This window comes from Erythrolamprus reginae, chromosome 10 (genome assembly GCF_031021105.1).
Source record: "Erythrolamprus reginae isolate rEryReg1 chromosome 10, rEryReg1.hap1, whole genome shotgun sequence".
NCBI lineage: Eukaryota > Metazoa > Chordata > Lepidosauria > Squamata > Dipsadidae > Erythrolamprus > Erythrolamprus reginae.
Window position 1 is genome coordinate 23,946,290 of NC_091959.1, and position 72,089 is coordinate 24,018,378.

The window sequence follows — 72,089 nt, forward strand, 5'->3', positions numbered from 1 at the left end:
CCTTTTCCTTCTGTCCTCCAGATTATACAGATTGAGTTCACGAAGTCTTTCCTGATAAGTTTTATGCTTAAGACCTTCCACCATTCTTGTAGCCTGTCTTTGGACCCGTTCAATTTTGTCAATATCTTTTTGTAGGTGAGGTCTCCAGAACTGGACACAGTATTCCAAATGTGGTCTCACCAGCGCTCTATATAGCGGGATCATAATATCCCTCTTCCTGCTTGTTATGCCTCTAGCTATGCAGCCAAGCATTCTACTTGCTTTCCCCACCACCTGACTGCACTGTTGACCCATTTTGAGATTGTCAGAAATCACTACTCCTAAATCCTTCTCTTCTGAAGTTTTTGCTAAAACAGAACTGCCAATACAATCCACATTGGACGGAGTTTATTTACAATCTTGTTTTTAAATTCCATGCAAAACAAATTGCATTGGTGGCACCCTGTCATTCATGAAGATAACTCAAAAGTGGCTTCCGGTTCAGAGGGACACTGATCTCATTTTGGAATCGGGAGTGAGCAGAAAACAAACCTGTTTTTCAAAAGTACATCTAATTTTAAATTAATTCCTAGCCATGTTGGTGTGAGGAGGACATTTTATCAGTGACAAATATAATGAAAATAAAGGCTCGGAGATCAAAACATTATGGGATGGGGATAATCCTCTTTGGCGGTTGGCACTGGAATGGAGAGTTCCATTCAATCACTTTAAATTCTATTGATTTCCCAGGGCCCCCTCTCTCAGCTTTCTGCCTTAAATGGATTTTTCATCCCTGGAAATCGATACTATGGATCTCTCGATGTGGAAAGGTGGGGAGACAAGGCTTGCTGAAATGTGGAGCAGATGATAAAAGAAACCAAGGTGGTTTCACTTGGGCTTCTCGCTTTGACGGTGCTAAAAACTGGCCGGATATTTTCAGCTAGCTTTAGCTAGGAGTTTTGCAAAAGAAGCAGAACCAACCAGAGCAGCAGCCAACAACCTTTTGGGCCCCAGGAACCACTAAATTCATAATTTTAAATCCTGTGAATCACTAATATATCTACATGGATTTATGTATGCAGTGGAGTACCACAAGGCTCTGTTTTAGGCCATATACTTTTCAACTTCTTCATCAATGACTTGGACGAGGGGATAGATGGGGAACTTATCGAATTTGCAGATGACACCATACCAGATGGCAGGAATAACCAACTTTCCAGAAGATAGGTGCAAAATACAGAAGGATCTTGACAAACTTGAACAATGGGTGCTATCTAACAAAATGAAATTCAGTTTTGGTCGCCACGTTGCAAAAAGGATATTGAGACTCTAGAAAAAGTGCAGAGAAGAGCAACAAAGATGATTAGGGGATTGGAGGCTAAAACACATGAAGAACGGTTGCAGGAACTGGACATGGCTAGTTTAATGAAAAAAAGGACCAGGGGAGACATGATAGCAGTCTTCCAGTATCTCAGGGGCTGCCACAAAGAAGAAGGAGTCAACCTATTCCCCAAAGCACCTGAGGGTAGAACAAGAAGCAATGGGTGGAAACTAAACAAGGAGAGAAGCAACTTAGAATTCAGGAGAAATTTCCTGACAGTCAGAACGGTTGACCAGTGGAACAGCTTGCCTCCAGAAGTTGTAGAATGCCCCAACACTGGAAGTTTTTAAGAAGAAGTTGGATAACCATTTGTCTGCAGTAGTGTGGAGTTTCCTGCCTAAGCAGGGGGTTGGACTAGAAGACCTCCAAGGTCCCTTTCAACTCTGTTGTTGTTGTTGTTGTTGTTGTTTTTGTGGTGATGATGATGATGATGATGATATTATTATTATTATTATTATTATTATTATTATTATTATTATTATTATTATTTTATTTATTAGATTTGTATGCCGCCAATCTCCAAAGACTCGGGGCGGCTCACAAAATGATGATACATAGATAAACTATATAAGTAGTTTATCTAGATAAATGGATAAACAATCCTGCATAACTATAGATAAACTCTAGATGAACCGGTAGGGTGGGGCTCTCTTAGCCCTCTTCTGCCCTATCAGAGGCTCCATTGACTCTTTGCCATTTGGGAAGCAACCCTGCTGTTCTGGAAGTCCAGACCACATTGCACCACAGGAATAAGTTGGGTTAGTGCATCCTTAATGTGTTTTGACATCTGTGCATGCTCTTTTGCTCTGTTAATGTATTCTGTGTATTGCTAAAATGTTGCACGCCCTCATATTATTTTTGTAAAAAGCAAAGGTAGAAGAAACTCTATACTTCAGTGGGGGATATCTGTCTTCAAAGCCATTATCTGATGCCGTGGATTTGTGGCTTCCATTACAAAAGCCCTTCAGTAGTGACTGAAAAGAAAATGAGAATATACTGCACCTTTGTACAGATGTTCGCAGGTATAAAATGACTCCAGTGAGCATTCAACACTTATTTAATTCACCAACAAAATAAACTGATGTTAGCAGTCGCCACATAGCTCAAAACTGTAGGGAGGACAAAGAAAAAAGACCAAATTTGAGATTGATCGCCTCTTTCCCCTTTAGATTTGTTATCTCTGGAATGCAATGACTGGAATACAAATTGATCTGATTCCTCTTTGCCAGCGCAAGGAAGCTTTGGGGAAGAAGAGCAGGGGATTGCAAAAGCTTTCACTGTTCCTTGAAGGAAGTGAAGAGTCCCTGGAAGCTAGAAAGCCAAAGTAGGTGATAACCACTAAAAAATTATTGAGGTAAATCCAAATTAAATCAATTGTATAGCTTTTATAATGCATGGGATCAATGGTATAATTGGCTAAAATAATATAGATACAGTGGTACTTCTCAATTAGGTAATTAATTAATTAATTAATTGGATTTCTATGCCGCCCCTCTCCAAAGACTCGGGGCGGCTTACAACATATAAAAAAATAGCAAGTTACAATAAAAATCAAACCAATTAAATTAAAAATTAGATAACTATTTTAAAATTCCTAGCTATATTAAAATCAATCACACCCATTTGTACAACAACCATACAATCATTCATTGGCCAGGGGCTAAGGTCTAATCGGCCCAAGCCTGGTGACATAAATGAGTCTTAAGAATCTTATGAAAGGCGAAGAGGTTGGGGGCAGTACAGATCACTGGAGGGGAGTTGATTCCATAGGGCCGGGCCCCCCACAGAGAAGGCTCTTCCCCTAGGTCCCACCAAGTGACATTGTCTAGTCACTCTAGTTGACAGGACCTGGAGGAGGTCGACTCGGTGGGACCTAAATGATCGCTGAGATTTATATGGCAGGAGGCGGTTCCACAGGTAATCTGGCCCGATGCCATGTTGGCCTTTATAGGTCATAACCAACACTTTGAATTGAGTCTGGAAACCAATTGGCAGCCAATGCAGATCATGGAGTGTGTAAAGTTACCAAGATTGAGAAACATTGGTTTGGAGTTGTTTTGTCTCTGTCTGTGTTTGTGTTTCTGTCTCTGTTTTTGTCTGTCTTTCTCTCTTTCTCTCTTTCTGTCACAGAAAAAAAAAACCCATGGAGGAATTTTAATTGCAAAATTGGAACTTATTCATTGCCACCTGAGTTGTTCTCTCCATCAACTTGAAAGCTCCCTTTGCATTTAACACACACACACAAACAATTAAGCTTAAGAGAGAGATCTCATATCCATTCTCTCCTTGGAGGCCACCCCTGAACATAGGATCCTTCTTCAATCTTTATGACAGGTCCTATTGATTCTGAAGATTTCCAAAAAAAATAAAAAATAAAAATCTCTTTCTGTGCTGCTGGAAAGCCGAAATAAAAATGAATGAATGAAAACTGGCTTTCCATTAATGTGCTGGAAAGCACTTTTCAATCTGAGCAAGAAACCTTTTTTTTTCCCTGAGAAAAATCAAAGGCAAAATAACTTACTTGGAAGCAACATTATCCTGAACAGCACACATACTAAAAAAATATTATGGACACCGTAAAGAAGGTTGCCACAAAGAGAAAAAGCTGTTAGCTGAACAACAGGATGAAATGGGCAACGGAATTCTCAAGGTCTGTTTTCTGGTATGTTGGCTTTTCATGTCCCTGCCTGGAATGCTTTTTTCCTCGTGTGCCGAAAGAGCATGGGTGCGCACTATCGTGCATGCGTGAATGCCCACACCCATAATTCAATGCCTGGGGAGGGCAAAAACAGCTTCCCTCGCCCCCCGGAGGCCCTCTGGAGGCCAGAAATGGCCTGTTTCCCAACTTCTGGTTGCCCCAGTAAGCTTGTGTTTTGCCCTTCCCAGGCTCCAAATGCTTCCCTAGAGCTGAGGGAGGGTAAAAATGTCTTCCCCAATTCCCCCGTGTTGTGGTTGGCTCTGGCCCAGCTCCTGCCCCAAGGAATGTGGAGGTGGATGCAGGGTAAACATCAACATGTCATAGGCCTGTTTTACTGCCGACAGAGTCAGGTAGTGCAGTTTCCTTGGACGAAGAAGAAGGTGGGGGTGTCTTGGAAGAGGGGGGCTTGGCACACGGCCCAGGAAGCTAATATCCATTATCTTCGGTCGATTTGGATGAGGAAGTGTTAGACCCATGCATGCGCAGAATTAGGCATAGAAGAGACCAATTGAGGAAATATTACAGGAAATAAGAGAGGCCACCTGTGTTTGGGTGGGGCTCCAGTAATTAGAGCTGCTGATATAAATAGCAGCGTGCTAGTTTGGCCATTGTGGAAGATTATCTGATCGCAGTTCTTCAGGACCATGCCTCGCTGTTTCTGAACTTTGTTTGTGGATTTTTCACGCCTTTGACACCAAAGCAGAGTAAAGTGTGTGTGTGTTTCACTTTGTGGGAAGAAGGAGGGCTGTGACGTTTCTTCACAGCTACTAGCTAAGTACTTAAGGACTGATTAAGGGACTTGTACAGCCGACAAGGTTGTTTTGGGGAAGAGTGCTCTTTGCAATACAAAAAGGGTGCTTTGTTTCTTTTGAATTTTGTGATAAAGGACATTGTTTTGAATTTTCAAACGTGTGTGTGTCTGAAATTTGTACCTGTGAATTTTCGGGAGGCTTCTACCAGAGAGCCCGGCAGAACATAAACTATATGTGTAAGTAGACACACACACAGATCTTCTAAAATTATGCACATTCAACCTTATTTACTGCAAGAGGGAAAAATATACCCAGAGCCCAGAAGGGGGGAAAAGTAAAAAATTAAAAAGAAATTGTACCTGTAGGAGCCCATCACTGCTCTATCCTCTTCCTTGTCCTAAGGCTTTAGGTTTTCACTGCTGTCTTTCAAAAACAGTGCCCCTTCACTTCATTCTGCACTACATTTAAAGTATTTTGCCTGGAATGACACAGATTCAAGATGAAAGCATTAAAACCCATTGGGGGTACATTGTACCTGAAGGAAGACTGTGCATGCATTTTTTTTTTCTTTGACAAGCCGCTTATTTGCTTAACGCGATGGCTAAATGGGCCTTTGCTTTCGTAGGGAGGCTTAAAATCTAAGAGGATGATGATATTTAATTATGCCTCTTGCGAGAAAGCCTAAAATGCGCAAAGGAGTGGGGGGGGGATATGTGACTTATTTCTATGCGCCTTGATCGAGCGATGGGCGCAGCAAACCCAGAGGCTCGGCGTTCATTACAGAAATGGAAAATGTAATCTCTGGGTTTCCTTTTTACATGGTCCAGTGGGAAATGTACAAAAGAACTACTTGTCTGAGAACTCATTGATTTCTGCCATATTATCACAAAAGGAGCATTTGGGTTTTCTTCTTGGGCGGAAAAGGGAGGGGGAAGGGAATCTTAGTGGAGGAAAAACTAGTCCATGAAGTCACCAAGAATTCAATTTACTAGGGTAGGTTTTGATTTCAGTTTTCAGCTGATAAATGAGTTACAATGGAACCAGAAGGCCAGACAAGAAGAAATGGGTGGAAACTAATCAAGGAGAGAAGTCCTTCTTTCTCTGGTACCTTAGTATGACCCTTAATTACTTTTAATATAGGAAATAATTAAATAGTATGGTTTTAGTTGGCCTTCTCCGGGTCCTGTCGACTAAACAATGTCGTTTGGCGGGCCCCAGGGGAAGAGCCTTCTCTGTGGCGGCCCCGGCCCTCTGGAATCAACTCCCCCCAGAGATTAGAATTGCCCCCACCCTCCTTGTCTTTCGCAAATTACTTAAGACCCACCTGTATCGCCAGGCATGGGGAAAATGAGACACCTCCCCCAGGCTTTTATATTTTGTTTGGTATGTGTGTGCTGCATGGTTTTAAATGATGGGGTTTTCGGTGTTTTTAATATTAGATTTGTTTCATTGTAATATTGTTTTATTATTATTGCGAGCCGCCCTGAGTCTTTGGAGAGGAGCGGCATACAAATCTAATTAATAATAATAATAATAATAATAATAATAATAATAATAATAACTATTATTATTATTAACCCATAAATGCGTTAATCATTTTAATCATTATCTAGAACTGAACTTTTACAGCGATTAAAGAAAATTGAGTTACTTGCCTAATCTGTTATCACACTGAACCTTGTGGAGTTAAATACAAAGCCTTAAAATGTTACTGGGCTCCTCAACAAATAATGTTGTCTGTCATTTGTCCTTTTTGTGGCTATTCAAATAATTTATTTTATTTATTATTTAGATTTGTATGCCGCCCCTCTCCAAGGACTTATGACTTAATCAATTGCAAAAGAGTCCAAGCACCTATTTGAAAACTTATCTTGGTAGGTAAGCCACTCTCACCCAGTCACATGACCTTTAAGCCACCCTCGGTCACACGATTGCCAAGCCACTCCCACCTGGTCACATGGCCGGCAAGCCACTCCTATCCGGTCACATGACTATCAAGCCACACCCACAAAATAAGCCTTGCCTAGTGTGGCAGTAAAATTTTTGCCAGCCCATCACTGGTGGTAGGGGTTCTTATACACTGCTCAAAAAAATAAAGGGAACACTTAAACAACACAATATAACTCCCAGTAAATCAAACTTCTGTGAACTCAAACTGTCCACTTAGGAAGCAACCCTGATTGACAATCAATTTCACAGGCTGTTGTGCACATTCAACTTTATACAGAACAATGAGAATATTTCATTCATTCAGATGTAGGATGTGTTCTTTGAGTGTTCCCTTTATTTATTTATTTTTGAGCAATGTATATTTTTTCTATTGGAAAGTCCCTGTTGAGTAACGAATTGTAAATCTGCCTTTACTTTCAAGTAAAGTCCAGAAGGAATTGTGGAGGGGGGACTATAAACCTAATAAATTAAAAGGAAAAATTATCTGAAACCCTAGATAGATAATCTGCAATGCAAACTCCTCTTTCCCTGCCTCCTGGAACCCTTTCTCACCCCATTGCTGAAAATCAGTGAAAGTTTCCTGTGTTAAAAGAAATCGCAGTGTAATCCTAAAAATAGGCATAACAGATTTGCTGTTTTTTTTAAAAGCAGAAAACAGAAATTAACACTTTTCCCCTGCCCTGCATCAGGCCAAATGGAATATGTAGCTTCTACCAATGCGTGTGATGGTACAGCTCCTCCTCCTTTATGACTTTGCCCCGCCTCCTTGCAGCCATCCCATGTCAAGGGTGGCCCTTGCCCACCAAAAATAATTCTCGTTTTGTGCGATAGTGCAGCAATGATGTGATGTGCGTATACAAACAGCAGCCTGGAGAAAACTTGAGACCTGACACTTCCTCTGACATTCGTAGCACAGCTTTCTGAGCCTCCGCTGTTAATTAACGGATTGCCTTTCTAATTAATGAAAGAATGTAGCTGGTCTAAGGAAAGCTGCACTTCATTCTTGAGAAGTTTCTTCAAAGTCCTGTTAATTGTCATCCGTATCCTTGGGGAACCTCAAATTTTAAGGCTGTTTTAAAATAAAGCCAGCCTCTCTCTTTCTCTCTCTCTCCCCCACTCCTCTCTCTATCTCTGTCTCTCTCTCACACACACACTCTCCTCTCACTCTTTCCCCCTTTCTTTCCTCCCCATCCTTCCCTCCCTCCCTTTCCACCCTTCCCTCTCCTCTTTCCCCCACTCCCTCCCTCTCGCTTTCTCTTCCCCCCTTCTTTCTCTTTCCCCCTCCTTCTTTCCCCTTCTCCTCTCTCCCTTTTTCTTTCCCTCTTCTTTCCTCTTCTCTCTTTCCCCATCTCCCTCCCTTTCCTCTTTTCTTTCTTTCCCCCCTCTCCCTCCATTTCTGTCCACCTCTCCCTCTCACCCTTTCTCTCCCTCTTTCCCCACTCTCTTCCTCCCTTTTTTTCTTTGTCTTTCCCCCTTTCTTTTCCCCCTCTCCCTCTCCCTCCCCCTCTCTTCTCTCCTCTCTCTCCCCCTCTCTTTCTATCTCTGTCTCTCCCCCCCCCTCTAATAATGCAAATCGTATAAGTGTGATACGAGAAAGGAATGTCAAAAGCTTTCTTTGGAAGAGGTGGCGCATTCTAAACACCTCCCTGTTAATCAGAGCAATTACTAGAGGCAACGGCAATAGAGGAGGTGGCTCTGGGGCTGGCCCTCTGCGGTGCCTCTGTCAAAATTATTTAGCAGGTTCCACTTCACACAAAGTGACACCTTTCTTGGGAGTTGAACAGTAATGAGCAGCCAGTTGGCAGCAGATTAACGTGCTCGACCGTAGGGGACAATAGCAGAAGCCGGCATTCCAACCCTGGAAACGTTTCTCTTTGTGCACTTTAATGCCGGCGGAGAAATGATTTTAGTCACAAATCAGGCGGCCTGAGATTTCCCTTCCCAGCCAAGGGTCTTGGGTGACATCGCTCTTGATTTCCCTCACTCCCCGGTTTTGTCTCAATTTTCAATTCTTGGATAGTCCCTCTTATAAGTACAGTGGTACCTCTACTTATGAACTTAATTCGTTCCATGACCAGATTCGTAAGTAGAAAAGTTTGTAGGTAGAAGCAATTTTCCCCATAGGAATCAATGTAAAAGCAAATAATATGTGCAAACCCATCCCAAATGTCACCCCTTTGGCCTTGCGCTGCTGGAAATCCCCGCCTCCGGACTTCCATTGCCAGCCGAAGCCCCTGTTCTTTTGCTGCTGAGATTCTCCTGAGCCTCCCCTCACTGGGAATCACCACCTCCGGACTTCCATTGCCACCCAAAGTGCCCATTCTTGTGCTACTGGGATTCTCCTGAGCCTCCACTCGCTGGGATTCAAAGCGGCGCCCGCATAAACGAAGGGAATCCTAGCGAGGGGAGGCTCAGGGAAATCCCAGCAGCAAAAGAACAGGCGCTTCGGCTGGCTTGGGTTCGTAAGGGGAAAATGGATCGGAAATAGAGGCAAAACTTCGGGTTCGTATCTCGAAAAGTTCATTCGTAAGTAGAGGTGCCACTGTATACAAATAATGTCCTTCCTTTCCTTTCCCCCTCCCTCCTTTCTTCCTTCCCTAGAAGCATAATCATTGTTCCTTCCTTCCTTCCTCAGCCAAGCCTCCTTCTCCGCCATTTTGCAATTAACAGCAGGAAAAATTGGAAAAACCTGAAGATTGCTCCTTGTACTTTCTTGTCCTGCCCTATTGTCCAGTTGATTAACTGATAAGATAACTTATCTGGGAAGAAGCAGATTAAAAATGTATAATGCATGCTCAACCTTCAGTGGGATGTTTAGGTGCAGGATTTAATAGACTTACAAGGAATCTCATTCGGAAGGCAATGCATATTATTAAGTGGTAGGCAGGAAAGCGCCGTGCATACCAAGTCCCCATTGAAGCCGATGAAAGAGAATTTGCTTTTGATTTATTTTTTCCATAGAACTTCAATGAAACTCTCATAAGCAGATGGATGTTATAGCAACTCATTTAGGGACAAGGCAGCCTAGGAAAAAACCATTCTTTCTAGCAGTCTAAAGCTGCCTGGCCTCCAGTGCTTCTATTAAATCCCGAAAGAAAGTGTCAAGATATCGTTTCCTACCATGGGACTTGTTAAATTGGAATGAATGAAAAGCCAAGGAGGCTTCAACTTCACAGTAAGAGATGTGGCAAGAAGTAACAATCATGACAGGGACAGCCATAGCTAGCTGTCTTGTCCAATATTTAAGGAAGCTCAAAGACACCATCACGAGAATTGAGAAGGCATCCTTAAAGTCCCCGGAGAATTAAGCAGAAAAAACAGACTTCTGTTGCTGAAAAGGCACAATATTAGCATTCACTGTTTTGCTTCAATATGTGGTGTGTGGCAGCTCTGCTATATTTTTGGGGACATCTGGTTCATTTTGTCCTTGAAGAAGTGCCAAGATTTGTTGCATCTTGCAGCCGGCTTTGAGTTTGGGGCATTCCTCTGCTGTCTTCTACTTTAACCACCTGAGCAATAGTAGGACGATGGGTAAGAATCAGCTAGGAGTAGAGGTTGGGTCCATGATCATCAAGGACCAGGGCTGTGGCTGGCTTTGGCTGTGTTCTCAAAAGAAGCACACCCATGAGTAAGTTACATTTCAGTTCAATTGAATCTTTGGTGTTCGTGGAAATCTTAGGTTATATACATAACACCAGTGTCAGGATTAGCAATGCTGGGCTACAAAAATGGTGGAAAGTCTTAAGTGTAAAACTTATCAGGAAAGACTTCATGAACTCAATCTGTATAGTCTGGAGGACAGAAAAGAGGGGGGACATGATCGAAACATTTAAATATGTTAAAGGGTTAAATAAGGTTCACCGGGGAAGTGTTTTTAATAGGAAAGTAAGCACAAGAACAAGGGGCCACAATCTGAGGTTAGTTGCGGGAAAGATCAGAAGCAACGTGAGAAAATATTATTTTACTGAAAGAGTAGTAGATGCTTGGAACAAACTTCCAGCAGACGTGGTTGGTAAATCCACAGTCACAGAATTTAAAGATGCCTGGGATAAACATATATCCATCCTAAGATAAAATACAGGGAATAGTATAAGGGCAGACTAGATGGACCATGAGGTCTTTTTCTGCCGTCAATCTTCTATGGTTCCCTGTTTCTATATTTCATTGTATTACCATATAAGGTAAAAAGTAGAATGTAAAGGGAAAGAGAGGGGAGAGAAAAAGAAAGAAGAAAGAGAAAGAAGGGAAAAAATAAAAAGGAAGAGAAAGAAGAAGACAGAGAAGAAGAGGTAAATTCCTATCTATAAATTTATCAGATGTCGTAAATAGTCTCAACCTATCTGTTGGCCCGATTATTCTACAGCTTTTGAGATCTTTACTATCAGTATAAATGAAAATGTAGAGTTTCTATAATTGAGTTAGAGTTTAAATTTTTGTCGTTTTGAATTTGTTCGTCCTTTTATCAATGGTTCATAATATTATTAATCAGAACCTCCGCTTCTTGAACAGGTGGGAATGAAACTGCCCAGAAATTCAATGAAAAGCAATTTGATCAGTCACTCATCAAAGAGCCTCGATGATGTAGTGGTTTGAGTGCAGTACGGTAAGCTACTTCTGCTGATCACTGGCTGCCGGCAGTTTGGCGGATCGAATCTCAGTAGGCTCAAGGTTGATTCAGTCTTCCATCCTCCCAAGGTCAGTAAAATGAGGACCCAGATTGTTGGGGGCAATATACAGGGTGTGTTCCAAAAGTAATGCAATTAGTTTTTTAAAGTAATTTATTGGACAGATTTGCACGAACACTTAAAATTCTTCAAAGTACTCTCCTTGGGCCTCTACACATTTTTTCCAGCGACTCTGCCATGACTGGTACACACCATGGAAAGCATCTTCGGAGACCTCTCGCAAGGTCTTCATCACGGCTGATTGGATCTCTTCTATGGACGAAAAACGTGCCTAGCCACAACACTACGAGTCCGCGAGTTCCTGGCCAAACATCAGGTGCCAACGCTGCTCCACCCCCCCTATAGTCCTGACATCGTCCCAGCAGACTTCTTTTTGTTCCCAGCCCTGAAAGGAACCTGTTTTTCATCCATAGAAGAGATCCAATCAGCCGTGACGAAGACCTTGCGAGAAGTTCCCGAAGACGCCTTCCAGGGCGCGTACCGGTCATGGCAGAGTCACTGGAAAAAATGTGTAGAGGCCCAAGGACAGTACTTTGAAGAGTTTTAAGTGTTTGTGCAAATCTGTTCAATAACTTACTTTAAAAAAAAAAATGCATTACTTTTGGAACGCACCCTGTATGCTGACTCTCTGTAAGATGCTTAGAGAGAGCTAGAAAGCACTGGGAAGTGGTATATAAGTCTAAATGTTATTGCTATTGTTTGGAGTCTTCAACAAGGATTTCATCTATTTTCATATCCGTTTCTGACACAGGGACCTCAGGGCACATCTGTTCGTGGAAAGCTAAGGCGATTGTGTACGGTTTCCCTTTCGGGTGCTGCAGGCATCGTTGCAGGTAGGTGTCATAATACCCTTTTCCTCTTCCCAGCCTGTTCCCCGTTTCGTCGAAACCAAGTCCGGGCATCAGGATGAGATCCAATCCATCTGTGGAAGAGAAAGGAAATGTCTGGGGTCAGTTGACATCAAACCAAGTTTTCATTTTTTTTCCAATTTCGTTTTCTTTGCTGATCTGTCCCAAAATTGAGGTGTGTATATGTGTGTGTGTGTGTGTGTGTGTGTTTCCCCAGTTTAAAAAGCTGGTTGAGTTGGATTTCCAGCTCATGGCAATGCAACTTGTCAGAGAAAAGGGGCTGGGCTTGAAAAGGTGGGGAGATGTAAAAGCGGCAGTGGCAGGAAGGAAGATAATACGAATCAAGTAAGATTTGTCTGCCTGCCTGCCTACCAATCTACCTACCTACATCTATCTACCTACCTACCTATCTATCTATCTATCTATCTATCTATCTATCTATCTATCTATCTATCTATCTGTCACAATTCAAAGTGTTGGTAATGACCTTTAAAGCCCTACATGGCATTGGACCAGAAAACCTACGGAACCGCCTTCTACCGCACGAATCCCAGCGGCCGATAAGGTCCCACAGAGTTGGCCTTCTCCGGGTCCCATCGACTAAACAATGTCGTTTGGCGGGCCCCAGGGGAAGAGCCTTCTCTGTGGCAGCCCCAGCCCTCTGGAATCAACTCCCCCTGGAGATTAGAATGGCCCCCACCTTCCTTGTCTTTCGCAAGTTACTCAAGACCCACCTGTATCGCCAGGCATGGGGGAACTAAGACATCTTCCCCAGGCTTTTTATATTTCATGTTTGGTATGTATGTACTGTATAGTTTTTAATTGTTGGGGGTTTTATATATTTTTTATTATTAGATTTGTCCCATTGTTACACTGTTTCTTATTACTATTGTGAGCCGCCCCGAGTCTTCGGAGAGGGGCGGCATACAAATCTAATAAATTATTATTATTATTATTATTATTATTATTATTATTATTATTATTATTATCTACCTACCTACCTACCTACCTACCTACCTATCTACCTACCTACCTTACCTCTATCAATCAATCTATCTATCCACCCACCTACCTACCTACCTACCTTAGCTCTATCTATCTCTCTATCTATCTATCTATCTATCTATCTTATTATGACTAGGATATGGATGAATATGACGGAATGGTTTAAGACATAGGCTTGGATTTTAGTATGCTTAGTGGATTTTAGTCTTTAAATTGGTTTAGTTTTAACTTCGATTTAGTGTGTACTATGCTATGTCTATGTATTTATTCTTTATATTGTAAGCCACCTTGAGTCTTTGGTGAAGGGCGGCCTAGAAATCACCCTAGATCTCATGTGCATGGTAACAGTTTCTCTATCCTTATCAAGTATTTAACATCAACAACAACAGAGTTGGAAGGGACTTTGGAGGTCTTCTAGTCCAACCCCCTGCTTAGGCAGGAAACCCTACACTATTTCAGACAGATGGTTATCCAACATCTTCTTAAAAACTTCTAGTATTGGAGTATTCACAACTTCTGGAGGCAAGTTGTTCCACTGATTAATTGTTCTGTCTGGAAATTTCTCCTGAGTTCTAAGTTGCTTCTCTCCTTGTTTAGTTTCCACCCATTGCTTCTTGTTCTACCCTTAGGTGCTCTGGAGCAGTGTTTCCCAACCTTGGCAACTTGAAGATATTTGGACTTCAACTCCCAGAATTCCCCAGCCAGCATTCGCTGGCTGGGGAATTCTGGGAGTTGAAGTCCAAATATCGTCAAGTTGCCAAGGTTGGGAAACACTGCTCTGGAGAATAGGTTGACTATTTGTCACCCTAATCATTCCAATGTCCTGGAGCACCACGCCTATGTATTAAACAGCCCACTCAAGAATAGAAAGCAAAATTAACACAAGGCGGTGTGAAAAACAGAAAGCCGAGTAAGACTGTGGGAAAAATATTCAGTATATTGAAAAGGCTTTGCTAAAAAGCCTCTGTCCATAAAGCAAGATTGAGCAGGCATTAGAAAAAAACTCCTAAGCAATTTTCTCTGGGAAGACCTTCTACAAAAGGAATGGAAAATGGGAAAAGCTCCTTTTCTTTCTGACATTTACTTTTATTGCATTTAAAACTCACATATGAATTAGCCGAGGTGGCGCAGTGGGTAGAGTGCAGTACTGCAGGCCACTAAAGCTGACTGTAGATCTATAGGTCAGCGGTTCAAATCTCATCACCAGCTCAAGGTTGACTCAGCCTTCCATCCTTCAAAGGTGGGTAAAATGAGGACCCGGATTGTGGGGGCCATAGGCTGGCTCTGTTACAAAAAGTGCTATTGCTAACATGTTGTAAGCTGCCCTGTGTCTAAGACCCCTTTGGAACACTGTGTTCAGTTCTGGAGACCTCACCTACAAAAAGATATTGATAAAATTGAACGGGTCCAAAGACGGACTACAAAAATGGTGGAAGGTCTTAAGCATAAAACTGATCAGGAAAGACTTCATGAACTCAATCTGTATAGTCTGGAGGACAGAAGGGAAAGGGGGGACATGATGGAAACATTTAAATATGTTAAAAGGTTAAGTAAGGTTCAAGAGGGAAGTGTTTTTAATAGGAAAGTGAACCCAAGAACAAGGGGGCACAATCTGAGGTTAGTTGGGGGAAAGATCAGAAGCAACGTGAGAAAATATTATTTGACTGAAAGAGTAGTAGATGTTTGGAACAAACTTCCAGCAGATGTGGTTGGTAAATCCACAGTAATTGAATTTAAACATTCCTGGGATAAACATGTATCCATCCTAAGATAAAATACAAGAAATAGTATAAGGGCAGACTAGATGGACCATGAGGTCTTTTTCTGCCATCAATCTTCTATGTTTCTATAAAAATCTAATAAATAAATATCAAAGATAAGGCAACTGACTAAATATATGCAGACGTATTTGTATAGGAGGCTTGCTGTTAACTGCAATAAACAAACACCAATATATTAATTTCTTTTAAGGGCACATAAACAATTAAACAACCTTGGCAGGCTTGCATATAATAACAGCTACATATCATCGTAAAAGTATCCCCCCCCCCCCCCCCCCCCGCATTTAGAAGAGGTCCTTCTTGCTTTCATTTTTTTAAAAAATCCCATCTAAATCAGGGACAGATTCCAATTTACCCTCCTGCGGGTTCACTCCCTCTCGCACTGCATGAGCGCACTTCAGAGGCACAGCGGGGGGAAGAAACAGAGCCAAAAAAAGATGGCGACTGCAAGCACAATACCAGGACTCTGTTTCTGCACATGCTCAGAAGGGAAAAAGAATTCAAAAAAAATTCAAAAAAAAAAAAGATGGCAGCTCCCACAGGCCAGCACCGACCGATTTGATTCGGTGACGCCATTTTGACATCACCAGCGGGTCGCTACTAGTTTGGGCAAACTGGTTTGAACTGGGATGAACCCATCCTTGGTCTAAATAAGTTTCTCACCACTAATGCTGAGGGATTTTTTAAAGGGGAGAAGTTGTCTAAGTGAGGATAAGGGCCACAGAAAGCCATTTATCTCCCCCCCCCTCCAAGTTTTTTCCACGGTAATAATTCCAGAGTTGATCTATTGTGTGTTCCATTAGATAAAATCTCAGTTTGTGCACTTCATATATATTTGCTTTTTCCTGGGGCGGGGGGGGGGGGAGGAGAGAGGGAGGTTGGCAAAGGGAAAGGAAACAGCTACAATTACTGAAGCATTTGTTTGTATGTCAGATAAAAACGGAATAAAGATTTAATTGCAGATCAACCCCTGGTTGAGAAACATCAAGCTCTCAGCATGGACCTGTCAGTATTATCAAGAGCCTTCTGGATGGAACCTTGAAATTGCAATTTAAACTGGTGATTTTTTTTATTATTTTTTTTCCAGCTTGCAGAAGTGGTTTCTTTTCCCTGCTTTTCGCAGTTGAAAGTAGATAGCTTGTTAAAGGATGTAGTTAGCAATGAGGAGGCCAGAGAACATACAGTATAGCAATAGTAATAGCAATAGCACTTAATAGTTATACAGTGGTACCTCTACCTACTGTTATGCCAGGTTTCTCGTTAATAGCCCCCAGTGAGAGAGGAATGCAAAGTCAAACACACACACGCCAGCTCAGAAGAAATAAAAGTAGTTTATCTGAAACAGTGTTAAAAGCACACAGGTTTAAGCAGAGTCGAATTTCTCTCACCCAGATAACAGTCCTGGAATGCGGTCAAAAGCAGGAACAAAAGAGAACAATTAAAGACTGCTGTAATTCCTCACAACTCCCCCTTCTTTGAATCCACAAGAGTTAACTGTGAATTGTCCAAAGAATCAACAGAAATCCTGGGATAGTCCAAACCTTGGCTATGATCCTTCTCCAAACGAATGAACACCCACATCTGCACTCCCCAACGCCCGTAATTTATCATCAACCCCATTAACCTAATTGCCTCAGCAACAGGTGTTCTCCCTTATCTCCGACGATACCTGCGCAGTTGGTCCCTTCTAGCCATGAGCCTACGAATATGGGCGTCTCTCCACCGATCCTCCTCTGTGTCTGATGACTCACTAATGGGGTCATTAACTAATGGGCTGGCTGCACCCATCTCTCCATCTGATTCTGCTTCCCCACCGTCTGACCTTGGCAATGAATCTTCACTATCAGAAGCTGCTGGCAATAATACAAGTCTCTGTGACCCTGAGGATTGTCCTAAACCAATGTCCAAATTCCCTGTTGCAGGAGCTGGCCCAGAGCCAACCACAACACCTACAAGCGCCTCTACTTACGAACTTTTCTAGATAAGACAAGATTTTTTTTTGCCTGTTCTCAAGAATCATTTTCCACTTACAAACCCGAGCCTCCGAAACTGTAACCGGAAAAGCCTCCGTGGGGCCTCTCTAGGAATCTCCTAGGAGGAAACAGGGCCGGAAAAGGCAGGGAGAAGCCTCTGTGGGGTCTCTCTAGGAATCTCCTGGGAGGAAATGGGGCCGGAAAAGGCGAGGAGAACCCTACACTACTTCAGACAGAGGATTATCCAACATCTGCTTAAAAACTTCCAGTGTTGGGGCATTCACAACTTTATCCTAAGATAAAATACAGAAAATAGTATAAGGGCAGACTAGATGGATCATGAGGCCCTTTTCTGCCATCAGTCTTCTATGTTTCTATGGAGGCAAGCTCTTCCACTGGTTAATTGTTCTAACTGTCAGGAAATTTCTCCTTAGTTCTAAGTTGCTTCTCTCCTTGATTAGTTTCCACACATTGCTTCTTGTTCCACCCTCAGGTGCTTTGGAGAATAGTTTGACTCCCTCTTCTTTGTGGCAAGCCCTGAGATACTGGAACGCTGCTATCATTTATTTATTTATTTATTTATTATTTAGATTTGTATGCCGCCCCTCTCCGAAGACTCGGGGCGGCTCACAACAGAATAGAACAAATCATAAATAATCAGAAAACTTTAAAATTTATACAAGCTTTAAAAGAACCCCATAAACTAACAGACGCACACACAAACATACCATGCATAAATTAAACATGCCCGGGGGAGGTGTTTCAGTTCCCCCATGCCTGACGGCAGAGGTGGGTTTTAAGGAGTTTACGGAAGGCAGGGAGAGTAGGGGCAGTTCTAATCTCTGGGGGGAGTTGGTTCCAGAGAGTCGGTGCCGCCACAGAGAAGGCTCTTCCCCTGGGGCCCGCCAACCGACATTGTTTAGTTGACGGGACCCGGAGAAGGCCCACTCTGTGGGACCTAATTGGTCGCTGGGATTCGTGCGGCAGTAGGCGGTCTCGGAGATATTCTGGTCCAGTGCCATGAAGGGCTTTAAAGGTCATAACCAACACTTTGAATTGTGACCGGAAATTGATCGGCAGCCAATGCAGACTGCGGAGTGATGGTGAAACATGGGCATACCTGGGTAAGCCCATGACTGCTCTCGCAGCTGCATTCTGCACGATCTGAAGTTTCCGAACACTTTTCAAAGGTAGCCCCATGTAGAGAGCATTACAGTAGTCGAACCTCGAGGTGATGAGGGCATGAGTGACTGTGAGCAATGAGTCCCGGTCCAGATAGGGCCGCAACTGGTGCACCAGGCGAACCTGGGCAAACGCCCCCCTCTCCCCTTGTCCTTCTTTTCATTAAACTAGCCATGCACAGTTCCTGCAACTGTTCTTTAAATGTTTTAAGAATTTTTCTAGCTTTAATAATAATAATAATAATAATAATAATTATTATTATTATTATTATTATTATTATTATTTATTAAATTTGTATGCCGCCCCTCTCCTAAGGCAGGAAACCAGAATCTTCTTTCATGGGAAGAGAAATTTGGAATAAATCCAGTGGTGATGTTTCTGCCATCCTGCCCTCTAACCTCACCGGGACCGGCTTTTGCCGCTATTCCATCTGCTTTCGGAATTGATGCAGTTGCTTCTGCCAAGGAAGGAACAAGCTGGCACTTCGAGCCTCTGCTGCATTTTAAAAGCCACTATATATGTAGGTCTGGTGTTTCTTTTTTCCCTCTCTCTCTCTCTACGGAGGAGGATTTGCCAAGGGGACATTTGAAACAAATGAGGCAGCATGAGTTAGAGCAGCCCATTGGAACAAACTTATCATCTCGCTTGGTTTAAAAAAAAAAATTGCAGCACAGGAAAACTTTTGGAGCAAGACAACAGAAAAAGTCCAAATGATATGGCCGTCAGGGAAGTAGAAATGCAAGTTGAACGTTTCAAAAATTAGTACAGAATGTAGAGAAAAGCTCTAACCACCTGGTCTGAAGATGATGAGAGAGAAGGCTCACCTGAGCATATTTTGGGGAGGGAGGGAGGGAGGGAATGGACTCACAGGAGAAGGGTTGGGTATTTTCTTTACTGAAAGAAGTATTGGAAGAGTTTGCTGGTTCTTGTGTTTTTCAATTGAAAGAAATATTGGCAGAATTTGCTATTGGTGTGTTAATAATAACAATAACAACAGAGTTTGAAGGGACCTTGGAGGTCTTCCAGTCCAACCCCCTGCTTAGGCAGGAAACCCTACACTACTTCAGACAGATGGTTATCCAACATCACCTTAACGTTTAGTACAATCCAGATTCCTGTGGATTTCAGTGGCTTCCCTTCATGTATCATTTTTTTTAATTTTTCATTTCAAACCAAGAATATATACTTTGTATGCCCAAGACTGCAAAAATTAAAGGAACTCTTTAAATATTGGAACACAAAGGAATTTATTTAATTCAACCAGGTCTGTGGCGGCACTGTGGTTAGACTGCAGTACAGTGGTACCTCTACTTACAAACTTAATTCGTTCTGTGACCAGGTTCTTAAGTAGAAAAGTTTGTAAGAAGAAGCAATTTTTCCCCATAGGAATCAATGTAAATGCAAATAATGCATGCAATTGGGGAAACCATAGGTAGGGTAGAGGCCCTGTTTCCTCCCAGGAGATTCCTAGAGAGGCCCCAGGGAGGCTTCTCCCTGCCTTTTTCGGTTAGTTTTGGAGGCTCGGGTTTGTAAGTTGTTCTGCCGGGCTCTCTGGTATGAGTCTCCCGAAAATTCAAGGGTACAAATTTCAGACACGCACACACTTGAAAGTTCAAAAACAATGTTCTTTATCACAAAAATTCAAAAAAAACAAAGCACCCTTTTTGTATTGCAGAGCACTCGTCCCAAAACAACCTTGTAGGCTGTACAATCCCCTTAATCAGTCCTTAAATACTTAGCTAGCAGCTGTGAAGAAATGTCACAGCCCTCCTTCCACGAAGTGAAACACACACACTTTCCTCTGCTTTGGTTTCAAAGTCATGAAAAATCAACAAACAAAGTCCGGAAACAGCAATGCACAGTCCTGAAGAACAACGATCAGATAATCTTCCACAACAGCCCAAGCCAGCACACTGCTATTTATATCAGCAGCTCTAATTACTGAAGCCCCACCCAAACACAGGTGGCCTCTCTTATCTCCTGAAATATTTCCTCAATTGGTCTCTTCAATGCATAATTCTGTGCCTGCGTGGGTCTAACACTTCCTCATCCGAAGCAACCGAAGATAATGGAGATTGGCTTCCTGGGCTGTGTGCCAAGCCCCCCTCTTCCAAGTCACCCCCACCTTCTTCTTTGTCCGAGGAAACTGCACTACCTGACTCTGTTGGCAATAAAACAGGCCTATGACATGTTGATGTTTCCCCTGCATCTACCTCCACATTCCTTGGGGCAGGAGCTGGGCCAGAGCCAACCACAACATAAGTGGGAAATGGTTCTTGAGAAGAGGCAAAAAAATCTTGAACACCTGGTTCTTATCTAGAAAAGTTCATAAGTAGAGGCGTTCTTAAGTAGAGGTACCACTGTATTTCAGGCTGACTTTGCCCACTGCCAGGAATTCGATCCTGACTGGCTCAAGGTTGACTCAGCCTTCCACCTTTCCAATAAAATGGGGACCCAGACTGTTGGGAGTAAGATGCTGACTCTGTAAATCGCTTAGAGAGGGCTGTAGAACACTGTAAAGCTGTGTATAAGTGCCATTACTATTGAATGCAGGTGCAAAGATGGAACTGATAACAAATTTCTACTGTATGCCCAGCCAACCACGGTAAGTAAATCATACAATAGCGCAGTGCAAGTGATTAAAACTCTGAAAAATTATGGTTGTACCTGAACGCTTCTTTTAATGCTCACATTGATGAGAAGTGGTCCCTGGATGTGCTTTTCATCAACTCTGCACATGATTTGACACCATCATAAAGGCGAGTCAGCAGGGGGCATTACGTTTTTTTTTACTCACATCTCTTTCCTTATTACGCAACCTTCTTAGCTTAACATCTCCAGCCTGGAACTAAATTGCTTCCTCTCACTTAATTATTTCTGTTTCTGGCTGGGAGCTGCAATTTATTTGTATATTGGTATCAATGCACTTGGATGAGTACTCTATATGTAATTACTGTCAGGGCGTTTTCATAGCTTCTGCCAGCTTCTGTTGTGTTGAATTGATTTTTTTTTTAAAGTGAAATGAATTATGTGTGAGAAAAAGGAGAACAGCCAATCCACTTTTCCTATGATTAATAGGCACTAAGCGTCCCCAAATGTTGGGTGCTGGTCTTTTATGCAATAGAGGCATTTGACAATTCAGAGATTTGACTTGAAGGCAGTTTGACTGAATCCAGAAATTAAGTCAGATTTCCAAATCGAAGCAGAAAAGGGTCGGAACTACTGAATCAAATAAGATTGATGAATTGGAGAGTTTTGCACACAGAATCATAGAGCCATATGGCTGAAAAGACCTTGGAGGTCTTCTGTTCCAACCTGCTGAGTGCTCAAGGTCATATGCAGAAACATTTTTTCCCTTCGCCTGGTTTGATCCACTCAATTCCAATTCAAGTCCAAATCAGAATGCAAATCTAGATTTTTAATATTAGATTTGTTCCACTGCTATATTGTTTTTATTACTGTTGTGAGCCGCCCCGAGTCTTCAGAGAGGGGCGGCATACAAATCTAATTAATTAATTAATTAATTAATTCACTTACATTTAAATCAGATGATCACCCTAAAAATGCCAATTACAGTGGTACCTCTACCTAAGAACGCCTCTACTTATGAATTTTTCTAGATAAGAACCGGGTGTTCAAGATTTTTTTGCTTCTTCTCAAGAACCATTTTCCACTTACAAACCCGAGCCTCCAAAACTGTAACCGGAAAAGGCAGGGAGAAGCCTCTGTGGAGCCTCTCTAGGAATCTCCTGGGAGAAAACAGGGACAGAAAAGGCAGGGAGAAGCCTCTATGGAGTCTCTCTAGGAATCTCCTGGGAGGAAACAGGGCCGGAAAAGGCAGGGAGAAGCCTCTGTGGGGCCTCTCTAGGAATCTCCTAGGAGGAAATAGGGCCGGAAAAGGCAGGGAGAAGCCTCCATGGGGCCTATCTAGGAATCTCATGGGAGGAAACAGGGCCGGAAAAGCCAGGGAGAACCCTTCATGGGGCCTCTCTAGGAATCTTCTGAGAGGAAATAGCGCCAGAAAAGGCAGGGAGAAGCCTCCATGGGGCCTCTCTAGGAATCTCCTGGGAGGAAACAGGGCTGGAAAAGGCAGGGAGAAGCCTCTATGGGGCCTCTCTAGGAATCTCCTGGGAGGAAATAGGGCCGGAAAAGGCAGGGAGAAGCCTCTGTGGGACCTCTCTAGGAATCTCCTGGGAGGAAACAGGGACAGCAAAGGCAAGGAGACCTTTCAATCAACAAGCTCAGCATCTTAGCCACAGAGCCACCATGTCCCTCATCAATGAGATACAGTGGTACCTCTACTTAAGAACTTAATTCGTTCCGTGGCCAGGTTTTTAAGTAGAAACGTTGTTAAGTAGAAACAATTTTTCCCATAGGAATCAATGTAAAAGCAAATAATGCGTGCAAACCCATTAGGAAAGAAATAAAAGCTCGGAATTAGGATGGGAGCAGGAGGAAGAAGAGGAGAAGAAGAGTTGCTGCCGAAGGAAGAAGGTGAGGTGAGGAGAATCAAAAAAAATTCAAAACTTTAAGGCTTAAAAAAAAAATAGGGGCGAGGAGGTGGCAAGGAGGAGCACACGCCTCCCTCCATTCTCTCTGGGCTGTCAAAGCCTCCTTAAGCACCACCGAAAGGCTCCTCTGGCAGCCCAGAAAAGCCCGAGATGGCCGGGATTAAAGGGGGAATGGCAAGAAACTGGCCGGGCCTTTGTGCCGCTCTCAAATTTCCTGGGAAATTTTTCTGGGCTCGGGTTCTTAAATAGAAAATGGTTCTTAAGTAGAGGCAAAAATATTTTGAACACCCGGTTCTTATCTAGAAAAGTTCTTAAGTAGAGGTACCACTGTACCATAAATTAACAGATTTAAATGATTTAAATTAACAGATCAACAGAGTTGGAAAGGAGCTTGCAGGTCCTCTAGCCCAAACCCCTACCCAAGGAGGAGATAATAAATAATAATAATAATAATAATAATAATAATAATAATAATAATAATAATAATAATAATTTTTTTTTTTTTAGACTCTCCGAAGACTCGGGGCGGATCACAACAAGATCCTACAGCTGCCTCTACCTAGGATCGAACTCACAACCTCCTGATTGTGAGGCAAGAGCTAAATCTCTAGGGCACAGAGCTGGTCACTGGTCACTATTAATTTTAATAGCATGGAATAACTTCCCCATTATTATAGGGTTTATTTCCTCCTTTTGGCCCCAAAATACAGCTATTAGTTTAGAAACCTTCAACTTATTCCCAGACAGCAAAAGTTCACGTTGTTGTGGCCTGGCTTTGCAAAGGAACCCTTCCGTTAGCCTGCAAACAATTTGACAGACACACAATGCAGCTACTATTAAGGAAAACTCCGCTGGGGTTAGTGGAGCTTATTCCCAGGTAATTATGTGTGGTGTCGCATTCTGATTAAACTGCGTTTTTGCACAGGAGTTCCTCCACTGAGCTCCAACCTACTTTCAGCTACAAGGAGTATAAATAGATAATAACTGATCAAGGGGATAGCCTTATTTGATGAGTTTCTGTAACGAGGGCTAGGAAATGCTCCTGCCTGATTCTCCCTCGGTTTGGTGAAGCCATTTATTTTCAAAATGTCTTTTATGATGTCATTTTTTCTCAAAATGTCTTTTTACCCCTTCACGGGAAAGCTGGAAGGCTGAGTCAACCCTTGAGCCAGTCGGGATCGAACTCCTGGCAGAGAGCAGAGTTAACCTGCAATAGCAATAGCACTTACATTTCACCGTGCTTTACAAACCCTCTCTAAGCAGTTTACAGAGTCAGCCTCTTGCCCCCAACCATCTGGGCTCTCATTTTACCAACCTCAGATGGATGGAATGATGAGTCAACCTTGGGCCAGTCAGGATCGAACTGTTGGCTGTGGGCAGCCAGCAGTCAGCAGAAGTAATTTGCATTACTGCATTCCAACCACTGCACCACCATGGTTCTTGGTAGCTGGCATGTATTGATGGATGCAGAGTTCCCAAGTCATGTAATCCCCTTCTGTGACGTTCTGACCAGCAAAGTCAGAAGTCAAAATGCTGGTTATGACCTATAAAGCCCTACATGGCTTAGGACCAGATTATCTTCGGGACCGACTTCTGCCTCATGTATCCCAGCGGCCGATTAGGTCCCACAGAGTTGGCCTTCTCCGGGTCCTGTTGGACAGGCAATGTCAACTGGCAGGGCCTAGGGGAAGAGCCTTCTCTCTGGTGGCCCCGGCCCTCTGGAACCAACTCCCTCCAGAGATACGTACCGCACCCTCCCTCCTGATTTTTTGTAAAGCTTTGAAGACCACCTCTGCTGGCGGGCATGGGGGCCATGAGTGTTGAGATTGTCTCCGGACGATATTATGGATGATTGAATTGGATGAATGTGTATGGGATTCTCTAACCCCTTTTAGTAATTTTGTATGATTCTTTTTAAAGTAATTTAGATTTCTTTACATATATTGTTGCATTTATAATGTTGTACGCCACCCTGAGTCTCCTCGAGAAGGGCGGCATAGAAATCTGAATAAAATAAAATAAAATAAAATAAAATAATAAAATAAAATAAAATAAAGTCAATGCGGAACCCAGTTTCACTTAATAACCCTGTTGCTAACTTAACAACTGCACAGGTTCACTTAACAATTATGGCAAGAAAGGTTGTGTGACAAAATTGAGCAACGAGTAGCAGAAATGTTAAGCTCAATGATGGTTGCAAATCAAGGACTTCTTGTACTAGTGGCTTTCCCTTCTCTCTGGAGAAATCGAAAGAAATTCTGCAGTCATTTTGGTGGAAGTGTTCAAAAAAGGACATTTGTACCCAGCTCTGCTTATGACTTTAAAAATAAAATAAAATCAAGTAATAGCAAACTCCTGTGCCCGTCCCTTCAGGAATAATACCACTTTTGTGACATGGAGCAGCTGTCAAAAGCAAAAATATAATTACCCAGACAAACTAGATTTAAATAGAGTCCTCTGTTTAATAAACATGGGAACACAGCTTTAAGCAAACACCTCTCTGAATATTTTGGAAAAAGGAATTTGGAGCTAACAAAACTAAGCACACAATGCCGGCTCGGCTTTTCCAGGTTTGCAAATCATAAAGCACAGTAGTGACAAATTTTATTTTCCTGGGCTCCAAGGTCATCGTAGATTGGAACTGCAGCCAAGAAATGAAAAGATGCTTGTTTCTGGGGAGGAAAGCGATGGCAAATCTGGACAGCCTACTAAGAAACAGAGATATCATCCTGCCAACAAATAGTCAACGCGATGGTTTTCCCTGTTGTGATGCATGGCTGTGAAAATTTGGACCATAAGGAAGGCTGAGTACCAAAGCATGGAGGCCCTTGAACTGTGGTGCTGGGGAAGACTCCTGTGAGTCCCTTGGACTGCAAGGAGATCCAACTGGTCTGTCCTAGAGAAGATCCACCCTGACTGCTCTTTTGAAGGCCAGATCCTGAAGATGAAACTTAAATACTTTGGCCACCTAGTGAGAAGGAAGGACCCACTGGAGAAGAGCCTGATGCTGGGAATGATTGAGGGCAAAAGAAGGAGGGGACGGCAGAGAACGAGGGGGGTGGATGGAGTCACTGAAGCAGTCGGCATGAGATTAAACGGTCTCCAGAGGATGGTAGAGCAGTATTTCCCAACCTTGGCAACTTGGAGATATTTGGACTTCAACTCCCAGAATGGCCCAGCCAGCGAATGCTCGCTGGGGAATTCTGGGAGTTGAAGTCCAAATATCTTCAAGTTGCCAAGGTTGGGAAACACTGTGGTAGAGAACAGGAAGGCCTGAAGGAACATTGTCCATGGGGTCCCAATGGGTCAGGCAGAACTTCGCAACTAACAACAATACATACAAACCACAAAGTAATGTAACCGTAAGATACCATTAGGAGAAGGTAATATTGAAAGACATTTAGTTGCAGGGGAGTTTGTTTGTTTGTTCCCTTAAAATGTGAGATGGCTCCTTCTCCAGCTTGCTTTCTCAAGGCAGGAGATAAATGCTTCTACAGGGAGAAAGGTTGCATCACACCTGGGCAGGAATGGGAGATAGGGAGGAGAGAAAATGCCATTCTTAATGTCACTCATTTCTTAATGCATTCTATCCTGCCATCTGCTGGTCGTAGGAGGCATTTACTCAACTATTTCTGTAAGGCGATGGGGGATGACTACAACTGTTTTGCAGACCTCTGTTAAGTTGCCTATGTCCAGTGACAGGCTGCTGACCCCACAGGGTGGGAGGGGGATGCAGTGGGGGTACTAAGTTTATGCACTATTTATTGAATACTTAATAGTTTTTTTATTGTCCTTCCTTCTCTAGTACCTCTAGTACCTTAGTATGATCCTTAATTACTTTTACAATAGGAAAGAATTAAATTTACTTACTTACTTACTTACTTACTTACTTACTTACTTACTTACTTACTTACTTACTTACTTTATTGATTGATTGATTTGATTTGATTTGATTTGATTTGTATGCCGCCCCTCTCCGTAGACTCGGGGCGGCTAACAACAGTAATAAAACAACATATAACAAATCTAATATTTAAAATAACTAAAAACCCTTATTAAAACCAAACATACACACAAACATACCAAGCATAAATTGTATAGGCCTGGGGTGAATGAATATCTCAATTCCCCCATGCCTGACAACAGAGGTGGGTTTTGAGGAGCTTATGAAAGGCAAGGAGGGTGGGGGCAATTCTGATCTCTGGGGGGAGCTGATTCCAGAGGGTTGGGGTCGCCACGGAGAAGGCCAACTCTGTGGGACCTGACCGGTCACTGGGATTCGTGCGGCTGAAGGCAGTCCCGTAGGTATTCTGGCCCGATGCCATGTAGGGCTCTATAGGTCATAACCAACACTTTGAATTGGGTCCAGAAGCCAATTGGCAGTCAATTGGAGAGATATGTTCATGTCTGGGCAAGCCCATGACTGCTTGCGCGGCTACATTCTTCACAATTTGCAGTTTCCGAACGCTCTTCAGAGGTAGCCCTACATAGAGCTCATGCGCAGAAGCAAAAATTTGCCAAAATGCAGTGGTACCTCTACTTAAGAATTTAATTCATTCCATGACCAGGTTCTTAAGTAGAAATGTTTGTCAGTAGAAGCAATTTTTCCCATAGGAATCAATGTAAAAGCGAATAATGCGGGGAAAAACCATTAGGAAAGAAATAAAAGCTCGGAATTTGGGTGAGAGGAGGAGGAAGAAGAGGAGGACGACAGTAGCTGCCCAGAGTGAAGGGAGCATTTCTTTTCTCTGGGTGCTGGCAGAGGTTTATTCCCTCTCTAAACACCCAGAGAAAGGAAAATGCTTTGTTCGCTCTGGACTGCCAAAGCCTCTTTAAGCGCCACCGAAAGGCTCCTCTGGCAGCCCAGATGGCCGGGATTAAAGGGGGAATGGCAGGAAACTGGCCGGGCCTTCGTGCCGCTCTCAAATTTTCTGGGAATTTTTTCTGGGCTCGGGTTCTTAAGTAGAAAATGGTTCTTAAGAAGAGGCAAAAAAATCTTGAACACCCGGTTCTTATCTAGAAAAGTCCTTAAGTAGAGGTGTTCTTAGGTAGAGGTGCCACTGTATCTCTCATGTGCATGTCCCCTCACAAGATTTTGTATCCTGCACATGCACAGAAGCAAAATCGTGCTGGGACACATTTGTGCGCATGCCGTAAATGCGGAACTGCGCGCAACGCTCCATTTTCACTTCCAGTGCACAATGTGGCCCATACTGGGTAGGAAACCAATATTGAGTATAAACCACCTCCTATCGGTATCACAATTCCATGCCACAATTCCCAACTTACCCGCCGTTGCCAATGCGTCCTCCCGCACATCACCTTCAGCTGGCTGGTGGATATTCCAGGAGGTCAGAGGAAGGGAGGCAATTTCTTCGTAGGAGGCTAGCTTGACCATGTCCATGTGGCTGCTTTGGGGCTTGTACCACGGGATGAAGCATCCTTTGCCTTTTTGAAAAATGTCTCGGATGATTTCGTTGGTCTGGACCTCGTCTGGCATGCTCAGGAAGACTGCAATGCGCTGGGAGGCGAGGTAGCGAGGATGGGACATCACCTGGTTTGGGAGGAGGAGAATCCGCAATCAGATTTATGAATGAACGTCAAGCCATTGTAGATTTTACAATTGGCCAGAAATTAGGAATCAATTTAGGAAAGAAGGGAAGGAAGGAAGGAAGGAAGGAAGGAAGGAAGGAAGGAAGGAAGAAAGAAAGAAAGAAAGAAAGAAAGAAAGAAAGAAAGAAAGAAAGCCGAAATGATAAATTATGTAAGTATATATGAAATTACAGGCTAATTTACTACATGTACTAATTTATATAGTGAAGTAGAAAAATGGTATGTATATATATATGTGTGTGTGTGTGTGTGTGTGTGTGTGTAACATATTTTGCTGATAATGAAAAGGAAGGGAAACTACTATAGATCTATTTTGGGCTTATTTGCCTTCATCAGGTAGCCACACCCTTACTGGGATTTGAACCTGGGGCCATTAGAGTAAAGGCTCATCTCCTGTATCAGCTTGTACCAGAGAGGAAATCGACAAAAAATCTCTCTCACACACACGCACACGCACACATATGAAGGTCTTGGCATATTCGGGTTTCTTCCCATGTAAATTTCAGAGATTCTTGGCGACGTTTCAACGAGGTCCGACTCGTCATCTTCAGGCTGGTGCTTTAGGCTTTGTGCTAGGGTGAAGGTTCACTTGGCCCTCTCATTTCTATTGGGTGCTTCAACACTGCAATAGGCCCGAGAGGTACGATAGATAGTGAAGGAATGCAAAAAGTTTTACTACTACACTGTGTGTGTGGCTTATTTTGTGGGTGTTGCTTGCTGACCATGTGATCAGGTGGGAGTGGCTTGATGATTATGTGACCGAGGGGTGGCTTAAAGGCCATGTGACTGGCTTAAAGTTGGCCAACTTGACATCACTCACGTCAAGGGTTTGGGTTAGGGTTAGGGTGCCTGGCCTCTCCTTGCTCAAAGAGATACAATTTCCCTATCTATTTACTATTACTCAACATCCAAAACATACTATTTAATTCTATATATGTATATATGCCATATGTGTACATACATATTACACACAGGCACCCAAAAATATACATTACCTACTATATAAACTGTATGTATATGTACACAAGCACATACATGCACAGCTCTTCTAAAATTATACACATTCAACCTCATTTACTGAGATAGGAAAAACATACCCATAGCCCACAAGGGGAAAAAAGAAAAAATATTTTACCGGTTCTGCGTATCGGACCCTACCCGCAGGAGCCCATCACTGACGATAGAGCTATCAATCATTATGATAAAATAGCTTAAAATATGCTTGGAAAATTATCCAACCACTGAAATGGTAGGAAATTGAAAGGTTCAGGTAGAAGAGGCAGCATTTATTTTGCTGGTGTTTTTTTCTCCTTGAAACATTCATTTTCCAAAGGTCTTAATATTCAATGGAATAATCACACTGGGTTGACTTTGCTGCTGCTGCTGTTGAATTAATGATTGGCGACTTTTACTTGATGAATGTTTGTTTTGGTTACTGACGTCCTACTTGTTTGCATGCTCTGATTATTCATTAATTCTGCTGATCCGGAATGATGAGCATACTTAATGTTTTGACAATCTTAGTACACTTTCCAATATGATTTTCAGGGCTTCAGTGGTGTAGAAGTGCCCATTTTTAAATAATTTAACAAGGGCGATAACGGGGAGTACAAAATATCCTGTATCTAAATACAGTGTTCCCTCGCCACTTCGTGGTTCACCTTTCACAGACTCGGTGCATCGCGGGTTTTTAAGAAGACCTTGCCGGTCCTGGAAACATAGAAACATAGAAGATTGATGGCAGAAAAAGACCTCAAGGTCCATCTAGTCTGCCCTTATACTATTTCCTGTATTTTATCTTAGGATGGATCTAGGTTTCTCCCAGGCATGTTTAAATTCAGTGAATGTGGATTTACCAACCACGTCTGCTGGAAGTTTGTTCCAAGCATCTACTACTCTTTCAGTAAAATAATATTTTCTCACGTTACTTCGAATCTTTCCACCAACTAACCTCAGATTGTGCCCCCTTGTCTACATTTTCCTGTTAAAAACACTTCTCTCCTGAACCTTATTTAACCCTTTAAAATATTTAAATGTTCTGATCATGTCCCCCCTTTTCCTTCTGTCCTCCAGAGTCCAGACTATACAGATCGAGTTCATGAAGTCTTTCCTGAGACGTTTTATGCTTAAGACCTTCCACCATTTTTGTAGCCCGTCTTTGGACCTCTTCAATTTTGTCAATATCTTTTTGTAGGTGAGGTCTCCAGAACTGGACACACTATTCCAAATGGGGTCTCACCAGCGCTCTATATAGCGGGATCACAATCTCCCTCTTCCTGCTTGTTATACCTCTAGCTATGCAGCCAAGCATTCTACTCGCTTTCCCTACCGCCTGACGGGAAGAAAAAGGCATGATATGTACGCATGCATAATCAGGGGCTCGCGGTGTCTGTCGGAGCCAGCGTTGGGGTTCCACTGCAGGTGAGTGGCTGGACGGGGGAGGGAGGCCTTGGCAGCTGGGATTCTAGGGCTGCCCATAGGTCGGGAGGCTGTGGCGGAGCCGAGGGGGAAGCGGAAGTCTCACCGTCCTCTGCCTCGGCGGTTTTTCTGCTCTGGACCGGATGAGGGGAAGCAAGGCGGGCCTCTCCTTTCTTCCCCTCCGGATCCCTGAGCGCTTTCAAGGAGGCGACTGCAGCAGCCAAGGGCATTGCGCCGTTAGTGGCGGAGGTGCCTTCTCTCTTGCCCGACTGTCTTTGGGGAAAACACAAAGTGTGCTTAGGCAGTCTCGTAAGCCCATGGTTCCCCCCTTTTCGCCTCAGATGTGCCGGACTTCAACTCCCATGGACCCCTACCTTGGGGCTTGGAACGGTAGGAGCCGAAGCCCGGCCCGCCTGTGACTTTTGGAGGAAGCGGGCAACCCCCTGCCCAGAATGTTGCTTTATTGTCCCAACTTCACAGATTTTTGTTTGGGAGACTCCTGAGCAGAAGTCGAATCATGGGCAGATTGTCAGGCCGAAGCCGACCATGAACCTAAGACAGATCCTCCTAGTAGGAAGAGCCAGTTCACCCAGCCTGTTTTCTGCGAGAGTGCTTGCCACTTGCTATTTTAGTTATTTTCACATCTAGTCTTACAGGGAAGCCGAAACTTCTCAATTTCATATCCCCCTTAGTGAGTTGCTCAATGAAAACAGGAATTTTAAAAAAATTCCCAGACTTTCATTTTCAGAATGAAGGATGAAGTTTCCCTTAGCTATTATCTTATAGTGCATGTATTAATGGCAGCTCGATTGATTTTTGCACAGAATTGGAAAAAAGAAAACATACCAACTATGGATTTGGTAATTTTAAAAAAATTTAGAATGCGCAAATTGGAGCAAAATCACTTTTGATCTACAGAACAAACAGGAAGAAGAATATTACACTGTGTGGGACAAACTTTATATTTGGATTGGTGGAAAATGAGAAATGGGATAAAGGTAAATTAAACCAAAAGGGAGTGGGGGGGCATGATCAAAACATTTAAATATGTTAAAGGATTAAATAAGGTTCAGGAGGGAGCCATCTAGTCAGCCCTTATACTATTTCCTGTATTTTATCTTAGGATGGATATATGTTTATCCCAGGCATGTTTAAATTCAGTTCCTGTGGATTGACCAACCACGTCTGCTGGAAGTTTGTTCCAAGTATGTACTACTCTTTCAGTCGAATAATATTTTCTCATGTTGCTTCTGATCTTTCCCTCAAGTAACCTCAGATTGTGCCCCCTTGTTCTTGGGTTCACTTTCCTGTTAAAAACACTTCCCTCCTAAACCTTATTTAACTATCTATCTATCTATCTATCTATCTATCTATCTATCTATCCATCTATCCATCTATCCATCTATCCATCTATCCATCTATCCATCTATCCATCTATCCATCTATCCATCTATCCATCTATCCATCCATCCATTCATCCATTCATTCATTCATTCATTCATTTATTCATTCATTCATTCATTTATTTATTTATTTAGATTTGTATGCCGCCCCTCTCCGCAGAATCGGGGCGGCTCACAACAAAGTGAAAAACAATTTATAACAAATCTAAATTTCTACTAAAAACATTTTAAAAACCCCATTTTCTAAACACACATACATACACACATACCATTCATAAATTGTATATGCCCGGGGGAGATGTCTCAGTTCCCCCATGCCTGACGACACAGGTGGGTCTTAAGGAGCTTACGAGCTTTAATGTTTTTAAATGTTTTGATCATGTCCCCCTTTCCCTTCTGTCCTCCAGACCAGTGTTTCCCAACCTTGGCCACTTGAAGATATTTGGACTTCAACTCCCAGAATTCCCCAGCCAGCGAATACTGGCTGGAGAATTCTGGGAGTTGAAGTCCAGATATCTTCAAGTGGCCAAGGTTGGGAAACACTGCTCCAGACTATACAGATTAAGTTCATCAAGTCTTTCCTGATAAATTTTATGCTTAATCTTAATCTTGGTCTTCCATCCATTATTTCTTGCCATGCCCTCTAGTGCTTTGGAGAATAAGTCAATCCGCTCTGTGACAACCCTTCAAGTCTTGGAAGACAGGTCTCCTGTCCCCCTTAATCCTTTTCTTTTGATAGGCTAAATACACCTAGCTCCCTCAATCACTCCTAGCTTAAATGTCTTTGGAGATTCTCAGCCATCCAGGTCAGGACTGCTCCAAAGATGAGTTTTTTTCAACAGGCAACTAGACTTTCTGGTTTTTCTTCAAAGGTGTCAGTGACTACCTCAGCTTCAACCACAACACAAGAGCACACAACAGATTTAAACTTAATATTAACCGCTCCAAACTTGAGTGTAAAAAATATGACTTCAGTAACCGAGTTGTCGAAGCGTGGAACTCATTACCGGACTCTATAGTGTCATCCCCAAACCCCCAACACTTTACCCTTAGATTATCTATGGTTGACCTATCCAGATTCCTAAGAGGTCAGTAAGGGGCGAGTACAAGTGCACTAGAGTACCTTCCGTCCCCTGTCCTATTGCTCCCCTATATCTCCTATACCTTTCTTCTATTCCTATATCTCTTCTTCTATTCTTTCATTGATATGTTCTATTATTATATCTTCTTTTCTATTCTTTCATCATAGATATATTTTACTATGAGTATCTCCTCTATAACCTTCATCATGTATTTTACTATGTGTGTATATATATATATATATATAACCACTAAAACTCTCATTGTGTATTGGACTATCTAACTAACTAACTAACTAACTAACTAACTAACTAACTAACTAACTAAATAAATAAATAAATAAATAAATAAATAAATAAATAAATAAATGTTTCGCTTCTCATGCAAGAAGTTTCCAAGAAGCCAAGAAAAACCAAGAAATGAAGAAAAACCACAAAGTATATGTTGCCTCTTACAAAATGCCCCTCCCTCCTTCCCTTAATCCCTCGTCATATAATTTAGCTTCTGGATTCCTTATTATCTTTGACTTTCATCTGTTGGGGCCCTAAAGACCCATTATAAAAGAAGTCGAGAAGCTCACGATAGGAGTTTTGCAAAAGCAATTTGTCAGAACACAACCCCACATATGGAAAGAGGTCACAGTTGGCTCAGTCCATGCTGTGTTTTCTTACTCTCCCCCAAAACTCAGACTGTGCTGCACATGCTGGATTCCTGCCAATGCTCAAAGCTGCAATGTGGCTTGTTCAAGAAGGGTATCAAAGGGATTGGAGGCACACCACCTAAAAAACAGGTCACCAACCTGTGGTCCGTGGATCACTGGTGATCCGAGAGAAAATTTTGGTGGTCCGTGGAGAAATCTTGGCCCCTGCGCCAGATATGGACGAGAGCAATTAATCCAATCTTGGCCAATAAAGAATTCTATTCTCTATTCCTAAGAACAGTAAGGGGTGTGCATAAGTGCACCAGAGAGCCATCCGTCCCATCCTAATGTTTCTCTCACTAATATCATGCATATAAACGTTTGTCGGGGCCCAGGGGAAGAGCCTTCTCTGTGGCGGCCCCGACCCTCTGGAACCAGCTCCCCCAAGATTAGAACTGCCCCCACCCTCCTGGCCTTTTGTAAGCTCCTTAAAACCCACCCCTGCCGTCAGGCATGGGGGAACTGAGATAACTTCCCCAGGCCTATACTGTTTATGTATGGTATGTTGTGTGTATGTTTTCTTAAATTATGGGGTTTTAGTTTTAATTATTAGATTTGTATTGTACATTGTTTTTTTTCTATTACTGTTGTGTGCCGCCCCGAGTCTACGGAGAGGGGCGGCATACAAATTTAATAAAATAAATAAATAAATAAATAAATTTAAAAATAAATAAATAAATAAATTTAAAAATAAATAAATAAATGAATGAATGAATGAATGAATGAATGAATGAATAAATAAATAAATAGTGTGCATAAGTGCACCAGAGAGCCTTCCGTCCCTGTCCTAATGTTTCTCTCTTACTAGTATGGTGCATATAAACACTGTTATATCTATGCATACTATCAAGATGTACTTGACTGACTGACTGACTGAATAAATAAATAAATAAATAAATAAGGCTGTGCATAAGTGCACCATAAGTGCCTTCCATCCCCTGTCCTAATATTTCTCTCTCACTAATATAATGTATATAAACACTGTTATATCTATGCATAGTAGCAATACATACTTGACTGAATGAATGAACGAACGAACAAACAAATAATAATAATAATAATAATAATAATAATAATAATAATAATAATTTATTAGATTTGTATGCCGCCCCTCTCCGAAGACTCGGGGCGGCTCACAACAATAAATAAATAAATAAATAAATAAGGGGCGTGCATAAGTGCACCCGTGGGCCTACCATCCCATCCTAATGTTTCTCTCTAACTAGTATTTTATTTATTTTTATTTATTTATTTTGTCCAATACACAATGAGAGTTTTAGTGGGGATAGATAGATAGTTAGATAGTTAGATAGATAGATAGATAGATAGATAGATAGATAGATAGATAGATAGATAGATAGATAGATAGATAGATAGTAATATACATGATGAAGGTTATAGAGGAGATACTCATAGTAAAATATATCTATGAAAGAATAGAAAATAAGATATAGTAATAGAACATATCAATGAAAGAAGAAGAGAGATAGGAATAGAAGAAAGGTATAGGAGATATAGGGGAGCAATAGGACAGGGGACGGAAGGCAGTCTAGTGCACTTGTACTCGCCCCTTACTGACCTCTTAGGAATCTGGATAGGTCAACCGTAGATAATCTAAGGGTAAAGTGTTGGGGGTTTGGGGATGACACTATGGAGTCCGGTAATGAGTTCCACGCTTCGACAACTCGGTTACTGAAGTCATATTTTTTACAGTCAAGTTTGGAGCGGTTAATATTAAGTTTAAATCTGTTGTGTGCTCTTGTGTTGTGGTTGAAGCTGAAGTAGTCGCCGACAGGCAGGACGTTGCAGCATATGATATTATGGGCAATACTTAGATCTTGTTTAAGGCGTCTTAGTTCTAGGCTTTCTAGGCCCAGGATTGAAAGTCTAGTCTCATAGGGTATTCTATTTTGAGAAATAAAATATTAATGAGAAAAAATTAGTAGTAATAGTAGTGCAGACTTAATAAATAGTTTGACAATGTTGAGGGAATTATTTGCTTTGCAGAGTAATGGCATTTGGGTTTATATCACGTATATAAACGCTGCTATATCTATGCCTACTATCAATACGTACTTGACTAAATCCATAAATAAATAAGGGGCATGTATAAGTGCACCCGTGGGTCTTCCGTCCCGTCTTAATGTTTCTCTCTTACTAGTATCATGTATATAAACATTGTTATATCTTTCCATCAATACGTACTTGACAAAACAAATAAATAAAAATAAGCATAAATAACACGCCCCCTCCCTTCCTCGGAAGGCCAGGCCCTAGTGGCGTGTGGGGGCGGTGGGAAGCGAGGCGAGGCGTCTCCCTCGCGAGTGGGAAAGCCCCGGCTGTGCCAAGTCCACCGCTTGGAGACGCGCGGGGGCGCATGGGGCTCTCCGCGTTTGGAGAGGTCGGCGGAGCGCGCCCCTCCCCGTGCATTTTCTCGCGTTTTCCGGACTCGGCTGCCAAAGGCCCCTCGGAAGGGACCGTCCGCGGAGAAAGCGAGCCGTCCTCCTCTCTCCCACCGCCTCGCCCGCCCACCCACCTTGCCGGCCAGCAGGCGCGACTGGCGCAGCTTCTCGCCCTCGCTCAGCGCTTTCAGGCGGCGCTTCAGCTCCGCTCGCAGGGCCTGTTTGGCGGCGTGCAGGGCTGCCATGTCGGCCGGGCTGCGGGCGGCGGCTCCTCCTCCTTCCTCCGAGCTCTCCATGGGGCTGCGCGAGCGGCAGCCGACGACCTCGAGGAGGCGCCCCGAAGCCTGAGAGAAAAGTCTGAGCGAACTCGAGGGGGGTCCTTTTCTCTCCAAGCGTCCCTCAGCGCCTGGTAGGCGGTGGAGAAAAAGGGACGCCTTGGAGAGGGGCCAAAGCAAAGAGACCAGCCAGCTCCGAAGTCCAAAGATGAGACGGTCCATTGATTTGTCACGTAGGAGTGGGATGGCTGGCTCTTTTAAAATATTTTTTTAAATAAATAAATAAATACAGGTAGTCCTCGACTTATGATAATTTATTTTTTATTAATTTGTTTGTTTGTTTATCAGAGTTGGCCTTCTCAGGTCCCATCGACTAAACATTGTCGGCTGGCGGCCCCAGGGGAAGAGCCTTCTCTGAGGCGGCCCCGGCCCTCTGGGATCAACTCCCCCCAGAGATTAGAATCACCCCCCCCCCTCCTCACCTTTGGTAAGTTGCTAAAGACCCACCTTTGTCGCCAGGCATGGAGGAATTAAGATACTCCCATCCCCCAGGCTTATATAGTTTACACATGGTATGATTGTGTTGTATGGTTTTAATGTTGGGTTTTTAGATCTTTTTAATATTAGATTTGTTATACTGTTATTATTTTGTTGTGAGCTGCTCCGAGTCTACAGAGAGGGGCGGCATATAAATCTAATTTATTATTATTATTATTATTATTATTATTATTATTATTATTATTAATAATAATAATAATATATTTGTCAAATAATTATAGGATGGGAATAAAACATTTGATAAGTAATGATAAAAGGTAATGATAAAAAAATAGAACAGTAGGACAGGGACGGTAGACACAATAGTGCACTTACGCACACCCCTTATTTATTTATTTATTATTTAATTTGATTGATTGATTGATTGAACTTATATTCCGCACTTCTGCGAGGACTCGGGACGGCATATGACATATAAAAGTCCAAAATACAGAAACGGGTTCAAAAAAGTCCAATATTAAATGATCCAAAACCCCAATTAATAATCTAAGAGAACCACTTAAAAAACCATGCACTCACACTCATTTACACACACACACACACACACACACACACACACACGAACAATGGGTGCTATCTGACAAAATGAAATTCAATAGTGAAAATACAGTGTAGTAAGGTTCTACATTTAGGAAAAAGAAAAACAAAACGCACAGGTACAGTATATGTGGTACATTGCTCAACAGTAGTAACTAAGAGGGATCTTGGAGTCCTAGTGGACAACCATTTAAATAGGAGCCAGCCGTGTCCAGCAGCTGCCAAAAAAGCCAACACCGTTCTATGCTGCATTAACAGAGGGATAGAATCAATATCATGTGAAGTGTTAGTACTACTTCATAAGACCTTGGTAAGGCCACACTTGGAATACTGCATTCGGTTTTGGTCGCCACAATGCAAAAAAGTGCAGAGAAGAGCAACAAAGATGATTAGGGGCCTGGAGGCTAAAACATGAAGAACGGTTGCAGGAACTGGGCATGGCTAGTTTAATGAAAAGAAGGACCAGGGGAGACATGATAGCAGGGTTCCAATATCTGATGAGTTGCCACAAAGAAGAGGGAGTCAGGAGCAATGAGTGGAAACTAAACAAGGAGAAATTTCCTGACAGAACGGTTAATCAGTGAATGCTCCAACACTGGAAGTTTTTAAGTAGAGACTGGACAACTATTTGTCTGGTGTAGGGATTCCTGCCTAAACGGGATTGGATTAGAAGACTTTCAAGGTCCCTTCCAACACTTTTTGTTGATGTTGTTGTTATATTACAAGAATGGCCCTGTGTATGGAACAGACAATTTGGCTTGTGCATCCGTCTTCTTCAGCTTTCACTGTGGGCGGAAGGCAGCTTGCTATCGGTCTTGGGTGATAACCATCAACCTGCTGATAACATGATTTTCCCTTCCTAGCTGATGCCACTTAATTTGCACGAGAGGGCTGTTTTTTGTAGATTGTTCAATTGATTTGGTTTAGTCAGTGTGTTATAGGCACCCATCTTTTGTAAGATGTAAGTTTATGGTAAACTGGCCCACCTTTTCACAGCTGGAGGTTATATATAAGATTTTGGAGGTGGGGGAGTTGGTGAATTGGTAGGTAAAATGATTGTGCAAAAAAACAAAGTTGGAGAAGGAGGTACAAACTTTGAGGCATGGAACGTACTATTTTCCCCAAAACATTCCATTTTCCCACCAGACAACGTGATCCAGTTGCTTTGGAATCAGACTGTTCTCATCTGGGACACAGCAACCGTTTTGCTATTCTGGGAGGTTTAGTTTAGATTTTCAGGAATGGACAGAGTGCCCTCTTCAGAGAAAAATACAAAATGTTCCAGGTTTAGAATGAAGAGTTTTGTGTGATGTTCTGGAAGAGGGTCAGAAGAGGCTCCTGGAGGATGGAAATGAGATTCGCTCAGCCCTCGCTTCTAGTTTTATAAAATCAGTTCTGTTATATTTTGCATCCCCAGAGGTGGGCTGCTAAAGTGGAACGGAATGAGTGCTTGCCCCCATGGCTCTGAGTGCCAGTGGAGTCCAGCACAATTCTGCTACTTTAGGTAGCAGAATCGCACATGGAGACACAGGTTTTTTGCTTCTGTGCCAAAACACAGGTGTGTCAAAACACAGGCACACCTGTGTCTTCGTGCACTATTCTGGTATCTGCACAGGTGCAGTAGCAGAATTGCGCTGGACTCCACTAGCACTCAGAGCCACAGGAGCGAGCACACATCCCTATTTACTGAACAAATTATCGCCATGTTATGATTTAATCTAATTCAAGATTACCATATTTTTTCGGAGTATAAATGGCACCTTTTTCCTTCCTAAAAGAGGCTGAAAAATTGGGTGTGTCTTATACTATGAATGTAGCTTTTCCAAAGCTTTTTTTCCAGCCCTAACCAGGTGCTAATGATCTTCCCGGCTTCCTACTCCCTCTGAAAGTTTTTTCCAGCCCTATAAGTCTTTGGAGGCTTGTTTTTGTTCCTACTCCCTCTGAAAAATGCTTTTTCAGCCCCAACCAGGGGATAAAACAATGTGTTGAAGCTGAACAAACTAAGGGCACTAGCCAGATGAATACCTGGTAGGTAGATTATTTCCCCCTATTTTCCTTCCCCCAAAGTAAGGTGTGTCTTATACTCCAAAAATATAGTATGTATTCAGTTAGCCACAATTAAACAAGCAATAGCCTAGCATATGTAGGCCCAAATAATGTTTAATAGTAGGGTTGGCTACCATTAATGCCTAGAGTCCAATACAGTGGAGATTGAAGGAGCTGTGGTTGAATCCAGCTGGGTCTAAGCAACACACTTCAGTTGTGGTATTGGTTTGCTGGTACTTTGTCATGTCCTGTGAGTCAAACCATTGTGCTTCATGACTTATTTTGTGGCTAAAGAAATAATGATTTGCCATGTCAGGTGTTATGGTATGTGAGAAAAACCTTTGAGAATCAGGGTGAAGAAATGCTTCCCAGGGAATAATCAGAAAAGAAAGAGGCTCAAAAGGACCCTTCCTAGCTTCTCAAGCTGTATAAGAGATTTTATTTGTTTGTTTGTTTGTTTATTAGATTTGTATGCCACCCCTCTCTGTAGACTCGGGGCAGCTCACAACAGTGATAAAAAACATTACATGGTAACAAATCTAATATTTAAAATCTAAAAATAACAGTTTTACATTAAAAAGTCTAAAGTCTAAAAGTCTAAAGATGGTGGGAGAGTTGTAATTTAAAGACTTGCAATATTGATGTCAGTCTTTTAAAATAGACAAGACAGAAAACACAACCAGATGAGCTAATTGTACTCTGTTCAAAAAAAAAATAAAGGAAACACTTTAAAAACAGAATATTACTTTAAGTAAATCAAACTTCTGTGAAACCAGACATTCCACTTAGGAAGCAACACTGATTGACAGTCAATTTCACATGCGGTTGTGCAAATGGAATAGTTGTGCAAATGAAATATTCCATGAGAATATTTCATTGAGATCTAGGATGTGTTATTTGAATGTTTCATTCATTCATTCATTCATTTATTTATTTATGTTGAGCGGTATATTTCATTGTAGGACTACATCAGAGGTTTTCAAACTTGGCAACTTTAACTTACGCTGGCTTGAGAATTCTGGCAGTTGAAGTCCATAAGTCTTAAAGTTGCCAAGTTTGGGGTTTCTTGCAGGTCGGGAAGTACAAGTCTCTTCTTACCTGTCCTTTCCCTAAACAGATTTTTTTTCACCTATCTCTCAAGGCCTTTCTCACATACCAGCACATGATGTGAACTCAAAAAAACCCCAGAATATTAAGAGTTGGAAGGGACCATGGAGGTCTTCTAGTCCAACCCCCTGCTTAGGCAGGAAACCCTAAACCATATTTCAGACAAGTGGCTGTCCAACGCCTTCTTAAAAGCCTTCAGTGATGCCTTCAGTGATTAAACACCCACAATTTCTGAAGGCAAACCATCCTCTAATTGTTCTCACTGTTAGGAGGTTTTCCCCTTAGTCTTAGCTTGACTCTTTCCTTAAGTTATCATGTTACCCACACACACACACCCAGTCCAGTGATGGGCTCCTATGGATACAGTCAGGTATACAGAACCTGTAGAAAAATTTTGCTTTTTTTTTCTTTTTTTCTCTTCTGAATTCCGGGCATGTTTTTCCTAATGCAGTAAATGAGGTTGAATGTGTATAAATTTAGAAGAGCTGTGTGTGTGTGTGTGTGTGTGTGTGTACATTCATATACAGTAGACGTCACCAATTTCTTGTTTTTAACCCTATGTGCATGCCCAAAGCCTTCCGCACATGCGTAGAGGGTGGAAAAGGCACATATGACGCAAAGCACACACTTCCAAACTATTGTGAGTGCTCCTCATCCAACTCTGTTATTTCTGAAGAGGATGAGCCAAGCCCATCTTGGTACTCTGGTCCAGTGGTATTGTCAGTTGATGCAGAGAGTGAGAGTGAGGGAGAAATAGACATGGATGAAGGACCACCAGAGTTGGCAGAGATGCCAATGAAGATCAGGAACCTTTGCTAGATACCCACATTAGAAGATTAAGAAAAAAACAAGAATATTTATATGGGAAAAGGAAGTAGTCTGTAGTTCGAGGGAATTATTGACCGCTCCCCATAGGTTTTTAAGGGTGGATTATGGGTAATTCGGGGTGGAGTTTCAACATTGTACAATGGAGATGATGTTTGAGGTTTCAGCCAGTTTGCGCTAGCCAACTGTTATTTTCATGCTACAATCCTTGGAGTAAAAATGCCCTCTTTGTGGAGATGCTAAGAAGCTGTAAAAGTAAGTCTGTGAAACTGATGATTCCTTATCTCATGAAGGAATTCACAATTAGCTTTGATCTTTGGCGTCAGCCTAGCCGCAAGACTGTTATCTTGTAATTATTCTCACTGAGAAGCTGCCAAAAAATGAACTCACAGGCATGAATCTGGATTGTATAATGAGACTTTATATATACATTGGTACCTCTACTTACGAACTTAATTTGTTCCGTGACCAGGTTCTTAAGTAGAAAAGTTTGTAAGAAGAAGCAATTTTTCCCATAGGAATCAATGTAAAAGCAAATAATGCGTGCAATTGGGGAAACCACAGGGAGGGTCCCTGCCTTTTCCGGCCCTGTTTCCTCCCAGCAGATTCCTGGAGAGGCCCCACAGAGGCTTCTTCCTGGCTTTTCCACCCCTGTTTCCGCCCAGGAGATTCCTGGAGAGGCCCCACGGAGGCTTCTTCCTGGCTTTTCCGGCCCTGTTTCCTCCCAGGAGATTTTTAGAGAGGCCCCACGGAGGCTTCTCCCTGCCTTTTCCAGCCCTGTTTCCTCCCAGGAGATTCCTGGAGAGGCCCCACGGAGGCTTCTTTCTGGCTTTTCTGGTTACAGTTTCGGAGGCTTGGGTTTGTAAGTAGAAAATGGTTCTTGAAAAGAGACACTCTGCAGGAAAGAAGAATCCTTCTCTGGCTACTTTTGTGTAACACACTGACATAACACAGCACTATGCAACTTATGTCACAGTTCCCCCTGGAGTAGCCCCACCATTCTCCAAAATCTTGAGCAGCACCCTTGAACGAGACAGAAAACATTTCTACGCTGAGTAATTTAAACCGTTTTAATATATAAAATAAATTATAAATAAAGTTTGAAATATAGTATTCTTCCCCCTTTTCCCCCTGAGCTCCATGAGCGTTATCAGTCTTCTGCTAAGAGGGAAATGTTTCTGGAAAGTCATCTCAGTGTAGCATCCTCGAGAAAGGCATTGTCCAGATTTACCAGTGATATTGATTGAAGATGGAGAAAACAGCCAAAATCTTTGTCTTCAGAGTGGATAAGGATACCCAGGAGCTTCTATCCTCAAATTTCGTTTTAAAGCCATTGTCCTACAAGCCAAGAGTAGAGAATGATGAGAATCACTTTTGTCTAATGGTTAAGGCACCTGGCCAGAAACCAGAAGAGGGTAAATTCTTAAAAGGTAAAGTTTTGCCTCGCACATATGTGCTAGTCGTTCCTGGTTCTAGGGGGTGCTGATCTCTGTTTCTAAGCCAAAGAATCAGTGATGTCTGATGACGATTCCGTGCTCATGTGTCCAGCATGACTAAATGCCAAAAGCGCACAGAAAACTGTTACCTTCCCACCAAAGTGCTCCCTATTTTTCTACTTGCATTTTTTTTTGCATACCATATTTTTCAGTGTATAAGACGCAACTTTTTCCTCTCTAAAAGAGGCTGATAATTTGGGTACATCTTATACTCTGAATGTAGCTTTTTTTCCAGCCGTAACTAGCTGCTAACAATCTTCCCAGCTCTTACTTTGCAGGCTCTTTCATTGTTTCTCTCTGCAAAGAATGTTTTCCATGTCCTAAATCTTTGCGGGGGTTTTTTCATTGCTCTAACTTGCTCTGAGTAAGTTTGTTTCCAGCCCTAACCAGGTGCTAACGATGTTCCCAGCTCTTACCCACTTGCAAGCTCTTTCATTGTTACTCTCTGCAAGGATGTTTTCCAAACCCAAAAGTTATTTTTTTCATTGCTTTACTTGCTCCAGATGTTTCTTTCCAGCCCTAACCAGGTGCTAACAATCTTCCCAGCTCTTACTGGCTTGCAAGCTCTTTCATTGTTACTCTCTGCAAAGAAGAATGTTTTCCAAGCCCTAACTCTTTGCAGGGTTTTTACCATTGCTCTAATTGCTCAGAACAATGGGGGGAAAAAACTTGCAAAGAGTTAGGGGTTTGGAAAACATTATTTGCAAAGACTAACAATGAAAGAACCTGCAAGGTAAGAGCTGGGAAGATTGTTAGCACCTAGTTTGGGCTGGGAACAAGAGCTTCAGGATAAAAAAGCTACATTCAGAGTATAAGACGCACTTGAATTTTCAGTCTCTTTTAGGGAGGAAAAAGGTGCGTCTTATACACTGAAAAATACAGTATGTATGTATGTATGTATGTATGTATGTATGTATGTATGTATGTATGTATGTATGTAACATTTATATGCTGCCCAACTCCCGAAGGACTTTGGGCAGTTCACAACCAAGAAGAAAAAAGACATACAGTATAGAAATATTCAGACATCTAAAAAGAGAGACTGTTTAAAAACAATTTAAATTATTACCCTATGGCTCAAATGGTTTAGAGGAACCACGCCCTCAGTTGCCATTTCTATTTTGTAGACATTGAATGGAAACTCCAAGGGAAAAACACAGTATGCTTTAAATGTAAATGTGATTCTCAGATAACACCCACTAGAAAAATCTCGCTGCAGATCAAGATGAATAGGGAAACAGTGACAGTCATATACAGGAATTGAGAATTGGTATAATTCCGTGAAAGGAAGATTAGGGGTTTCCCACAAACATCAAAGGGGAAAAGATTTGCAGAGAATACAGTGAGGACCCTTTTTCTATTTGATTCATCTTTGGGGAATTAGAAATATAGAAACATAGAAGAAAAAGACCTCATGGTCCACCTAGTCTGCCCTTATGCTATTTCCTATATTTTATCTTAGGATGGATATATGTTTATCCCAGGCATGTTTAAATTCAGTTACTGTGGATTTACCAACCACGTCTGCTGGAAGTTTGTTCCAAGGATCTACTAGTCTTTTAGTAAAATAATATTTTCTCACGTTGCTTCTGATCTTTACCCCAACTAATCTCAGATTGTGCCCCCTTGTTCTTGTGTTCACTTTTCTATTAAAAACACTTCCCCCCTGAACCTTATTTAATCCTTTAACATATTTAAATGTTTCCATCATGTCCCCCCTTTCCCTTCTGTTCATGAAGTCTTTCCTGATACGTTTTATGCTTAAGACCTCCCACCATTTTTGTAGCCCATCTTTGGGCCCGTTCAATTTTATCAATATCTTTTGTAGGTGAGGTCTCCAGAACTGAACACAATATTCCCAATGTGTTCTCACCAGCGCTCTATACAGCGGGATCACAATCTCCCTCTTCCTGCTTGTTATACCTCTAGTTATGCAGCCAAGCATTCTTCTCGCTTTCCCTACCGCCTGACCGCACTGGGTCATGATTTCTTAAATGCAGGATAATTTTTCTTTCCCTTCACTACCCTACCTATCCTTGAAAAGATTTGGTGAGGGGGAGAGAGTCCCGTCTGAATGATACCAGTAAGGCTGAAGTTCATTGGGAATCCACATTTTCAGGATTGCATTGCAGCTTGTCAATATTACCCCCTTTATTCATTCTATCTATCTATCTATCTATCTATCTATCTATCTATCTATCTATCTATCTATCTATCTATCTATCTATCTATCTATCTATCTAGTCCAATGATACATAATGTAGGTAATAGAGGATACCTTCAAGTAAATATGTGTGTGTGTGTGTGCGTGTGTGTGTGTGTGTGTGTATATATATATATATATATATATATATATATATATATATATATATATATATATATAAAACAAAAAACATTTGACATATATATATATATATTTTAGAGGAAGAAAAGCGGAGAGAGTTGCCACGTTTCTTAGGAACACAAAAAACCAACAGCAACAAACCCAGGCATTTTGCAAGTTCCTGTTCTGCTGAGGAAGAGGAATATGCTACTGTGTGTTTTTATTTCCTTCTGCTATGGAAAGTTTCTTTTGCTGGGTTTCCAGGCAAATAGTTAGCAAACTTAAACCTCAAACCAGACAAGAGTTTGATTTAATCTGTAAGTTGTTGCCTATTACTGGCCTGGAAGACTATTAAAACTAAAAGAAACATGGTTTGTGTTTGTGTGTGTGTATATATACTGCATTGGTTGACAATTGGTTTCCGGATACAATTCAATGTGTTGGTTATGACCTATAAAGCCCTACATGGCATCGGGCCAGATTACTTACGGGAACTCTTTCTGCCGTATGAATCTTAGCAACCAGTTAGGTCCCACAGAGTCAGCCTTCTCCAGGTCCCGTCCACCAGACAATGTCGCTTGGCAGGGCCTAGGGGAAGGGCCTTCTATGTGGGGGCCCCGGGCCACTGGAATCAACTCCCCCCCCCCCGGAGATTCGTATTGCTCCCACCCTCCTTGCCTTCCACAAGAGTTTGAAAACTCATCTTTGCCGCCAGGCTTGGGACCCCTAGACTCTAGCCCCCTGGCTGACGAATGTAATGTGTGTTTATTGTTTGAATGGGAATGAATGAGTTTTAATGTTATTGGGTTTTTACATTAATTAGTTAATGAATTGGATTTAAGATGCTATTGTTTTATATGTTGTAAGCCGCCCCTAGTCCTCGGAGAGAGGCGGCAAATAAATCCAATAAATAGATAGACAGACAGACAGACAGATAGATAGATATAGAAAGGTAGATAACGAGCGAGTGAGCGAGAGAGACAGTGACAGACAGACAGAGACAAAAACAAAGAATTTTAATAAATGCAATTAACCTTTTGGGGACAAACTTCCTCTGAGATCTCCAGTATTATTACCACACTATTGAATTTTTCTGATCTTTGGGACTAATCTTACCCCTGTTGCATCAAAATAAACTCTGAGTTTATATCAACTCTTTGATATAAGGTAAGGTTTAAGCAAACAATGCATTGATTTAACAAAACTGAATTTTTGTACGGGTCACTCTAAGGTTCTGCACTGTTTGCTTAAACCTTACCTTATACCAGTTAGTGTTGAGTCTTGTATCCATAAATAGACTTGGAATAAATATGAAAGACATCTGCTAAATCTTACTTGCATGTTGAAATGGGAAACTCCACATTAGTGACTAGGGGCTTGAATGAATATTCTAGTAAATGTTGTCTTATAAAGTACAACTCGCTAGTACAGCCCGATAGCTTAGAGTGACCCGTACAAAAATTCAGTTTTGTTAAATCAATCAAAAATGCATTGCATTATATATGACTTCATCAACACCTGGAATTCACTACCTGAGTCTGTTCTTTCTTCCCCCAAACCCCAAAATCTTCAACCTTACATTGTCTACAGTTGACCTCACCATTGTCCTACTGTCCTATTGTCTTTTTTTATCATTACTTTCTATGTTATGCTTATATAAACTACTATCCTATACTTGATTAACAAATAAATAAATAAAATAAAATAAATACAATTATGAGCTGTTAAATTAATATCCAATTCTTGGTCTCGCATTCGGCGTGGAAAATTAGTGAAGCTGAAAGGCAAACGTTGAAGGCAAAAGGAGAAGAAGGAGATAAAAGGGGATGGGATGTTAGATAATGTCATTGATGTAATGAGTTTGAGTTTGGGCAGCGGGCTGGCTTGTTGTGGTCCATGGGGTCACAAAAAGCTGGACACAACTTAGCGACTGAACAACAAAAGAGGGGGCTGGAGGCTAAAACATATCAAGAACGGTTGCAGGAACTGGGCATGGCTAGTTTAATGAAAAGAAGGACCAAAGGAGACATGATAGCCTGAGAGTAGAACGAAGAGCAATGGGTGGAAACTAAACAAGGAGAGAAGCAACTTAGAACTAAGGAGAAATTTCCTGAACAGTTGATCAGTGGAACTCCTTGCCTCCAGAAGTTGTGAATGCCCCAACACTGAAAGTTTTTAAGCAGATGTTGGATAACCATCTGTCTGAAGTAGTGTAGGGTTTCCTGCCTAAGCAGGGGGTTGGACTAGAAGACCTTCAAGGTCCCTTCCAACTCTGTTGTTGTTGTTGTTGTTGTTATTGTTGTTATATATTTCAAAGATAAAATATCCATACTATCTCTACCCTACTGATCTTCCAGAAAGCTGTTAAGACCTTGCTTTTCTGGCAGGCCTGGAATTAAGAATGACTTTGTGTATCTATGGTTTTTTAGGCTGTTTTAATCACTGTTGTATTTTTAATTACTTTTAGTACTAATAATTACTGATCACCACCCTGAGTCCTATTGGAGTGGGCCACATAATAAAGGTCCCTTCCAACTCTGTTGTTATTTTTTTCCCAAATTTATGTATTAATTTTCAAAAGAGAAAAACATGAAAACCAAATGAATCTTGTACATTTTCACAAATCATCACCTGTGTCATTACATTTTATACTTGTACATCTTTTTACAGTATTTTCAATATAATATAACCGCTCATTTGTATGTATTTATTTGTTAATTAATTATTTAAGAAAGAGTTTAAGCCTCATATTACTGTAAAGAATTCACAATTTTTATAATTGCTACCTTCGTCCTATTTTGCTGTCATAATGGTACTGTGTGTTCATTATTTTTGTATACACTCACACTTTATATTTAATCTTTTCTATTCGTTTTTGAGCCATTCATACCATCTATTCCATGGTTTTCTCATTTCTTCCTTTTTTGGTCCCTTAAACTCCCGTGTCATCTCATCCATTTCTACACGTCTGTAGATTTTTTATTATTAAAAGGGCAAACACGGGCTGAGAAAACTTACCCATCCTCCGTTCTCACTGATCCACTTTCCTTTGCTGCTCATGATATAGTCTGTGATGAAATAAGAGATCTGTTTCAAGTTTTCTTTGGCCAAAGGTCCTTGGAGTTTTTTAGCCAGGATTCCACCAAACAGGAATATGGTTAGAATGCGTCCCCAGTTAATTACCCCATCTGCAAATTCATTTTCCATCACTTGATTGAAAATGTTGTCAGCTTCTTCTACGGAACGAATATCCAGGGAATCCAAATAAGGTCTCAGGTTGTTTTCAACTTCTTTCTGAGCAGAAGATCCAGCTTTGCGTAGGACTTCGGCCACTCGGTTGGGAGCTGCTGCAAGTTGAGCCTCTTGACAAACGTATTTCAGGTAATCTTGCACCAAAGTGTTCACATAAAGAAAATTGTAGCTTTCCATTTGAAAAAAATAAATAACTGCGGAGAACAAAGGAAGGAGGACTTGATTCTCAGCAGAGCTTTGGAGAAATGGGTGGCCTGTCGCTTGGCAATTCATGAAAGAGCTTCAGCTTTTTCCATCCCGAGGGTGGAATTTTCCTTTTTTCGAAGGCTTGTCAATATCCATCACATGGCCTGCGTGCGTACAATGTTCCCATGTAAATCAACGTAGCAGCACATGTGATTAGGAAGTGAAAGTTGTGTGATCAGAGGAAGGGGGGAAAATACAGCAGCTGTGGGGCTGAGCCTTCTAACATGATTCATTCTCGAAATGCAATTAGAGGAAGTGTTTCGAAACCCTACGGTATCAAATAAAACATAAAATAAAATCTGGTTTAAGGTTACCAAATCTAGGAGGCTTATACTGGTTCAGTACCATATGTTGGGATTATATTTCGACATTTCACTAACACGCTTGGAACATGCAACCCACACTCTTTTTTAAAAAAAAGTACTGTATTTTTCCAAATTTTTAAAAGAAAACATTTCAATAATTTAATACAGATTTATACCCGATATCTTGCATATGTTACAGTTCTTATACCACCTCTTTAGAGGTACGTATATTATGTTACATATTTCTATATTCCTTTTGATACATCCTTTCACATTTTATTCCTGTCTTTACTGTTGTTACCCATCCAATCGTACAATTTTTTCCCAAATTTCATAATACTCTGAATTTTATTTATTTTTATTTATTTATTTTGTCCAAATTGCTAGTTCCCTTAATCTCCATAATCCCACACCTTTAATTTATTATTATCTTTATTATTTAATTTATTAATATCTTTATTATTAAAGAGTCAACCTACTCTCCAAAGCACCCGAGGGTAGAACAAGGAGCAATGGGTGGAAACTAAACAAGGAGAGAAGCAACTTAGAACTAAGGAGAAATTTGCTGACAGTCAGAACAGTTGATCAGTGAAACAGCCTGCCTCCAGAAGTTGCAAATGCCCCAACACTGGAAGTTTTTAAGCAGATGTTGGATAACCATCTGTCTGAAGTAGTGTAGGGTTTCCTGCCTAAGCAGAGGGTTGGACTAGAAGACCTCCAAGATCTCTTCCCTTTGTTTTTGTTGTTGTTGTTGTTGTTGTTGTTGTTGTTGTTGTTGTTGTTATTATTATTATTATTATTATTATTATTATTATTATTATTATACTTGTAAGTGAATGCTGGCTGGGGAATTCTGGGAGTTGAAGTCCAGATACCTTTAAGTGGCCAAGGTTGGGAAACACTGAACTAAACAATGTCGGTTGGTGGGGCCCAGAGGAAGAGCCTTCTTTGTGGCGGCCTCGACCCTCTGGAATCAACTCCCTCCAGAGATTTGAACAGCCCCCACCCTCCTCGCCTTCTGTAAAATGCTGAAGACACATCTGTCGCCAGGCGTGGGGATGATTACCCCCCCCCTTCGTTGTGTTTTCTGACCTCTGTTGTATGATTAACTGGGTTGAATGTGTACGATTGTGTAGTTGGTGATTTTATGACACTGATTATGCTATATTAATGTTTTTTTAATTGACTTTTAAAAATTTTATTATTAGATTTGTAATGTATTGTATTATTGCTATGTTATTATTATTATTATTATTTATTATTATTATTTATTTATTAGATTTGTATGCCACCCCTCTCCGTAGACTCGGGGCGGCTCACAGCAATAATAAAGACAATGTAAAACAAATCTAATAATTTAAAAAACACTAAAACCCCCATTATTAAAAACAAACATACACACAAACATACCATGTATAAACTGTATAGGCCCCGGGCGAGATGTCTCAGTTCCCTCATGCCTGATGGCAAAGGTGGGTTTTAAGAAGTTTACGAAAGGCAGGGAGGGTGGGGGCAGTTCTAATCTCCAGGGGGAGCTGGTTCCAGAGGGCCAGGGCCGCCACAGAGAAGGCTCTTCCCCTGTGTCCCGCCAAACAACATTGTGAGCCACCCCAAGTTTTGGAAAGGAGTGGCATACAAATCTAATAAATTGTTATTATTAAATTATTATTACCGTAGTATCTCCCTAGCATTGGAGTGTATCCCCCTGTTGATGCAGCTTAAGATTGTTGGCTTTTTTATCTGCCGCTCCACATTGCTGCCTCATGTTTACTCTGTTTTTTTAGGTTTAGTTTCTTGTATATCATTGTTTTCGTTTCCTTGGAACATGGATTTTTTTTTTTCTGAGAGCATACGTGACTCTTGTAATGTAATATTATCATATCCATGTGATAATGATTTAAGAATGGGAAATGGGCAGTTCCTCAAATCAAAGAACTCAGTCAACTCAGTCAAATAGTTAAGTGACAAATCCAGGAACCGATTAGGGGATGTGGTGGCTCAGTTGGCTGAGCTTGCTGATCAGAAAGATTGTCCATTCGGCGGTTCGAATCCCTAATGCTGCATAACGGAGTGAGCTCCCATTACTTTTTTTTTTGGGGGGGGGGGAGGATAATTTTTTTCTCTACACATACAATCATACAATGCGATATACCATCTATTTTCATTACAATAAAAGGCAGCATTGTGTGAGTAAGACATATATAGTTACAACAAATTCATACTAATTTGATTTCACTATACATCATTTTTTTCCATGTTGCCAACTTTCTAATTTTGTCAACCAGATAAACCAATTATTGTGCATTTTAATTTAACCATTAATACTCCTTCAAGTAATTAAGAGCTTCCATTGCTTGTCCAGCCAACTCAGCAGTTGGAAAGCACGTAAAAAATGTGGACCACCTTTGGTGGGAAGGTAACAGCGTTCTGTGCGCCTTTGGCATTTAGTCATGCTCGCCACATGACCATGGAATCATCATCAGACAGCACTTGGTCTTTGACTTAGAAACAGATGAGCACCGCCCCCTAGAGTTGGGAAAGACTAGCACGTATGTGTGAAGGGAACCTTCCCCTTTAACTTTTTAATCCAGGAACCACCAAGAATTCGCCCATCAGCACTGATAGGGCAAGCCATGTTATATAGAAACATAGAAACATAGAAGATTGACGGCAGAAAAAGACCTCGTGGTCCATCTAGTCTGCCCTTATACTATTTCCTGCATATTATCTTAGGATGGCTATGAGGGGCGCCCATGCAGTGCGATAGGGAGTGAACCAGCAGTAGGGCAAGTTGGAACCTGTCCCTGATATATACAGGGTTAAAAAGAAAAGTGAAAGCAAGAAGGACCTCTTCTTTGTGCAGGGTAATGCAGAAATCAAAGGACAAAAAGAAATTAGAGAAAATTCGGAGGGCGGGAATAGTTTTACAATGATATGTAGCTGTTACTCTATGCAAGTCTGGCAAGGGTGTTTAGTTGTTTATGTGCCCTTAAAAAAAATAATATGTTGGTGTTTGTTTATTGCAGTTAACAGCAAGCCTCCTATACAAATACGTCTGCATATATTTAGTCAGTTGCCTTATCTTTGGAATTTATTTACTTATTTATTTATTCAATTTTTATAGAAACATAGACACATAGATTGATAGCAGAAAAAGAACTCATGGTCCATCTAGTCTGCCCTTGTACTATTTCCTGTATTTTATCTTAGGATAGATATATGCTTATCCCTGGCATGTTTAAATTTTCTTACTGTGGATTTACCAACCACGTCTGCTGGAAGTTTGTTCCAAGCATCTACTACTCTTTCAGTCAAATAATATTTTCTCACGTTGCTTCTGATCTTTCCCCCAACTAACCTCAGATTGTGGCCCCTTATTCTTGGGTTCACTTTCCTATTAAAAACACTTCCCTCCTGAACCTTATTTAACCCTTTAACATATTTAACTGTTTCAATCATGTCCTCCCCCTTTCCCTTCGGTCCTCCAGACTATACAAATTGAGTTCTTTCCTGAGAAGTTTTATGCTTAAGACCTTCCACCATTTTTGTATCCCGTCTTTGGACCCCTTTAATTTTATCAGTCTTTTTGTAGGTGAGGTCTCCAGAACTGAACACAGTATTTCGCAAGTTACTCAAGACCCACCTATATCGCCAGGCATGGGGGAATTAAGACATCTCCCCCAGGCTTTCTTATATTTTATATTTGGTATGTATGTGTTGTATGGTTTTTAAATTGTTGGGGTTTTTTAATATAATTTTATTATTAGATTTGTTCCATTGTTATACTGTTTTTATTATTGTTGTGAGCCGCCCCGAGTCTTCGGAGAGGGGCGGCATACAAATCTAATAAATTGAATTGAATATTCCAAATGGGGTCTCACCAGCGCTCTATACAGAGAGCATACTTCTTCTAGGACTGATATTGGTAGCTAATTGGGTAATGAAATGTCTGCATGAAAACAACCATGCTGAGAGATGACCCTACAGTTCGACCCGAGCTACAAATATTAATTTTGTATTGATATTCTACCATTTTCAGCTAGGTTTTTTCCTCCTGTGCTGTTTTTTCAATTAGAACTACTATATTTGTGCTGGAAAAAACCAGACATTTAACAGATGGCAGCAAAAATTTCCATATCTCTCTGATGGTACCTAGCAGCAGTGAAGGGCTGCAATTTTTTTTACTACCACACTGTGGGTGTGGCTTATTTTGTGGGTTTGCCTTGCTGTCCATGTGACCAGGTAGGAATGACTTGATGATCATGTGACCGGGGATGGCTTAAAGGTCATGTGACTGGCTTAAAGGTGGCTAACTTGACATCACTCACGTCAAGGATTTGGGTTAGGGTGCCTGGCCTCTCCTCACCTCAAAGAGATACACTTTCCCTATCTATTTACTACTACTGAACATCCAAAACATACTATTTAATTCTATGTATATGTATATATACCATATGTCTACATACATATGATACATACATATTACACACAGGCACACAGAAATATACTCTTCTAAAATTATACACATTCAACTTCATTTACTGCGATAGGAAAAACATACCCAGAGCCCAGAAGGGAAAAAAAGAAAAAAATATTATTGAATTACTGCGTGTCTGACCAAAATTTTACTACTGGTTCTGTGTACCATACCCGTAGGAGCCCATCACTGTCTTGCAGTCATCTAGATCAGTGTTTCCCAACCTTGGCAACTTGAAGATATTTGGACTTCAACTCTCAGAATTCCCCAGCCAGCGAATTCACTTGCTGGGGAATTCTGAGAGTTGAAGTCCAAGTAGTTTCAAGTTGCCAAGGTTGGGAAACACTGATCGAGATATTAGTAGCCCTATTTCTAATCCCCTTTTTACTTTCTTCTTTATAGGGTGGGTTAGAGAGTTCTCACCCAAGCTGGGATAACTCTGTTCAAGGCCTTTAAAAATTTGGGGGAAAGCTGTTGGTTTAAGCTTTAAGCTCTTTGGAACAAAGTTGGGCTAAGGCCAAAAAATAATGTGAAAAAATGAATAAATATACACACATATAAAGGATTGCCCCTTTAAATCCTTTCCAGCATCTTTAACTTTTGCCCAAAAGGCAATGGAACTTTTTGTTCTTTCTCATTTTGACACAACCAAACCAAAACACCCTTTCTAAGTACATATAATTTGATGATTTAATGCCATTGGGGGAAAGTCCCGGCTTGTCAGAGAGGTAATAGAATGAATTTATGACAACGATTCTGCCTTCACTAGATAAGTGGGTTGCATCCTGTGCGGGGGGGGGGGGGGGGGGGAGCTGAAATAACAAGAAGCTGGAAATTTTCAGTCTTCCCATTTCATTTCATAAACAGCTCCGTCCTCTGTTTGCTGAAACATCCACTGGAGCCCTTGTGTCACTTGAATCAATAAGCTGTTGCTCCTGCTGAATTAACACACACACACACATACATACATACAAGACACACACACTTCATTGGATCATGGGTTGCCCTCTTCCCCTCTTTGGAAGAGCTTTATAGCTCCCACTGCCTTAAGAAAGTTCAAAATATTCTTAAAGATCCATCCCATCCTGGGCACACACACACACACTTTTGTTTTTGAACTACAGTGGTACCTCTACTTAAGAACTTAATTTGTTCCATGACCAGGTTCTCAAGTAGAAACGTTCTTAAGTAGAAGCAATTTTTCCCATAGGAATCAATGTAAAAGTGTGTGCAAATCCATTAGGAAAGAAAAGCTCAGAATTTGGGTGGGAGGAGGAGGAAGAGGAGGAGGAGAGTCACTGTCGAAGGAAGAAGGTGAGGTGAGTGTCCCCTTTTGCTTTTCCGCACCCAGATGCTCCAGGAGGCAACCTCGTGCCGGGTGTATGGGAGGCAGGGGGAGGGGGTCACCACAGCGAAATGGTTTATTCCCTCTCCAAGCGCCCAGAGAAAGGAAAACGCTCTGTTCACTCTGGGCTGCCAAAGCCTCCTAAAGCGCCACTGAAAGGCTCCTTTGGCAGCCCAGAAAAGCCCGAGACGGCCAGGATTAAAGGGGATTAGCAGGAAACTGGCCAGGCCTTTGTGCCGCTCTCAAATTTCCTGGGATTTTTTTCCGGGCTCGGGTTCTTAAATAGGAAATGGTTCTTAAGTAGAGGCAAAAAAATCTTGAGCACCCGGTTCTTATCTAGAAAAGTTCTTAAGTAGAGGTGTTCTTAGGTAGAGGTACCACTGTATTACCAACTGGCAGACGGTACAGGATAATAAAAAGGACAAATAGACTCAAAAGCAGCTTCTATCCCAGGGCAGTAACTATATTAAATTCTACCATATACAGTAATCCCTTGTTTTTCACTGGGGATGCATTCCAAGACCACCCGTGAAAAATGAATTTCCGTGAAGTAGAGGAAAGATAGTTTTTTATGTATTTAACGAGTATTTGGACTTTTAAAACCCACGCTTTGCATTAAAGAGTCATTCTATAATGTTTCTCAGTTGGAACTACATGTGATATCCTACCAGTTTCCTTAATAGAGTACAGTAGTACTGTAGAAGAATTTTATGAATTTTCAATGGATTTAATGGATTTAAGCCCCCTTTGAAAACCCATGAAGTAGCGAATCCGCGAAAGATGAACTGTGAAGTAGCAAGGGATTACTATAGTGCAATATCGGGTTTTCAATTTCAATTATACGGAATGCAAAGGATGTATGTTTGTGTTTTTATTTATATAGTTATAATGTACACTGAAGATAGTATTTAATATTATTGTACCATGTGCAATGACAATAAAAAACTAAACAAACCTAAACTATATTAAACTTTTCTCTCTCTCTCTCTCTCTCCACACATTCACAAAAATGTCAGGAAACCATTAGAGAGGAACAAAGTCCAAGAACCATGTTTAGAGTTGGTTATGACGGTTTACCCAGATGGTGATGTCAGTTATGTAGGAGATTGCAACAGCCCTGATGACACAGTGGTTGGAATGCAGTAATGTAGTGTGACTCTGTCCACAGAGGTTGGCTGGCTCAAGGTTGACTCAGCCTCCCATCCTTCTGAGGTGGGTAAAATGAGGACCCAGATTGTTGGGGGCAAGGAAGGAAGGAAGGAAGGGAGGGAGGGAGGACTGTGGTGGCACAGTGGTTAGAATGCAGTACTGCAGGATAACTTTGCCAACTACCAGCAGTTCAATCATGACCGGCTCAAGGTTGACTCAACCTCCCATCCTTCTGAGGTCAGTAAAATAAGGATTCAGATTGCTGGGGGCAATAGACTGACTCTGAAAACCACTTAGAGAGGGCTGTAAAGCATTATGGAACTGTATATACTGGTAAGTCTAAGTGCTGGTGCTATTGCATCACAAGCATGGGAATCATAGCATAAATACAAAGTAATAAATATTTCTAATTAAAGAAGGGATCCCAAAGGACCATTAGGTTCAGAGCTTAGAGTTATTAGCTGCTTTCCAGGTTATGCTTTAGCTTTCCAACTGCCTTAAAGTTTAGTAAACTACCCCTACAGTTTACAGAATACAGTCAGCCAAAGTGTAATATTGTGGTGCATAATTACAAAATAACTTTCTTTGTTTGGTTTGCTTTGGGACATAATAATTACTGTTTGGTTATAGAATATTGGACATTTTCAGCCATTATGGCTTGTATGACACTGCTTACAGTTTAATATGAACCCAGTTGTGCTTTATTCTACATTAGATGAGTTTAGAATTCTTAATTGGCCAAGTGTGATTGGACACAGAAGGAATTTGTCTTTGGTGCATATGCTCTCTGTGTGCATAAAAGAAAAGATACATTTGTCAAGAATCATGAAGTACAACACTTAATGATTGTCATAGGGCTCAAATAAGCAATCAGGAAATAATATTAATATAAAATCGTAAGGATACAAGCAACTAGTCCTACAGTCATAAGTGGAAGGAGATGGGCGATAGGGACAATTAGAAGATTAATAGTAATAGTAATAGTAATACAGCTTTAGTGAACAGATTGTCAGTGGAGAGGAAATTATTTGTTTAACAGAATGATGGTGTTTAAGAAAAAAATGTCTTTGTGTCTAATTGTTTTGGTGTGCAGTGCTCTAAAACAATGTTTCCCAACCTTGGGAACTTGAAGATATCTGGACTTCAACTCTCAGAATTCCCCAGCCAGCATTCGCTGGCTGGGGAATTCTGGGAGTTGAAGTCCAAATATCTTCAAGTTGCCAAAGTTGGGAAACACTGCTGTAAAGTGTCATTTTGAGGATAGTTGTTGAAACAATTTATGTCCAGGATGTGAGGAGTCTGTAAATATATTCACAGCCCTCTTTTTCACTCGTGCAGTATACAGGTTCTCAGTGGAAGGCAGGTTGGCAGTAACTGTTTTTTCTGCAGTTCTAGAAACCACAATTCACCAGAAGAGCCCTTCATTCCTCCACTCAAAACAGAATACCCTACGAAAATAGACTAACAATCCTGGGTCTAGAAAGCTTAGAACTACGGTGCCTAAAACACGATTTAAGTATTGCCCACAAGATCATATGCTGCAACGTCCTACCGGTCAATGACTACTTCAGCTTCAACCGCAACAACACAAGAGCATGCAACAGATTCAAACTTAATATTAACCGCTCCAAACTTGACTGTAAAAAATATGACTTTAACAATCGAGTTGTCAAAGCGTGGAACTCATTACCAGACTCAATAGTGTCAACCCCTAACCCCCAACATTTTTCCCTTGGACTATCCACGATTGACCTCTCCAGGTTCCTAAGAGGTCAGTAAGGGGTGTACATAAGTGCACTAGTGTGCCTTTCGTCCCCTGTCCAATTGTCTTCCCTTTATCTCATATATCATATATATTTTCTTCCTTTCATATATCTTCTCCTCTATTTTTACATATTATCTTTATATATATTACTTCATGTCTAGTCTCTTCCATATGTATTGTGTATTGGACAAATGAATGAATAAATAAATAAATAAAATAAACAAGCAAAACCAGGCCATCTAATACTGCATTTGTGATTGAGATGAGTTTTGGTTCAAATATACTCTTATTATAATAATGATGATGGAGGGGAGCATTTGTTATTACTTGCATATGTGTCACATTCATCTGCCTGGCTTTGCAGGACTTACGCTGTTCTTGCATTTATAGAATATACAGCATATCTCATACGTATTTCAAGCAAATAAGCATTTCGGCAGCTCTAGTTGTGCTGCAGGAGACTGCCACCTAGCAGCAAATGATAAGACTTTCAAGCCAGCAAGAGATAACTTCCTCTAAGAAGAACAAATGTCATTTTAAAAAGAGTATTTACATAGAAACATTGATGGCAGAAAAAGACTTCATGGTCCATCTAGTCTGCCCTTATACTATTTCCTGTATTTTATCTTAGCATGGATATTTGTTTATCCCAGGCATGTTTAAATTCAGTGACTGTGGATTTACCAAGCACGTCTGCTGGAAGTTTGTTCCAAGGATCTAGTACTCTTTTAGTAAAATAATATTTTCTCATGTTGCTTCTGATCTTTCCCCCAACTAACCTCAGATTGTGCCCCCCTGTTCTTGTGCTCACTTTCCTATTAAAAACACTTCCCTCCTGAACCTTATTTAACCCTTTAACATATTTAAATATTTCGATCATGTCCCCCCTTTTCCTTCTGTCCTCCAGATTATACAGATTGAGTGCATGAAGCCTTTCCTGATAAGTTTTATGCTTAAGACCTTCCACCATTCTTGTAGCCCGTCTTTGGCTTCGTTCAATTTTATCCATATCTTTTTGTAGGTGAAGTCTCCAGAACTGAAGACAGTATTCCAGAGGGGACATGATAGCTGTATAAAGGTATATGAGGGGTTGCTACAGAGAGGAGGGGGCCACTCTATTCTCCAGAGCACCAGAGGGCTGGACGAGGAACAACAGCTGGAAGCTGACCAAGGAGAGATTCAACCTAGAAGTAAGGAAGAACTTCCTGATGGTCAGAGCGATCAATCAGTGGAACAACCTGCCTGCGGAGGTTGTGAACTCCCCAACTCTGGACACTTTCAAGAGGAGATTGGACTGCCACTTGGCTGGGGTGCTTTAGGATTCCTGCTCAGGCAGGGGGTTGGACTTGATTACCTGCACGGTCCCTTTCAACTCTAACAATAATAAATAAATAAATAAATAAATAAATAAATAAATAAATAAATAAATAAATAAATAAATAAATAAATAAATAAATAAATAAATAAATAAATAACTAAATAAATAAATAAATAAATAAATAAATAAATAAATAAATAAATAAAATAGTGAGGGATTACTGTCGTTCAAATTTAAATGTATCCTCCTGATTGGTTGTTCCATTTAAACGGGAGAATTGTAACAGTGTCAGCCCAGCAGTTGCCGGGAAAAAGAAGTATAAATATCAGGAGCCCACACTCGAGTTCAGCTCGCGCCTAGATACTTTAGTAGCGGTTCACCTAGGGAGTTATCTTCCGACTGAAGAAAATAAATCCATTCAGTTTTCACCTGTCTTGGGTCATTTATTTCACTTGTGGTGAAGGAGGTCAAACCCACGCCTGCCTACAGACATGGGCAACCCATCAGTAGCCAGACCGCTCAAATTCTTCAATCCCAAATCCCCCCACTTAGGACACATATATGGGCAAGTTCGATGTCTTCCTAGAGGCTGCCCTTGGGTCATTTATTTCACCCAGGCATGTGCAATAGCATACACACACATGCTTTTGGCACCCAAGGGAAAAAAGATTCACCATCACTGTTTTAGGTCATCTAGTGCAACCTGTCACTCAAACAGGAGACCTTACACCATTTCTGACAAAGGGGAGTCCAATCTCTTCTTGAAAGTCTTGAGTGATGAAGCTTCCACAACTAATAACTAATTAACTAAATAACTAACTAACTAACTAGCTTGCTTACTTACTTACTTACTTACTTACTTACTTACTTACTTACTTACTTACTTACTTACTTACTTACTTATTTATTTATTTATTGGACTAATATGCCAAAGGCAACTTCCAAAGGCAACTTCTGTTCCAACCAAAACATAAGGAGAAAGGAAACATCGTTTTGCAAATCGTGAAAGTCTTGCCTTATGTTTATTACTTCTTGAGAAAGAAAGAAAGCAACTCACAATATAAACAATCAGGACTGAGAATCACCAGCTACTGACAGAGCAGAAATAGCTTTAAGTTCAGTGCTCATGAAGTAAGGAACGGTGGGTTCATTTTAATTGCGTTGCCTCAGCGTAGATTAAAACGGCCATTAAAGGGAATTCAAAACCAATCATTCCATTAACTTCTGCATGGTGGAATTCAGCGACATATATTCTGCCAACGTTCATGCGTGGTCCAGTGGCGTAGAACATTTCACCTAATGATCCTATCTGCATCCCATTTTTTTTCAATGAAGGAGAAGGAGAAGAAGGAGAAGGAGAAGGAGAAGGAGAAGGAGAAGGAGAAGAAGAAGAAGAAGAAGAAGAAGAAGAAGAAGAAGAAGAAGAAGAAGAAGAAGAAGAAGAAGAAACAATTAACATTTAAAGCGGACTCTGTACTGGGATTCTAATTTAGCAGTCAAGCAAACTAATAACAATTGGGTACATGATGGCTGATGTTCCTGGAACAATATGCTTCCTTCTCTGTTTCCCAATATTGTTAGCGATCACCATCACTCGCAGTCAAAGGCACAACTGACTCACCTTCCCACAGACTTAAGCAAGACCGGAGCTTACAACTTGTACAACACCTTCCCCATTTCACACAGCCTGAACATGACTAGCAGAGATGACTCTGTCTTTACAATTTTTGGGAGAGCCGGTGGATCGGCTGTTTCTCAATTCCCTTTGAGCCACGCAACTGTCTTGTGGGCATAATGACTCTTCCAAGAGTTCAGGAAGTGGACAGGAGCCAATTCTTCCTTCACCACTGGGTGCTTTGTTGTTGTTTGTTTTCTTTTAAGGAAGAAGGATGAAATCCTGTCTTTGGAGGTTTTGTTTTTACATTGGAAATACGAGGGTCGCCCAGAAAGGAATGCACCACATTTTTTTTCTTAGTAATGGTACGAATGCGAAACTTTACATATACATTATTTGAATTGTGTAAATTTTGCGTTTCTTCAGACAGATAGCATAGCTGCAGGAGTGTTTCGAGATGGCGTCTGTAAGTGATGTACGTTACAAGCAGCGTATGGTCATTGAATTTCTCACTGCAGAGAAAGAAACTGTTGGGAACATTCATAAATGTTTCTGTACAGTTTATGGAGAATCTGCAGTAGACAGAAGTACGGTTAGTCACGGAAGACATTTTGAATATGACGAAGAGGTGATTTGCACAGTGCAGAAATGGCTTCGTGACCAGAACAAGGAGTGGTACCGACAAGGCATACATGCCCTTGTGTCTCGCTGGATGAAGGCCATAGAACAGGATGGAGATTATGTAGAAAAATAGGGAGTGTAGAAGAAACATCATTCTTTCTTGTGTGTTAGTTTCATTGTGTTCCATAAATGTTGAAGAAAAAAATGTGGTGCATTACTTTCTGACCGACCGTCATATTATCCATCTGGATTCAGTTCCATGCTGGGAGAAAGACAGTGGAAACATGGGGGCAGAATGGAAAGGTGGTTTAATGGTAAAGCAAACGTGTGAGTCTGGGTAGCTGACCACATGGAGACAACATGGAGAGTCAGGGGGTTTCATACCTTCTCTTGTGCTTTGAACTTGAGCTTCCTGTTCCTGTACAAAAACATGTGTTCTATTGGCTGCTGTAGGGGTCATAGCTGGCTCTATAGGTTGTCTGAGCTCTCACGTTTGGTTGAAGTTTGGACCCTGATGCTGTTACTAGGAGGAACAGACTGCTGGTCAGATGTATTCCACATTTGGAATCCTGTGTCCAGTTCTGGAGACCTCACCTACAAAAAGATATTGATAAAATTGAACGGGTCCAAAGCCGGGCTACAAAAATGGTGGAAGCATAAAACGTATCAGGAAAGACTTAATGAACTCAATCTGTATAGTCTGGAGGAAGAAGGGAAAGGGGGGACATGATCGAAACATTTAAATGTGTTAAAGGGTTAAATAAGTTTCAGGAGGGAAGTGTTTTTAATAGGAAAATGAACACAAGGACAAGGGGGCACAATCTGAGGTTAGTTGGGGGAAAGATCAGAAGCAACATGAGAAAATATTACTTTACTGAAAGAGTAGTAGATGCTTGGAACAAACTTCCAGCAGACGTAGTTGGTAAATCCACAGTCACTGGATTTAAGCATGCCTGGGATAAACATATATCCATCCTAAGATAAAATACAGGAAATAGTATAAGGGCAGACTAGATGGACCATGAGGTCTTTTTCTTCTATGTTTCTATGTTGTATCTCTGTAGGCTTGGGAGATCTGCAGGCAATCAAATTCCATCAATCCGGCCATGCTTCAAGCAGAATTGGAAGAGTGGCTTGACCAAATGTCTTGCTGTCTAAAAAATACCGATGGAAACCACTTCTCACACGACCCATTTTATGAAATAATACCACTTTCCAAAGAACCTGATGCCCTTGGTATGTTTCAGACCTCTGTTGGATACCTTTCATTGTACAACTATTTTATTTATTTGTTTGTTTGTTTGTCAAACAAGTATAGTATTATAGTAAGTATTAACATAAGATAACATAATTAGAACGTAGTAATAGAAAGGATAATAAGATAGTAGGACAGGGACAGTAGGCACAAAGGTGCACTTATGCACGCCCCTTACAGACCTTTGATATAGTCCAGTGGTTCTCAACCTTGGGGTCAGGACCCCTTTGGGGGTCGAATGACCATTTCACAGGGGTCGCCTAAGACCATGAGAAAAGACAAATTTCCAATGGTGTTAGCAACTAAAGCTTCTATTCTGGCATGTCGGAACATATTTTTACAATCCAACCAATCAGGCGTTTACAGGGGGGGTGTCCCTCTGACCTCTTGCCAATCAGCTTAAAGATCTGTTGGAAGAATTGGCGCTAAACTTATAGTTGGGGGTCACCACAAGATGAGGAACTGTATTAAGGGGTCGTGGCATTAGAAAGATTGAGAACCACTGATATAGTCTAACTGAGCTTTCAATAAGAAACAGTCTTAGGAAAGCTGGTACATTGCCAGCTATGAAATTAACAGCCTGTATGGGTGTGTGTGTGTGTGCATGAAGTCACTATTGTGTGACTCTTCTAAGTGCAAATGACTAGCCATAAGGGTATGTACTAAGATTGTATCTGAGATGATCAGGGAACCCACCCAGAATATAATTCAGGTTACCAGTCTTGCTCTGGGCAGGTGTGATGTAATAATAATTGTAGAAGATAACAAAATAAAGACCTGTAAATAGACATAGAATGACTGGGAAGCACCAATAGTAATAGGCACCCTGGGTGGGTCCAATCCCAAAACAACTGGAGCAGCATCATTCAAATACCATCAGCATTGACAAATTCAACATTGGTCAATTGCAAAAGGCAGCTTTACTCCTCACATCCTAACACTATTGGAATCTGATCCAGTTCCAAGCTAGGAGAAAGGTGCTGGAAATAAAACGGAGGTGGACTGGCTGCAAGGAAAGAAGGTTTATTTGGAATCCAGAAACTTCATTGACGTAAAACATTTTTCTGCGGTGGCTTAGGAATGGATGGATTTTTATAGGGTTCTGAGATGCTCTAGACTAGTGTTTCCCAACCTTGGCAACTTGAAGATACAGTGATCTCTCATTTTTTGCTGGGGATGTGTTCCAAGACCACCCATGAAAAATGAATTTCCGTGAAGAAGAGGAAAGATATTTTTTAATGTATTTCATGAGTATTTGGACTTATAAAACCCACTCTTTGCATTAAACAGTAATTCTATAATGTTTCTCAGCTGGAACTACATGGGATATCTTACCAGTTTCTTCAATAGAGTATAGTAGTACTACAGAAGAATTTATGAATTTTTAATGGATTTAAAATTTTTAATGGATTTAAGCCCCCTTTGAAAACCTGTGAAGTAGCGAATCCGCAAAAGATGAACCGTGAAGTAGCGAGGGGTTACTATATTTGGACTTCAACTCCCAGAATTCCCCAGCAAACGGATACTGGCTGGGGAATTCTGGGAATTAAAGGCCAAATATCTTCAAGTTGCCAAGGTTGGGAAACACTGCTCTAGACCAGTGATGGCGAACCTTTTTTTCCTCGGGTGCCAAAAGAACGTGTGCATGCATTATTGCGCATGCGTGAGTGCCCACACCCATAATTCAATGCCTGGGGAGGGCAAAAATAGCTCTGCCTCCTTGGAAGCTGGAAACGGCCTGTTTCCCAACTTCTGGTGGGCCCTGTAGGCTTGTCTTTCACCCTCCCCAGGCTCCAAAGGCTTCCCTGGAACCGGGGGAGGGTAAAAGCACCCTCCCCCATCTTACTGGAGGCTCTCTGGAAGCCAGAAACGCCCTCCCAGAACCTCTGTGCAAGTCAAAAATCAGCTGGCCAGCACACACATACACGTTGGAGCTGAGCTAGGGTAACAGCTCGTGTGCCAGCACATATGGCTCCATGTGCCACCTGTGGCACCCATGCCATAGGTTCGCCATCACAATCCTAGGGGTTGTGCAATGTAGTGAGCTTTGTGTCTTTTGCTATTTCAATGGTAGTGGGTTAACCCTCTTATGCCTTGAAGGTCCTGTCCTTCTTAATCTCCCTGAAGGTGTTTTGTTTATGAATAGGTTGGTGTGGGTTTCCTTTTTTTTTTAAATTAAATTTTTTAAATTGATTTTTAATTCCAAGACAAGACAAAGACACATAACATAATAAAGGAGCCCAAGCTGCTCCGTACTTTTCAGAAGTCTAAGAAATTAAAATGCAAGTCTTGTAGATCATATTAAGAAAAGGTAATAAAAAGAAATAGTGAAATGAAGAAAAAAGTATAAACTATCACTAATTACTATTTACAAAAAGTCGCATAGTTTTGTACCATCTGATATACGTTACAATATTTACAATAGCATTCTTTTATCCAGCCACTCATAGAACTTATACCAAATTTTGTAATAGTCAGATTCTTCTTCTCCCTTTAACCGCCTTGTCATCGTGTCCATCATGATTTTATTTATTATTTCTTCTTCTCTTGGAATTTCAGTATCTTTCCATCTTTGAGCGTAGGCTACCCTGGCAGAATTAGTTAGAATGTGTATTAGTAGATATTGGGTTTCTCTTTTTATACTTCTGAGTAGGAATTCCTAATTAAAAAATTCTGGCGTCTTTTTTATTTCCTCTTGCACTATTTCTTTTAACCACTTCTTGATTAAGTTCCAATAGTATTTAACTTTAGGGCAGGTCCACCATTGGTGATAATACGTACCTATCTCCTTTTTTTTCAATGGTAGTGCGTTAACCCTCTTATGCCTTGAAGGTCCTGTCCTTCTTAATCTCATCAAATGGAGCTGAAGGTGTTTTGCTTATGAATAGGTTGACCTGGATTTCCTAATGGGCACAAAATAGAAACATAGAAGACTGACAGCAGAAAAAGACCTCATGGTCCATCTAGTCTGCCCTTATACTATTTCCTGTATTTTAGCTTAGGATGTATGTATGTTTATCCCAGGCATGTTTAAATTCAGTTACTGTGGATTTATATTAAGTCTCCATCTCTAAAGACTTCAGGCATCTGCTGGTGTCTATTAGGAAACACCAGGGCTGCTTTCTGCCTTTAAGAAGATGTTTTTTTCTATTTCTCCTTTGAAGAAATATTCTATCCAGTCCCCTTTTAATATTAAGAATAAATAATATTTTAATGGCAGGGGTAGGCTTTAGAGAGGGCTGTAAAGCCCTGTGAAGTGGAATATAAGCATTTCATCCTTCAAGTGCGCTTCAGCTGTCATAAGAAACAGGTGTGTGTGTGTGTGTGTGTGTGGGTGTGGGTGTTAGGTGTTGGAATTTGGGAGGTGAAGACCAAGAGACTTTCGTTTCTCCCAAGAAAGGATGATAGGGGGTACGTTAGTGGTGTGCATTCCAAAAGTATGACATGCTAATGAAGATGCGTCCACTTGACGAAGATGGACAATGGGGATTGGATGAATTGCCAATTACTAACTTAGAAGTGAATGCATCAAAAGAAAAAGCAAAGTCTAAGGAAAAAGGCATGATACTTTGCTTTTTCTTTCGATGCATTCACTTCTAAGTTAGTAAAGTTAACTTTTGAAGTTCAAAAGAGTTTTACTTTTCCTAAATTCTGGGCGAAGGTACTAAGGGCTATTGCTAAGGGCTATTGCTAAATGCTATTAAGCAGGGGGTTAGACTAGATGACCTAGAATAGTGATGGCAAATATCTGCTGGCTCGCGGGCTGTTGCCCTAGCTCAGCTCCAGTGTGCACGTGTGTGCCAGCCAGCTGATTTTTGGCTCACACAGAGGCTCTGGCAGGCCATTTTTGACTTCCAGAGAACCTCCAGGAGAATGGGAGAGGATGTTTTTACCCTCCCCTGGCTCCAGCGAAGCCTTTGGAGCCTGGGGAGGCCGAAACATGAGCCTATTGGGCCCACCAGAATAATTAATAATAATAATTTATTAGATTTCTATGCCGCCCCTCTCCGAAGACTTGGAGCGGCTCACAACAACAATACAAAATACAAATCCAATGATTAAAAGCAAAACATTTAAAAGCCCTTGATTTAAAAACAGTCATGCAACCCAAACAAACCATACATAAAACGGAACGGCCGAGGGGAATCAATTTGCCCATCCCTGCGCCAAAGGTGGGGTTTTAGGAGTTTGCGAAAGGCAAGGAGGATGGGGACAGTCCTAATCTCCGGGGGGGAGTTGATTCCAGAGGGTCGGGGCCTCCACAGAGAAGGCTCTTCCCCTGGGTCCTGCCAGACGGGATTGTTTTGTCGACGGGATCCAGAGAAGGCCAACTCTGTGGGATCTAATTGGTCGCTGGGATTCGTGCGGCAGAAGGTGGCCCCGAAGGTATTCTGGTCCGATGCCATGAAGGGAAGTTGGGAAACAGGCCGTTTCTGGCCTCCAGAGGTCCTCCGGGGGGCAGGGGAAGCTGTTTTTGCCCTCCCCAAGCCTTGAATTAAGGGTGTGGGTGCTCGTGCATGCTCAATGGGGCGCATGCCTACTCTTTCGGCACCCGAGGAAGAAAAAAAGTTTCGCCATCCCTGACCTACAAGTTCCCTCTGAACCTTCCCTCCCGTTCCATTCTATTCAAACACCTGAAAAAAGATTTCTAGAGAGAACCATTCCTTCTTCTTCTTCTTCCCTTTTTGTGAAGAGAGGAGCAGTAGTAGCAGGAGGAGGATAAGGAGGGTGACCTCGCGTTGAAGTCACAAAGCTCTCGCTGACATCACGGCCCGGATGCTTAAAAGGACATTTGTTCACAAGGCAAGCGGCAAGAAGGCAAAGAACGTAAAGCTGTCGTGAGGGTAGAAAGATGAAGAGGGAGAAGGGGCGAGGGTATAAGAGGGGGCGTTCTAAAGATTTGATGTCCTCAAATGCCTGACAAATACTTTCTGCCGTCAGCTGTACCATTGGCTCTTAAGTTTTATTTTTAAATTCCTCCCCACCCCATTACATTTTGACAAGTGTGATGTTAAGAGTCAACAACGCCACCTCTATCCATCTAAGTCCGCTCCTCTATGTCCCCTGTATGTTTGCCTACAAAATCCTGCCTGCCATGTCTTGTGGATGGTTGATGTGAGAAGGGTGAGTTTTCTTTTCTTTTTCTATATATTTTTATTGATTTTTTAATATTTACATAGTACCTTCTAATACTTTCAGGTGGGTCAACATCTATATTTTTTATTTATTTATTTATTCATTCATTTTGTCCAATACAAATTGAAAGTTAAAGAGAATAAAAACATGTAGTAGTAAATATCAGGGAAAGGATAGAAGAAAAGATATGAGAATAGAATACGTCAATGAAGAATAGAGGAAAAGATATATAAATGGAAGAAAAGATATATAAAATATAGGAGGGGCAATTGGACACGGGACGGAAGGCACACTAGTGCACTTATGATCGCCCCTTACTGACCTCTAAGGAACCTGGTGAGGTCAATTGTGGATAGTCTATGGGAAAAATGTTGGGGGTTGGGGGTTGACACCGGTAATGAGTTCCACGCTTCGACAACTTGATTGCTAAAGTCCTATTTTTTACAGCCAAGTTTGGAGCGGTTGATATTAAGTTTGAACTTGTTGCGTGCTCTTGTGTTATTGCAGTTGAAGCTGAAGTAGTTGTTGACAGGCAGGACGTTGCAGCATATGATCTTATGGGCAATATTTAGATCATGTTTAAGGCGTCATAGCTCTAGGCTTTCTAGACCCAGGATTGTAAGTCTAGTTTCATAGGGTATTCTGTTTCGAGTGGTGGAGTGAAGGGCTCTTCTGGTGAAGTGTCATTGGACATTTTCGAGGGTGTTGTGTTTTTTTTAAATAAATTTTTTTATTAAATTTTATCACAACAAACAAACAAAAAATCTTAAAGAAAAAGTGCCCAACACCAATAACCCCTCCACCATTTAGGGGGTTCAGTTATTTACAGTAAATTTCAGTTTCCTCCTTGGCTCCGGTTTACATTTCTTTACATACAAAGAGTGATTGAAGTTTAATTTTCACATTGTCGTCATATATTCTACGTAAGATATAATCTTTCACCTTATTCCATCGTGCCATCAGCTTCTCCAATTTATTTTCATCACAGTTAATTAATCTTGATTCCGTAATCTCGAAGTGGATGTGGTCCACCATGTACCAGTACCAATTCTGGATTGTCCATTTATTACTGTCCTTCCACCCTAATACCACTACTGCTTGTGCACTTTCCAAAGCTGCTGTTTTGATTTCTCTAAATTCTTGTAATTCCCCATGTTTAACTAGTGTTGCTAATTCTTTTGTGATTATCCAATTAATGTTTAGCATATTGTTAATTTCATTCTGTACTTCCTTCCAAAATTTTTGAACTTCAACACATTCCCAGAGCATATGCATAAAAACTCCTTTTATTTGGCAACCATGCCAACAGTTTCCTTTTCCTTTCCTCTGGAAGTGTGCAAGTTTTACTGGCGTGAAGTACCATTTATGTAAAATTTTCCTTCTCATCTCTCTAATTCTTGTGTTCTTTATCTTATATATATTTTCTACTACTTCTTCCGTCTCGTTTTCGTTGATCTGTAATTCGTTTTGCCAGTATCTTGTTAGGCCTTTAATCACTTCCTCTTCCACTTGTAATAACATGCTATAGATCTTGCTAGCCTGTCCTTTTAAATCATTAATCTTTTCTTTCAGTATTTTCTCTAGACAGTTTTCTTCTCTCAAAAATGCTTCTTTAATCTCAGTTTTATTCAAATATTTGCATATTGCATTAATCTGCAACCATTTTTGTTGGCCCAACCACCATTCGAGGTGAGTTCTGTTAACTCTTCCATCTGTTTCATATAATTGTTCTATTCTCATTATGCCTTTATCATTTAATTCCTTTATAACTCTTTCTAGATTAACGTCATTATTTATGTTCAAAACATGCAACGTTGATAATTTTGAGTTCCTATTTGCTAATTTCCCTTGCCATTTCGACCAAATATCTACAGCTGCTTTCAAAGGATCGGCTAATCTATTAATTTCTATTTTACTCCATTTTTTAAATAAAATATCTTTGTTTTTAACATTGTTAATCTCCTTTTCAAGTTTCACCCACTTCTTTTCTGTCAATAATTGTAATTCCATTAATCTTTCTATTTGAAATGCATCTCTATATAGTTCTAAATTTGGGTACCCCCATCCTCCATCTTTTTCTCTGGCAATCAGCCACCGTTTCCTTGTTCTAGGTTTTTTATTTCCTTCAATCCAATAGTTCATTTTAGTGTCCCATTCCCTTAGTTTTACTCCTGGGAAGGTACCTGGTAAGACTTGGAATAAGTACATCATTTTTGGGATAATCATCATTTTAAGAGCTCTTATTTTGGCTATTTTTCTCAAACTTTTATCTTTCCACTTTTTAATTTGCTTTTGCATTTTTTTCCATATTAAATTGTAATTTGCCTCAGCAATTTTGTTTGGGTTTTTAAATAACCAAATTCCTAAATATTTCATTTTTTTGCATCCTAATTTCAATCCTGAAATTTTTCGTATCTCGATTTGACTTTGGGACCTGTGTTCAAACAGAATATTTCTGATTTCTCAATATTAATTGAGAGACCTGATTGGTCTTTAAATTCCTGAAGTATGACTATTAATTTTCGCATCATTTCAATGGGGGTTTCAGACAATATTATGGCATCGTCTGCAAAAAGATTTAATTTCAATTCGAGTTTCCCAATTCGGTAACCCTTCCAATCCTTATCATTTCTAATTTTATTTGCTAGAACCTCAATTGCCATTGCAAACAAGATGGGGGAAAGTGGACACCCCTGCTTAGTTCCATTTTGGATATTGATTTTCTCTGTTCTATTTCCATTTACCCTGATATAGGCCATATTATCCTTATAGATTTCTTTTATAATTTGACAGAAATTTTCTCCCATATTTAATTTCTTACAAAGTTGAAACAGGTAATTATGATTAACTTTGTCGAATGCTTTGTACACATCTAACTTCAAGACACATTATTTCTTTTTGGTAGTGGTAGCATGGTGTAACACATTAACAACATTTCTAATTGGTTCATGAATCTTTCTTCCTTTAACAAATCCATATTGGTCTTCACCAATTATTTTTGGTAAGATACTCTCTATCCTATTTGCTATAATTTTCATAAATATTTTGTAGTCCTGGTTTAGTAAACTGATGGGGCGATTTGATCCCAGGTCTAACAAATCACGATCTGGTTTTGGAATAGTGATGATCTCGGATGTCTTCCATGACTGTGGAATATTGAAGGTTTGAAGTATGTTATTAAATAATTTCCCCAGATGAGGTAATAATTGAGTCACAAAAGTCTTATAGTATTCCCCCGTAAGTCCGTCTGGGCCTGGAGCTTTGGCAGGTTTCAATCCATTAACAACTCTAATAATTTCATCATTTGTTATTGTCCCATTTAACATTTGTTTGTCTTCATCAGTTAGTTTCTCCTTAGTCTCTATCTTTTGCAGAGTAATCTGATCTTTTTTATATAACTCTTCATAAAACTCTTTCATTATTTTTTGCAATTCATCGTTACTACGTTTTATAACACCTTTTTTGTCCCTTAATGCAACTATACAAGATTTTTCTTTTCTTTTTTTAAAATAATTTGCCATTTGTTTCATTGATTTATTGCCCCATCCCAAAATTTTCTGCTTTACAATCAATCTCATATTATTCCATATTTGTTGATCCATAAGTCTCAGTTTTTTTTTAATTTTTAGTAAATTATTCCACTCCCTATTTCTTGTAATTTTCAATCTTTCTTGAATTAACTCAATATCTTTAATTAACTTTTTCCTTTCTGTCTCACATTTTTTTTTAATATAAATTTCGGTACTGATACAATTCTCTCTCATAAAGGCCTTATGTGCATCCCAAATTATTGATTGCTTCATATTTCCCGTATCATTTATTTTAAAATATTCAATCAATTCTTTTTGGAGTTTCAATTTATTTTCTTCTCTTCCTGACACAAGAGGATTGTATCTCCATATTTTTTGTTTATTGTTTGAGTCAAATATAATTACTGCTAATAATTTGGCGTGGTCTGATAACCAAATGCTTTCAGTTTCAGCTCTTTTTAGATATGTATTTCCGGTTTTGTTCATTAATATATAGTCGATGCAGCTAAACTTATTGTGCCTAGCTGAGTAAAATGTGGCTCTATTT

The 72,089-nt window shown here is 41.0% G+C and overlaps 2 protein-coding genes across 2 annotated transcripts; both read right to left on the bottom strand.

Annotated features, from left to right (window-relative positions):
* Positions 1–9,568: 9,568 nt before the first annotated feature.
* Positions 9,569–36,784, bottom strand: MTHFS (methenyltetrahydrofolate synthetase). The gene is made up of 3 exons (XM_070762073.1): positions 36,496–36,784; positions 28,035–28,299; positions 9,569–12,367 (listed from the first exon to the last, which is right to left on the bottom strand). The coding sequence occupies exons 1-3, from the start codon at positions 36,655–36,657 to the stop codon at positions 12,138–12,140; spliced, it is 657 nt and encodes a 218-aa protein (XP_070618174.1). The 5' UTR covers positions 36,658–36,784; the 3' UTR covers positions 9,569–12,137.
* Positions 36,785–42,765: 5,981 nt separating this feature from the next.
* On the bottom strand, positions 42,766–49,084 carry BCL2A1 (BCL2 related protein A1). Its single transcript, XM_070762093.1, has 2 exons — positions 48,547–49,084; positions 42,766–43,047 (listed from the first exon to the last, which is right to left on the bottom strand). The coding sequence occupies exons 1-2, from the start codon at positions 49,051–49,053 to the stop codon at positions 42,937–42,939; spliced, it is 618 nt and encodes a 205-aa protein (XP_070618194.1). The 5' UTR covers positions 49,054–49,084; the 3' UTR covers positions 42,766–42,936.
* Positions 49,085–72,089: the final 23,005 nt, after the last annotated feature.

Excerpts from the sequence above, each read along its gene's own strand:
- MTHFS (XM_070762073.1), bottom strand. The coding sequence starts at position 36,657 with ATGGAGAGCTCGGAGGAAGGAGGAGGAGCCGCCGCCCGCAGCCCGGCC. Across the intron at positions 28,300-36,495 it reads CGCGCCTGCTGGCCGGCAAG|GTGATGTCCCATCCTCGCTA; the intron begins GTGGGTGGGCGG and ends CTCCCAAACCAG. Across the intron at positions 12,368-28,034 it reads GGACGCATTGGCAACGGCGG|ATGGATTGGATCTCATCCTG; the intron begins GTAAGTTGGGAA and ends TCTCTTCCACAG.
- BCL2A1 (XM_070762093.1), bottom strand. The coding sequence starts at position 49,053 with ATGAATTGCCAAGCGACAGGCCACCCATTTCTCCAAAGCTCTGCTGAG. Across the intron at positions 43,048-48,546 it reads TCAGTGAGAACGGAGGATGG|GACAATGGCTTTAAAACGAA; the intron begins GTAAGTTTTCTC and ends CTTGGCTTGTAG.